Source organism: Rhinatrema bivittatum, chromosome 6 (genome assembly GCF_901001135.1).
Source record: "Rhinatrema bivittatum chromosome 6, aRhiBiv1.1, whole genome shotgun sequence".
NCBI lineage: Eukaryota > Metazoa > Chordata > Amphibia > Gymnophiona > Rhinatrematidae > Rhinatrema > Rhinatrema bivittatum.
This window is the reverse complement of record NC_042620.1, coordinates 41,080,131-41,141,078: the sequence shown is the minus strand read 5'-3', so window position 1 is coordinate 41,141,078 and position 60,948 is coordinate 41,080,131. Positions and strand designations below refer to the sequence as shown.

The following is a 60,948-nucleotide window of genomic DNA, read 5'->3' as shown; positions in this document are numbered from 1 at the left end:
CTCGCCCGGTCTGAGCTACTCTGCCGTTTCCTTGCTGCCGCTGGAAGCTCTCTCTGCCCTTCGGGGTATTCTCTAACTTGGGTACCCGCTCCTCGGGGGCCCTTTGCTTTCTTTCAGGTGCCTATCTGGGATCAGGTACTCGCTCCTCAAGGGCCTGCTCTCCCTGCCTCTGCCTGTTACCATCTACTTCTGCCTGGTGGAATCGTCACCTTACAGCTACCATCTAGTGAGTAATCTAATTCTCAGTCTGTCTCATCTACAGCTCTGCCGTGCTGGGAAACTTATACCTGGATATCCCTATACCACCTTGGTGAGACGGGTTCCCTCTGCCGAGGGTCCCTGGACTGCTACCTCTGGATCACCTCACTACTGCCACCTCTGGTGGTATACATCAGCTGTATAATAAAAGACAAAACTCTGTGTTTGTGCTCCTTCCCTGTGGGCGTGGTCATCTTCCACAGTACCCAAGAATCCACTGAAACACCTCGAAACCATCACACACACATCCAGTTCCACGCTTACCTCACTCTGTTCCTGTGGCTCCAGTTCTTACTAGCACTCAGTTCCAGCATTCCAGTGCCCCAGCCCAGCCTGCACCTTATTCCAGTGCTCCAGCCTCACCGGACCATCCACACTCCATTCCAGTCTTGCGCCACTCCAGGAGGTGGTGTCTACAACACCCCCTCTCCAGCTGCCCTTCATTCACAAATCACCTCACAGTCAGGCTGATGCAATACTGTGCACTCAGATTACCACACAGATTAAGCTGCGGTTGGACCCGTGTTTTGGAAGTTCATCCATAAACCCTTATACAATAAGGGGATTGGTGTGTCCAAACCATCGTGTTGCTCATAGCGCTCATCACATGTAAATGCCATGTTGAGGAGGCTATTAGCTAGTACCCTCAATATAAAAAATAAATGTGTGCCCGATGCACACATTTTTACCCTGAAAAGTCTTGAAAAGCCCCAAAGGCTTACAGAAAAGCATAAAATACTGCTTTTCTGTGGTTCTTTCAACTTAATATCGTATCTGTGCACCTCTTAGGAAACAGACTCTCCGGTTTGGACTCAAGTTTTTAGTGCACCGGTATTGCATCAGCCTGAGTTATAGCAGCACAAACACCTTCCAATGCCAGACATGTTGTGAACTAACACAAAACCCTACAAAAGAGATACTCAAAATCTATACAGCAAACCTATCATAATGTAACTATAGTAACACCAAGGACTCAAACAACAAGAACCTTACCTGTGAAAAAGCACAGGTAAATACTACACTGGTCCCAGAATACCAATACACTACCTACTGGGGAAACAAAACAAACCTGATTGCTATAGATCCCTACACAGACACTACACGCTAACAGAATCTCTCACCTTGATCACATACACAGAGTAGAGACAGACCCTCACCAAATACAGAATAAAGGATCACAAATTAGAACCAGCAATATGCAGACAAAAACTTATAAGGAAACCCCAAGAAGCCAGACTGCGTGTGTAACAATGGAAAAACTGAACCACCATTCCTCATAAAACAAATAAAATCAAGAAACATAAAGCATCAATTATAAAAGTAAAACAATACTAATAAAAGAATATTTTAAAACTACTAACAGAATAACTTCTATTAAGTAAATCACATACTTTTTTTTAAATTTCCCAAGCACCAATAAAATATTTCAAAACAGCACATATAACAAATAACACCCAATAATTACAACTAATAAGGATTTTTAAAAAGCCCCTGCTGTTCATACCTGGGAACTATTGATTTCCAGTCATCCTGAGATTGTCAAGGATTAGGGAGCTAAGTGGGGCACACAAACTTTATCCTCTCTCTCACACACACATACTCGCATATCCATTCTCTCTCACACACACATACATGTTCTTACACACACACACACACACACACACCCTCTCTCTCTTACAGACACAGACAAACTCTCATGCACAGACTCTAAGACCCTCTTCCCCCCCCCCCCCAACTCTTACTCCCCAGGATTCTCTCGTAAATACACATATGCTCTCACTCTCACTGGCTCCCTCACATACATATGCACACACCCAGGCAAGTTCCCATTTATTATCATACTCTCCCCCCCCAACCCTCAGGCATGCACACATTCATTCTCACACACAGACCCCAGGAAGGCACCCATGCATTTGTTCTTCTCCCCCCAGGTAGGTTCCCATTCACACACATGCACACACTGAAGACAGACCCCCTCTCTTTCTTTTGCCAGCAGCCTTGGAGCCTCTTTTATTCCTCTGAACCACTGCTGCATGGCTATTGGGGAGGTGCTGATCGCTGCTACTGGCACTGAAGCCTGTTCTGCTGCCTCCTCTGTGCAGGTTCCACAGTATTAAAAATTTGTGGGGTTACCAGTTCCTACATGCTGATCTCTTACATCGCAAGATCATCATAGAGAAAATGCTACTCTTGCACATTCCCAAAGATAACATATGCCAATCACTAAACATTTTTGGTTTTCTAATCAGTTGGTCACAGGTGTTTTTTTCCCCCACATTCCCTTTCTTGGTCTTTTGCCAATTTCTTTTACAGGATCTCTTTTTTTCTGTTTCTTCTCTCTCTATCTGTCTTCTTCCCTTCCTCTCTCAAACACAAATTCAGGCTCTCATTCTCACACGCTATCTCTCACACATACACACACTCACGCAGGTTCTCACTTTTACATGCTGTGTCTTTCTCTCATATATACACACTGGCTCTGTCTTTCACATGCTATCTCACTCTCTCAGACACACACACACACAGGCTCTCTCACTCTCACATGCCGTCTTTCACTCACACACAGTGCTCTGGCATGCTCTCTCCCTGAACATAAAGGCTCTCACTCCCTCTTGCCTCTGGACCTCCTCTTCATGGGTTGCTGCAGGATGGACTCTGCTACCAGGCCTCCTTGACTCGGGACCACCGTGAGGTAGGATCTGCAGTGGCCCTGCCACAAACACTGCTCCTCCTCTGCATGCAGGTAGATGCTCCTCCCACCTTCCTGTCTGTGCGGCCCCAGTTTTTCTTTCGGGGCCGTGCAGGCAGGAAAGAGAAAGAGTACCTGGAGGTTTGGAGGTGACGTGTTTTCATTGGGCTGTGGTGAGATGAGCTCGACTACGGCCCCACCAATCTTCCTGCTATGTGCGGCCGTGAGAAAATTTGTGTGCAGCCACGCACGTGTGCAGCTTAGAGGGAACAGTGGCTGGCACGCAGCCACCCAAAAGAAATCACAACTGGGGGCGATGGCAAAAGTATAACCAGAGACCTCCTATGGAGAATCAGCTGGCTGAGCTGACAGTCGTCATCCAGAAACTCATCGACCAAAAGCACAGTGTGCCTGCTCTGCCAGAAAAGGTTCCTCAGAAAAAAGAGAAAAAGTCTGAGGAATCAAAGAATGGCACCAGGCCAAGCACAACAAACGAGAGCCCAAGAACCTCTGGGTCCTCCCCTAGCACACAATGACTAACCGATCCTGTTTTTCCTCCCCAGGTCTCTACCATAAGTGCCCGGGTGCCTTCCCTGTTTGAATCCAAAGATGCCCATATCTCTACTGTACCAGGTGCCATCCAGCCGCAAGAGAGTTCTGCGCCCCTTCTGGATGTGGACTCTTGTCAGGAAGCATAGGGACTTCTTAGGAAAATTAAAGCCTCAGGGACTCCGCTACACAATCCCCAATCAGAATACAAAATGTATTCAATTGGGAGGGTCTTCTAGACACGGGTTCTGAGGTCACCCTAATCACACACAGCTTGTTTGACAAGCTCTCTGCTTCCGTAGGGAGTAGGTCCACTCCAGCAGTAGCCCCCATGCAAAGTGGACTTAGGGTTATATGGAGGAATGCCTGTGGAGGTCAAAGAGAAGGCATGGCTCACCCTTCAGATAGGGAAGATGAAAGTGAAGCACCCACTTCTGATCACCAAGACCCTTGGTAAGGAATTCCTAATTAGAAATGAACTCCTCATGAGATTGTCCCGCAGCCTTGATTATGTAAATAAGGTCATGTGGACTCAGGTCAGGTACCCTCTCCCATATGGAAGAGTGGCTCCAAGGGGAAAGGGGGCCCATAGTTCCTGCTCTGTAGAGAAGGAGACTACTCTCAGAATACATTTCCAAAAATCAGCAGATCCCTCCCTCCTAGTACTTCGGTACAGGCAGCTTGATGAAAGGGGAAATAATAATGACAATGTTATCTTCTTGAAAAAGGAGACCATACTCAGCATTGTCCTAGATACTGATCAAATGGAGATGTGCTTCAACCAAAACCCATCTTCCACTGACCAGAGCTGAGCTGACTTAGGAGCTCCGGAGGTAAGCACACCTGTAACCAAAGACACACACCTGTGTGTCTTTGGTTACAGGTGTGTGAAGCTGAACGACATATACTGGAGATGCTAGCAGACACACAAAATCTACAGATACCTCTGATGCTCAGTAGCGAGGACTCCTTCATGAGTGAGTCCCTCTTCCGCAAAGTGAAAGGTAAGATAGAACTGGATGCAGTAAAACACAATAATACTTTGGTAGAGATACCCAGACATGATACTAAATTGCAGATGAGCGCTGAAATTAGGTAGTAAGACCTTCAAACACAACTTCTCCATAATTAGAGGTTTAGATTTACTGATGTGTTTGGGCTCAGACTGTCTCATCAGACTGGGAGTTTATGTCGATCTAGTGAATGATGTTGTCTGGAGTAAACTGGAAGGTGATCTGGTAAATAGTGCTGACATTCTCAAATCACCCAGGTCTGGCCAGGTAGTCCCACAGGTATGTGAAGTAGTGAGCGCTGAGAAAGTATATATCTCTAGCAATGTGCAAAATTATCCCTTCAAAATCAGAATAGCCACAGGTCAACAAATGTTAGAGAAAGTGGTTTTCTTCTCGCCAAAAACCATATTTTTAGAATCTGGATTGTCTATGGGAGCCACACCTTGAATGGAGGTGTTAGACACAGTTCTGTACCTGTTAGTGATGAATATCAGCACAAGCTGAACTGCACTGGGAGACGAAGAACCCCTTGATTCCCTAATCAGTGAATCCTTCCCTGATCTAGAGCTAAACCTGCCAGTCATAGGTAAATTACCTGGAAACCCCGAGGTAGGCCCTGGAGAAGATCCCCCCTGTGTAGTGCAAAACGCTGCTTAAAGGCATTATCAACCTACAGTTTATTTGGCCATATGATGATCAAACTTTTAAGGTTCAACTGTAAAACATCTGCCCTACTGTCAAGGGAACCTGACAGAAGTGAGATAGGTGAAATCCAGGCTGAAGGACTCCAAACAGTTAGCTCAGTTCAGACTCGCTCCATCTTGGAGGAGATAGAAGAGTGAGTGGAAATAGCTTAGAAAGAACCCTTCCCTAGGTTCGAGGAGACAGTAAACAATCAGCTAATGGAAGCAGATGCTGTCATATGGTAGGAGCAATGGATGGCCCGTGCCATTTTTTAAGATGGTGCCAGCCGTCCATTGCTCCTACCATGTGACAGAGGCCGGCCAATGGCACCGATAGCCCTTGGCACATGGAAAGGGCAAAGGGCCACCAGCGCCATTTTGTTTACTGGCAGCCAATGACCTGAGAGCGGGAGTTCACTTCCGGGACCCCTGCTGGACCACCAGGGACTTTAGGCAAGTTTTTTGGGGTCGGGAGGGTGGGGGATTGTAATTAATTAAATCTGACGGGTTGGGGTGTTTTTCTTTTTTTTTGGTTCGGGGCAGCCAAAAAAAAATGGCCCAAACTGCGGGAAATTTTGGGCCGATAACGAAGGCCAAACCAAAAGGTTTGGCCGAATCACATCCCTACTTGCCATCAGTCCATACATATTTTAGCCAGTGACCGAATCAAAGCCGGTCAGGTCTCCAGCAGCAAAATTTCTTCTTGGACACTTACTCTTCAAGGTTGGCCATTTGAAGTACGATATGCCCAAGGACATAAAAGCGTTGTGGCTCAATATTTAGCCGAATTACATGATTGCACTGCTGAAGAAGAACCAGAGTTGATCTCGGAACCTGAGACCGAGACAAGAGAACCTCACAATCACTACACCTATGATGAAGAAACGTGCAACTGTTTTCCTAAAGCCTATGTTGACAGTTGTGCTTTCCACAGGGACAGTGACCCCGAATTAGTAGCCAGAGTAGGAATAGCATGGGAGGAGAATCACCCCTGTGATTCCATCAGCTATGCTCTGGGATCCAAATCAAATCAGTAAGCAGAGCTCATCGCAGCACTGATAGCTGTGCAATCAGCTGTACAGCATGGTTTATAGACCATTGTAATCTGCACAGATTCTGATTACGTCAGACATGACACATTTGCCTAACTAGAAAGCGAATCAAATGCTCAATTCTTAAAAGAAACCCATCAAACACCACGAATTGATTCTAGCCTTAGATCAGTTAGTAAAGAAAAAGAAATGATAGTCTACTGGAAAAAGTTAAAAGGTCATTCTAAAGTCACGGGTACCGATAAGCAGGCAACAAGTTTTCAGACCAACTTGCCAAGGAGAATGCCACATCAGATAGGCTCTGATAAATGAAGGAATCTCCCACAGTAGCAGTGAGAACAGTCACCAGGCATTAAGCTAATGGTGTAGTGAAATGCCTGGCTTTGACCTAGTGAATGCCCAGAAAAAAGATCCTACCCTGATGCAAATCCCCTCACCAAAGCAGATTGTCAGACAGATGAAGAGTTACGGCTCCTCTATTCTTCCAGAAACCCATTTCACAAGGAGGGGTATAGAGAGAGAGATAAGAGAGGAGAGGTAGTGAGGTGCTGAAGAGTGAAGGCATTTGTAGGTGAGAAAGAGAAGCTTGTACTGTATGTGAGAGCGGATAGAGAGCCCATGCACTGACTTCAGAAGAGGGGTTATGTGAGTGTATTGAATTTGGTGAATGATAATTCACACAGCTGAATTTAGGATAGATTGAAATGGAAAGAGATGGCTTGCCAGGAGACCTGTGGTAGGTTGCAATAGTCTAAGCAGGAGGAGATGAAAGTTCTGGTAGTGTGATCAGAAAGGAAGAGATGGATTTTGTTGATGTTATAGAGAAAGAAATGGCATGTTTTAGCAGAGTTTTGGATATGCGTAGAGAAGGAGAGAGGGAAGTCAAAGATGACTCTTAGATTACAGGCTGAGGGGACCGGGAGGATGACCATGTTATCCACAAAAATAGAGAAAGCAGAAAGAGGGGAGGAGGGTGGTTGTCTTGGGGGGAAAGATAAGGAACTCTGTCCTGGCCATGTTGAGTTTAAGGTGGTTATGGGACATTCAGGCAGCAATGTCATACAAGTAGGCCAAGATCTGGGACTGGATTTCTGTGAAATTTCTGGTGTAAAAAGATAAATCTGAGAGTCATTAGCATAAAAATGGTATTGAAAGCAATATGAGAAAATCAGAATTCCAAGGGAATTAGTATTTTGGGAGAAGAGAAGATGTCCCAGGACAGAACCCTGAGATACACCATTTGATACTGGAATAGCAGTGGAGGAGGAACCATCAGAGGAAACACAATGGGAGAGGTAAGAAGAGAACCAAGACAGAATTCCAAAATCCCAGGGCGGACAGAGTATCAAGGAATAGGTGGTGATCAACAGTGTCAAAAGCAGAAGGTAGGTCAAGGAGGATAAGGACAGATTAAAGACCTTTCGCTTTAGTCATAAATGGGCCATTGGAAACTTTGGCAAAGGCTGTTTCAATTGGATGTAGAGGGCGAAAAGCAGACTGGAGTGGATCAAGAATGGCTTGAGGAGTAAGAAAGCCAAGACAGCAGCAGTGAACAGCACATTCAAATAGTTTGGAGGCAAAAGGGATAAGGGAGATGGGACAATAGTTGACAGGACAGGTGGGATCCAGTGAGGGTCTGAAATCAGGGCTACAACCAACCCTAAATTGTACCATGCTCAACCCAGTTTATATATGGGGAGCACTCAAGGCAGGGAAAAATCTCTGGCCAAAAATTGCATAGAGATAGAAAAAGGGAAAAATATTTAGTAAGAGAACAAAGTAACCCTTATATTAGTATATTATTGTATCTCAAGAAATGCAGAATTGTTTAATTTATACCCATTTTATTGCATAAGAAAAGAATGGCAAAGATTTTCAAAAGCATTTGCATGCTTAAAACTGTTTTACATGTGTAATTGCACTTTACCTGTGTAAGTGGGCTTTTGAAAATTACTACACTATATGCCATTGAATTATCAATAGGTTTTAATGCAGGGAAATGGCTTTTGAAAAATTGCTAGGATAGTATGTTACATTTACATGCGTGACTCCTTTGAAAATGCACCTGAATGCTTTCAATTAAACAAGGGCATCATGGTAATTCTTATTATTATACTTGGGGTTCACAAACCTTTTTCCAGCACTGTAAATAATACAAAGGAACAAGCAGTGAAAAGTTAAGTCCTAGAGGAAGAGGTCAGAATGTGAGGCTGACAGGGGGGTAAGGTTGGTGGTAGCATAAAGAAAAATGTCTTTACAGAAGGGGTAGTAGATACATAGAATAACCTCCCAGTGGAAATGGTAGATGTCAAAAGAGTAACATAATTCAAGAAAGCAAGGCACAGAGAATGCTTATTTGCAAGGATAGGAGGGTATCACCGGAGACCTGGTAGGCTCTATGGTATTGCATCAGGAATGAACGAACTAGATGAGTCTTGCTGTCCTTAACTGTTGTCATATTTTATATTTCTATGGCATGAAATTGCTTCAAAAGTAGTTGCTTGGGGGAAAACTGGCAGAAGCTTTGTCATATATAACTCCAAGGAACATTTTACACAGCAATTGCTCTGTTTCACAAGTTGACAAACAGTCTACACAGATTGTCGATACAAAAATGCAAAAAAAAAAAAAAAAAAAGCTTGACATATACTTTGACAAACATAAAAATGGACAAAATAATCTGTCTGGCAAACTCTTTAAAATGCAGCTCGCTTCTGTGGTGGGAGTTCTGTCAAGACTAATCTCATGTGATTGAAATATTTTCAGCTGCTTCCAATTTAAGATTGGGTTTTTTTTTTTACTCAGAGCAATACTGCTTCTGCAAAAACTTTCAAGAAGATACAATCTCTTTGCATGTTTTGAACGCATCATTTGTGTCCTATTAAGTCAAGGTGTTTTTCTCATTTTCAAGGCAAATGCAAGATTGCTGGAGGAAACCAAATAAACCATCGTTATAAAGGTATTTAGATTGACATCCTCTTGCAGTTGCAGAGTACATTATTGGCTTCAGTACAATATGCATGAGCCTTATTACCCCTTTTTTCGATATGCATTGCTCTCTTGATGATAACATCTGGAACTGGATGGAGAGAACCCACTGATGATGCTCCAATGGTGATGTCAGCTCAGACGAAGCTCAAGAGGCAAAAAACATTTGCTAATATTCCAGTTACCATTTTGAATGGCTTCCAAGACTTATGTTCACTCTCTCCATAGCACTCAATGGAGAAAATGGAGAGAGAAAGAAAAAGTAAAAAGTATGTACAGATGTGGGAATGGCATTCTTCTGTCTAGCTTATTTTCCATCCAACCTAGAGGAGAGACTTTTTCTTGGAGTTACCAAGTTCTAATTGAATTCCCCTGCACTAACAGGCTTTAACACACAATTTCCTAGCGTGTAGCAGATGGACTCAGGACCAATGGGTATAGTGTACTCCTGCTAGCAGTTGGAGACAGATCAGATTTCAATCTGACGTCAGCCCCTAGTACATATACCCCTGCAGGAAGTGCAGCTCTTCAGTATTTTCCGTCTCCATAGCAGTTAGGGACTATCTGCATGCTCTCACAGCGTTAGAACCAAATTCAAAGAAGAAAACCAAATTTGAAAGGAGAAACCTACCTGAAGATGAGCCCTGCTCTCCTGCGGTGATACCCTCGGGTCCCTCCCCCAGTTGAGATTCTCGAGGTGATTTCTGTGGTCCCTCAGTCCGGCAGCCGAATCGCGGCGAGGACCTAGCCCCCGATCCTCGGCGCGGCTGAGAGGCAGCGGGTGCACCCTCGAGTGCGGCGGTGAAGGTATTTGCCCTCTCCCCCCGGTTATTTCCAAGGGTCTACCCACGTGGAGACCCTCCAAAGGGGTCGCCATATTGCCCACGTGCTCGCTGTCGCCATCTTGGCTCATTTCGCCACGCCGTTCGCCGTTTGGCCCTAGCGCACAAAACCGAGTTAGGTGCACAAAACACTTGTGCGCATAGACTTACACACACATAAAACCTTGTGTGCATAAGTTGCATGCACAGAGCTGTGCGCATATCTACGGCTGGACGCACAGCTACGCGCACAACTCGCACAGTTTATGCGCCGACAGCATGGCATCACCAGAAACAGGGATAAAAGCTCAAGGCCTCTGCCCAGCATGCCACATCAGAGCCGCACAAAGTGAGGAGGCCGATGCCCTGTGCACGCAGTGTGAGGAGGCCCTGGGAGATCCAGTTCAGAGCCAGTCCCACCCAGGGCCGATTACTAGCTCCTCAGGGAGTACCCCGGACCTAGCAGATCCCAGTGGAACCTCCCCACAGACAGGGGAGGTTCCACAGACAGGGGAGGATCCACAGACAGGGGAGGATCCAGCGTCGATCTCATGGGTGGAGTTCTTCAAGGGGATTCACGCCTTTGTTCAAATGCAAACTGAACCTCCGGCTGGTCAGCCACATGCTCCGCCAGAGGACCCTCAGGCCCCAGGCCCTTCAAGACCTAGGCACAGGCTTCCACTACCCAGAAGCCCCACCTATGGGGACACGGACATCTCTGAAGAGGAAGCCGAGCCCCTAGAAGAGGGGGAGCTCCCCCTGGGGACAGAACCTCACTGAACCATGAGACGCTTCTTCACAAAGGACGAGCGCCCGGACCTGGTCACCCAATGTCTGACGGAGCTCGCTATCCCGGGCCCAGGTACTTTGGGGGAACCTAAACCGAACCCCCTGCTGGAGGGTCTTCGTCAGACCTCTCACCATTTCCCTCCGTTACAAGCGGCACAACAGCTGATTGACCTGGAATGGAATGCCCCGGAGTCCACATTCAAAGGGGGCCGAGCTTTGGTAGCCATGTACCCCCTGGACCCGGCGACCAAAGATCTTCTTGCATGCCCAAGAGTTGATGCCATGGTCTGTGCGGTCTCTAAGTGCACCACTATCCCAGTAGAGGGAGGAGCAGCGCTCAAGGATGCACATGACTGGCGTCTGGAATCCATCCTCAAACAGTCATTTGACGTAGCCGCTATGTCTCTACAAATTGCGGCCTGCTGCACAGTGGTGACAAGTGCCTGCTTATCCCAAACCAGGAACAACACCCCGGGAGAAGACATGGAACCAGCAGTATCATTCCTCGTGGATGCTGCCTCCGACCTAGTGCGTACGGTGGCCAGAGGAGTGTCATCTGCGGTGGCGGCCAGAAGGCAACTCTGGCTCCAAAGCAGGTCGGCCGACGCATCTTCCAAAACGCGCCTCTCAAGGATGCCCTTCAAAGGATCCCTCCTGTTTGGCAACGAACTAGAAAAATTAGCCGACAAATGGGGCGAGTCCCCAGTGCTGCGCCTGCCGGAGGATAAAACGAAGAGAAACCAGCGACTCTTCCCCAGGTCCTCCAGGGGCAGGAGTTCACAGCGCTTCAATCCTTACAGGAGCAACTATCAAGTGCCCCGCCCTACGAGCAGGAACCAGTCCTTTTGGAACAAGCACAACAAGAGGGGTACCAGCTTGGGTACAGGCCCCAGCCACACCCCACAATGAGATTCAGCCGACCCGTCCAAGGGAAGAAACCATAGGGGGCAGACTAGCCCTATTTTACCGCAGATGGATTGAGATAACTTTGGACAAGTGGGTCCTAGCCAACATTTGGGAGGGGTCCTTCCTGGATTTTCTACGTACCCCTCCAGACAAGTTCGTGGAGTCCCCCTGCCATGACCTCTCCAAGAGGGCGGCAGTGGAAGCCATACTGTCCAGACTACTGGCCCTTGAGGCCATAACCCCGGTGCCTCCACAAGAAATAAATACTGGACATTATTCCATCTATTTTATCGTCCCCAAGAAAGAGGGAACATTCAGGCCCATCCTGGACCTCAAGTCCGTCAACTGCCACCTAAGGATTCCCCGTTTCCGCATGGAAACCCTGTGATCCATAATATGGGCGATACAACCGGGAGAGTTTCTCACATCCCTGGATCTTTCGAAGGCCTACCTACACATCCCAATTCATCAGGAACACCAGTGCTACCTATGCTTCAAAGTCCTGAACCGTCACTACCAGTTCCAGGCACTACCTTTTGGGTTAGCCACAGTTCCCCGGACATTCACCAAGGTAATAGTAGTGGTGGCGGCAACACTGAGGAAGGAAGGAATCCTCATCCACCCTTACCTAGACGATTGGCTGATTAGGACAAAGTCACCGGAGGAAAGCCACCAAGCAACCAGCAGAGTCATAAATCTACTGGAGAGCCTAGGATGGGTGGTCAACACAAACAAAAGTTTCCTACAACCCTCACAGTCACTGGAATACCTAGGAGTCCGATTCGACACCAAAGAAGACAAGGTCAGCCTGACCCCCACAAGGAGATTAAAACTGTGGAACCGGCTACATACCTTGCTGAACGAACCTCGTCCCACAGCATGGGATTACCTGCAAGTCCTTGGGCTGATGGCATCCACACTGGAAGTTGTGCCATGGGCGCGAGCCCACATGAGGCCCCTAAAGCGCTCACTTCTATCACGGTGGAGCCCACGGTCCCAGAACTACACCGTTCGTCTACCACTCCCGGGCAGAGTCCAGAACCAGCTACGGTGGTGGCTGCAGGCCAACCACATGAGCCGAGGATCAAGACTATCCTCTCCAACCTGGATCCTACTCACCACAGATGCCAGTCTACGAGGATGGGGAGCACACTGCGAGGAGTTAACCACCCAAGGGCAGTGGAACACAGAAGAGGCGGGATGGAACATCAATCGCCTAGAAGCAAGGGCAGTCAGACTAGCCTGTCTGCGGTTCGCTCACAGACTTCGAGACAAAGCAGTCAGAGTAATGTCAGACAATACCACAACAGTGGCCTACATCAACAGACAGGGGGGGAACCAGAAGACAACAAGTGTCCCTGGAAATAGACCCCCTGATGGCGTGGGTGGAAGCAAATCTCCAGGAGATCTCCGCCGTCCACATCGCCGGGAAAGACAACATCACGGCGGACTTCCTCAGCAGGGAAAGTCTAGACCCAGGAGAATGGAAGCTGTCGTCCGCAGCCTTCTAAATGATAGTGAATCGGTGGGGGACACTGGACATAGACCTTCTGGCAAACAGATCCAATGCCCAAGTGTCCAGATACTTCAGCCGCAGGCGGGAACCGCAGTCCCAAGGGATCGATGCTCTGGTACAGACCTGGCCACCGGGGACCTTGCTATACGCCTTCCCGCCGTGGCCCCTATTGGGTGCAATCATTCATAAGATACAACTACACAGGGGGCTAGTTCTTCTGGTGGCTCCAGATTGGCCAAGAAGACCCTGGTGCGCAGACATGAGAAGACTGCTGGCAGGGAACCCCCTACCCCTGCCTCCACACAGGGACCTACTACAACAAGGTCTGATCCTCCACGAGGACCCAGCTCAATTCTCTTTTACGGTCTGGCCATTGAGAGGGCCCACCTGAGAAAGAGTGGATACTTGGGTGCTGTAATTGACACCCTCCTCCGAGCACGCAAGTTCTCCACATCGTTAACGTACATAAGGATTTGGTGAGTATTTGAAGCCTGGTGCAAAGACCAAAATATCAAGCCATGCTCATTTAAAGTTCCCGTGATCCTGGAATTCTTCAGAATGCACTACAGAAGGGACTGTCCCTCAACTCCATCAAGGTACAGGTGGCCGCATTGTCATGCTATGGCTCCAAGAGCGAGGGCGACAGCATAACCTCTCACCTGGACGTGTCACGCTTCCTAAGAGTAGTCAAACACATTCGTCCACCACTAAAGTGGCCCGTACCTCTGTGGAATCTCAATCTTGTTTTGGATTTCCTAGCGGGAACCGCCTTCAGACCCCTCTGAGGACTGTCTCTCCACCTTTTAACCTTAAAGACGGTGTTCTTGCTGGCAGTTTGTTCAGCCCGCCGCATCTCGGAACTACAAGCACTGTCCTGCCGTGAACCATTCCTCAGGCTCACCCCGGGAGCCATCCAACTACGCACGGTTCCCTCCTTCCTCCCCAAAGTGGTCTCACACTTCCATCTTAACCAGACCATCTCGCTACCAGCGATGGATGGCTTGAAGAATTTGGAAGAAGCCCGTAGTCTACGCCACCTCAACATCGGCAGACTCCTATCCAGATACCTGGAAATGTCGGAACCCGTACAAAAAACGGACCACCTTTTCGTCCTTCATAGCGGAAAGAGGCAAGGGGAAGCGGCCTCCTGGGCAACCATTGCCCGCTGGATCAAGGAAGTCATTAAGGTGGCCTACGTAGAAGCTGGCAAGCCACCACCTCTACAGGTCAAGGCCCATTTTACCAGAGCCCAGGCAGTATCCTGGGCAGAAACTAGAATGCTGTCGCCTGCCGAGATCTTCAGGGTGGCTACATAGTCCTCCATCCATACCTTCTCCAGATTCTACCGTCTGGATGTTCAGGCTTGGGAGGACACGGCATTTGCAAGGACAATCCTAAGTGGGTCACGGGCAGCCTCCCACCCGGTTTGGGAGTAGCTTTTATACATCCCATTGGTCCTGAGTCCATCTGCTACACGCTAGGAAATGGAGAAATTACTTACCTGATAATTTCATTTTCCTTAGTGTAGACAGATGGACTCAGCATCCCACCCTTGGCTGCCGTTACGCATGGTCTTTCAAATGATTCAAGGATAAGCCACGTTTTCATTTACCTAGGGCATCCACCCTGCCGGGTGTCGACGCTTTCCGGTTGAGTACACTGGCGGTCTCCAGCTATAGTCAATCAACCAGTTCAAGTTAATCAAGTTTTAATGTTTAACCAAGTTATGAAGTTACTCAAATTATTAAGTTAATCAGTCAGTCACACATATATCCACAATGCTTTTCGAGGAGAATACTGAAGAGCTGCACTTCCTGCAGGGGTATATGTACTAGGGGCTGAAGTCAAATTGAAATCTGATCCGTCTCCAACTGCTAGCAGGAATACACTATACCCCATTGGTCCTGAGTCCATCTGTCTACACTAAGGAAAACGAAATTATCAGGTAAGTAATTTCTCCAATAAATGCATTAGTGCATGTGAAAATATGTTAGCACATGCTATGCTGACCACATGAGAAAAGAAAATGGAAGCAAAGAGCCTTACAAAATGTTTTAACAATTAGATTCAACTATTCAGTTAAATATCAAATAAGACCTCATTCCATTTCCTGGTTTGTCTGTTGATCCTAGGTCACAGCCAGATGGACGGACACAATATTTCTATCAGGCATGCTTTGTTATTCTTCGTTCAAGAATGCTTAAAAGTGGAGAGCTATAATATTTGATCGAGAAACATTTCTGCGTCTATGGTGACGTTTCAGAGTCTGGATTACAAAAGGTTCGGAACTTTGAAATAATTGTATTAGTGAAAAAAAAAATAATTCCCACTGCACACTTTCAATTGCCCTCACTGTAAATTCCTTCAAAAAGGCGCAACTTCTTTAACAAAGGTGGGGGGGGGGGGGGGGGGGGGGGTTGAGGTAGGGCTGGGGGGGCGGAAGGAAAGTTCCCTCCAAGGCCGCTCCGACGTGCGCAAGGGGGTGCACGCTGCGCGCACCCAGCCCTAGGGAAGCCCCTGGCGTCCATGAATTATTTGGTTTTATTTCCAAGTTTTTATTGTTTATTTTGGCATTGTTACAGCTGTTATTGCTATTTTCCCTCACAAACTGGTAACAGAATAACTTTGCAGACTGGATGGGCCGGGCAGTCTTTTTCTGCCATCATCTACCTCGCAACTATACAGCCGGTTGATATTAATAGCATAATAATCAACTGAATTTTACCAATTTATTGCCAGTGTTATCAATTTTAGTCCAAAGCACGTTAGGGGGGTCTTTTTTTTTTTTAATGCCAATAATTACTTCGAAACTGTTATCTAATGGATGTCTTTCCAGACAAAATCCTACTTGCCTGTATATATTCTTTTCTTTTTTTCTGAGGTAGGAGGGCAGGAAGGTGAAAAAGGTCTTTAAAAAGTTCTAACGTCGCTGTGGAGCTCTTGACCACAGAGCAGACTGTGCTGCTAAAATGCACAGTCTCCAGCCAGTTGATCTAGCATTGCAAATACATATGCTAGGATCCACAGTCTTTTGAGTCAGACTAGATAATGCAGCAACCGTGTATTAATTTTAATGTAGATTAATGTGAGCGACTTCCCTTTGCATGTATATACACAGGTACAAATAATTAAGATTAATTTCCACTAGACATAATAGCCTTCACTGTGCACAATGCCATAACATCCTTCTCTAATAGCTACTAATTGGATCCATTTGCTTTGATGGCGAAGTCCTGACTAGTTTTTGTTCTGTTGCCTTTCCAGCCCCCCTTCCCCATTATCCTAAGGTTCATCTACAGGCGGGATTTATGATAATAAAGTCAAAGACACGTAGTTTGTTAACAGGAAAAAAAAAAATCGATAACTTTATTGGTTCTTAAAATGCTCACTGAAGGTCGGACTGCGCCCACGGCAGAATAAGAAAGCTATAAGGCAGGTTTCATTGCTTTTACAGCTAATGGTTTCCTCACAGTTATTGTAAGCAGCAAATTATATGTTAATTTTCCTCCTTCATTGTTAGGTACTCTTTGTAACTTTGTTTATATCTCTTGAAGGCAGGATCACATTGGTACCCTGAGGGGACACTAAGGAAAGGGGGGGTGTTGATGTTGATGTTATTTACATGGCTGGTCCGTTTTTAACATACAGAGCTGTATGTCTCGTATATAACAAAGCAACATTCTGGATTAGACACCTCCGCCGCTCAGGCCCCCGCCCCAAAGAGCTAGAACTGTTTGGAGATTTGTAAAACAGGTTTTGCAAGGGGGGTAGAATTTAGCATGCACTCTGTCTCAGATTCTCTCAAAATGTTTATCCAATTTAACGACATTTTTTGTAATCACACCCTGCTTCACTCCTGCACTAACCAAGTAGAAAACATTTGGCTCAAAGGTTTTACTTCAATGATTCACTGAGCTCCCTGTCCCTCAGAATAAGCTAGCATTGGATTGACTTTAGATCCCCCCTCTGTTTATTTTTATCTTTTGATCTAACAAAAGGTAACAGTAATGAGATAGAATGGTAGTGGACCCTTGGACCGAGGTGCAAGTTGTTACAGCCTGTGGAGGGGAAGCCCCACAGGTCCGCGCCGTCGGGAGGCGAGGTACCGGCATGGCGAGGAGCTCTTAAGTAAGCAATGGAGAGGCCCCAGGGACCCGTAGCTAATCCCCGCGGGATGGTGAGTTGTAAGAGGTTCTCCGGAAGGTCGACCCCCAAGGGTTCACAGCTGCAGGATGTTGGATGTAGGAAAGGACGTAGACCACCCACGGGGGGGGTGTAGTCCGGTTAACTACAGCAGCTGAAGTAGGGAGGACCCTGGAGAGCGAAGGTGTTGCCAGAGATGAAATAGTAGCTGACCCGAGGAGCTGGACAGTACACAGGAGGAAGGTGGAGTCTAGCCCCCGAGGAGCGGGACAAGCCAGGTGGAACTCTTGAGAGGAGGCGCGGCCCGAGGAGCGGGCAGGCGCTGCCAGACCAGGCAGAGATGCAGGCACAGCCCCGAGGAGCGGGGAGGCCCGACGAGGAACTCACAGGTACTACGATGATCTGAAGACACTAGAGTAGTTGGGGCCAAGGCAGGGTTGGACCCAAGAGGTGCAAAGGTAGGCCAGGGGAGCAAGTCCCTGAGGAAGCGCACACTGACCCCCGAGGAGCGGGTGCCAGATAGAATCCGAGGCACAGCAGCAGGCAACGTCTCAGGAATCCGCAGGAGCTGAGTTCAGCGTGGGACTTGTTGCCAAGTCTGTTTGCTGGGAGTGACAGTGGAGCTTATCAATGAGAGGCTGATGACATCATCACGGTGGGATGCCCCCGAGCTTCCCACAGAAGCGTCTTCATAGGCGGGACCTGTGACGAGCGCACGCACCTAGGGAGGCCCAGCGTCGGAGCAGGGAGCGGCGGTGTCCATGCCGCTGAGGAGAGTCCCGCGGAACGTGGCGAAACAGACAGAACCGCACAGCGAGCAGCCCCGGGGAGGGCAGAAGAGCCTTGCAGGACGTGAGTACTCGCGGTCGCAGCTGTTTGAGACCGACAGGCATAACAGGTAGGAGACCACACAGGTGTCATGGCTTTGACTTGGCATGTTTAATAAGTTTCTATAGAAATATCTTGTGATATTACTATACTCCACTGATATATCTTAATTAAATCCAAAGGAGGCTGAAACAAGTAAACCATTTTTATTTATTTATTTATAGGCTTTTATATACCGATGTTCATGTAATAGTACATATCGCGTCGGTTTACAGAGAACTAAAGTTAGAAATTACATCGAACATGTGTGATACATATAACAAGGCATACGTAATAAGAATTATAGATAAACCAAAAACTTAGTATTACATCAAACATATTAAACATGTGTGATACATATAACAGGGCGTACGTAGTAAGAATTATAGATAAACCAAAACTTAGTATTACATCAAACGTATTAAACACAATTGTATGAAAAACGTGAGAACATATGCATTTACCCGAAGAACAGAGCGTTATTAGATTTATGGAGGTTGACAACTAAAATTGATAGGAAATTATCTAGTTCTATTACTAAGATCCACACTTTCTCTGTGGAAACCAGGGAAAAGTTTGTGGAGTTAGAAGATAGGACTAATAAATTATAAACTTTACTTGGGAATCTGAACCCCTCAGTAAGTAATTTTCAAGCCATAGCTGCATCTTTCATTAAGGATAACCTCATACTACATAATAGAATTGAATTATTAGAAAATGAGTTACGATCTTGCAATCTTCGATTGTTAAATTTTCCTAAGTATACCATTTTTAAATGACACATGTAGTAAATATAGATATAAAATGCTCTATAACAGTGACAAGGCACTTAATAAAATTTCAACATGTCTTTCTACCTTGAAAAAAAGGCTATTTGAAAATAAACTTTTTCTGAATGCAAGACAGAGATAATATCTGTCTAGGTTCCCTTCCTTACACATTCCAGCCTCTATCACAATCGAAAGTATGACGCTTACCGTATCTAAACAAGTACACAATCTTGGTGTTATCACGGAGACAACTTTTTCGTTATGATCCCAAGTATGGAATGTGACTAAGATCGTTTTTGACAAGCTTTATATGCTTTGCTGGTTAAGACCATTCTTGGGAAAAGTCAATTTTTGGACTATATGTGATTCCCTGGTGAATGCATCTCTTGATTATGCTTACCGTACACTATTGTACACACTTTAAAACAAGTGCAGAATGCGGCCACTCGTATAGTAGCAGGTACTCCCATCCGTGAGCATATTTACCCAATTTTAGCTAGGCTTCATTGGTTACCTATTCTCTGGCGGTTCAAATTAAAATCACACTTTTGGTTTTTAAAGGTGTTCACGGCCTTGCTCCAGCTTTGAAGGTTTATCAGCCAGCCTGTAGTTTGCAGTCTGCTTCAGGACACTTACTGGAGATTTCATATTTGAAACAAATAAGGCTGTTGGAATTGAAAGATCTGCTTTTTTTTTTTTTCATGGAAGACCCCATTTTATGGATCACCTTAACAGAGATTAAGTGTGAATCATCGCTTTTAAAATCATGAGAGGTCTAGAACGAGTAGATGTGAATCGGTTATTTACTCTTTCGGATAGTAGAAAGACTAGGGGGCACTCCATGAAGTTAGCATGGGGCACATTTAAAACTAATCGGAGAAAGTTCTTTTTTACTCAACGCACAATTAAACTCTGGAATTTGTTGCCAGAGGATGTGGTTAGTGCAGTTAGTATAGCTGTGTTTAAAAAAGGATTGGATAAGTTCTTGGAGGAGAAGTCCATTACCTGCTATTAAGTTCACTTAGAGAATAGCCACTGCCATTAGCAATGGTAACATGGAATAGACTTAGTTTTTGGGTACTTGCCAGGTTCTTATGGCCTGGATTGGCCACTGTTGGAAACAGGATGCTGGGCTTGATGGACCCTTGGTCTGACCCAGTACAGCATTTTCTTATGTTCTTATGTTCTTATTCCTAAAGCTGGTAAATGCATTTTTAGACACGGCCGGCCCTCCTTACCTCCGCTCCCTGTCAACCATTCACCCGTGCCCCTGGTGCTTTCCTTCATCCAGCCGCATAACCTTGTCTACTGACCTGCTCACAGTCCAGACTGGCATACTCCATATCAAGCATCTCTCCTTCCATGTTCTGGACCGCGCCATACACCCTATTGTCCTAGGGCTACCTTGGCTTCGGAAACACTCTCCCAATTTCGATTGGTCCAGGATGTAGCTCTCCAGCTGGGGTCCCACATGTCACTCCAGGTGTCTAGATTTAGTCACGCCCCTCTGCTGTGCCACCATGGCTACCTGCCTTCCTGGCCTACCGCCTCAGTATGCTGTCTTCACCGATGTCTTCTCCAAAGATGCTGCAGACACTCTGCCTCCTCACCGCACTTTCGATTGTGCCATCAATCTGCAACCAAATTCAGAGCCCCCTCGTGGGCGTATCTACCCGTTATCCCCAGCCGAGACTAAAGCCATATCAGAATATATCCGCGAAATCCTGGATAAGGGCTTCATACGCCGCTCTACATCTTTGGCGGGGGCAGGATTCTTTTTCATCAGGAAGAAGGATGGTAGCCTCCAACCATGTATTGACTACTGAGGTTTACATGCTATAACCCTCAAAGATCACTACCCTCTACCACTTATTTCTGAGCTTTTTGACCGGCTCCAGGGAGCCAAGATATTCTCCAAACTCGACCTCAGGGGCGTGTACAATCTGATTCACATCAAAGAGGGTGACAAATGGAAGACGGCGTTTAATACCCGGGACAGGCATTATGAATACTTCGTGATGCCCTTCAAACTCTGCAATGCCCCCGCCGTCTTCCAAAACATGATGAACGAGGTATTTCGGGACATGCTATAAGACTGTGTTGCAGTCTACTTAGACGACATATTGATCTTTTCCAAGGATCTGCAAATGTACCTCAAGGATGTTGTCTAGGTCTTGCAGCAGCTGCGGGAGAATCGACTCTATGCTAAGCTCGAGAAATGCTCGTGTGAAGAGAGAATAGTGTCCTTCCTGGGATATGTTGTATCCAGTCAGGGGTTCCACATGGATTCTAAGAAAGCTATCCGCGATTGGCCCCAACCCACAGGTCTCCGCCCACTACAAAGGTTTTTAGGTTTTGCTAACTATTACAGATCCTTTATCCGGAACTACTCCACCTTTGTGTCTCCTCTTAGCGCTCTTACCCTTAAAGGGCCAACCCCAAACAGTGGTCGCCTGAAGCTGTTACCGCCTTCCTCAACTTTAAAGCTGCATTCCTCCATGAATCTTACCTTCGTCATCCTGACCCCAGGCGGCCTTTCATTATTGAAGTTGATGCCTCCTCCGAAGGAGTAGGAGGCTTCTTAAGTCAGTACTCCACTATCAATACTCTACACCCATGTTCCTTCTTCTCGTGTCAATTCTCCCCGGCACAATGGAATTACACAATCGGCGACAAGGAGCTCCTAGCCATCAAAATGGCTTTTCAGGAATGGTGTCCATGGTTGGAGGGGGCCCTGCACCAAATTTCCGTCTACACAGACCATAAAAATTGAAATATTTACATCAGACCCAACGTCTTAATCCGCGACAAGCACATTGGGCCCTCTTTTTTACACGGTTCGATTTCGTGCTCTGCTGTCAGCCTGCCTGCAAAAACCTGCGAGCAGATGCCCTCTCTCGCTCTTTTGACATTGAAGATACACCGGAACCTCCTCAACATATCATCGAAGCCACCAGAATTCTCCTGGTCGCCACGATGCCTGTTCCTCTGGGGAAGACCTTGGTTCCTCTCAGACTTCGGAACAAAATCCTTCACTGGGCCCATGATTCTGGGATTGCTGGGCATCCCGGCCAAACATGGACCCTGGCACTCCTCCAGAGATACTATTGGTGGCCCACCTTGAAAAAGGATGCCCGAACCTATGTCGAATCCTGCCATACCTGTGCCCGACAGAAGAACTCTACTGGTCGACCTTGGGGACTGCTGCACCCGCTGCCGGTCCCAAGAGAGCCCTGGACCCACATTTCAATGGACTTTATCGTCGACCTCCCTCCGTCTAAGGGTAACATCACTATCTGGGTGATAGTGGATCGATTTTCTAAAATGGCACACTTTGTCGCCTTAACTGCTCTTCCTTCTGCTCCTCAGCTAGCTAGGCTGTTCATTCACAATGTCTTCTGGTTACATGGTCTTCCCAAGTATATTCTGTCCGATCAGGGATCTCAATTTACTGCTAGATACTGGAAGTCTCTATGCAGAAAGTTCGACATCACTCTTGAGTACACCACTGCCTATCACCCCCAAACCAACGGATTGGCGGAAAGAACAATTCGAACTCTCAAGCAGTTCCTGAGATCATATGTCAACATCAAGCAAGACAACTGGGTAGAATTGCTCCCTTGAGCGGAGTTCGCCCTCAACTCCCATCCAGCATCCGCAACTGGGTCTTCCCCATTCCAGCTAGTTTCGGCAAACAGCTGCTTCCACCTTTACCATTGCCCATCGCTGTGCCCTCTCCTGCGGCCCAGTTAACGGCAAGAGAACTTTCTCAACTTTGGACCCTCACTTGACAACCTCTGGATAAGGCAGGACAGACTGCCAAAACGTTTGTGGATGCCCATTACAGGCCTAGCCTGCAATTCAATCCAGGCGAAAAAGTGTGGCTTAGCACACGCTACATCTGACTGAAGCTCCCTTCCATGTGCCTAGCTCCCTGCTACATTGGACCCTTTGTAGTGCTGCGCCATCTTGATCCAGTCTCCTATCAGTTCCGACTGCCTTCGACTCTCAGAATTCATAACTCATTTCATGTGTCTCTTCTGAAACCCTTGGTGTTATCCTGGCCTTTTGGAAAACCACCGGAACCTCAACCCCTCTCGTCCGATGAGGCCCTTACATATCAGTTCTATGATGTCCTGGATGTCAGGAAACGGGGTCAATGCTGGGAGTACCTCCTCTCCTGAGAGGGTTTCAGCCCCAAGGAAAATAGCTGGGAGCCTATCACCAATATTTTGGACAAGGACCTTCTCGCTCAGTTTCACAAGGCCCATCCTGCCAAACCAAAACCCCCGGGGAGGCACACAAAAGAGGGGGGTACTGTTAGATGCCATGGGTGGCCGCGGCCGGCCCTCCTCATCTCCGCTCCAGGCTTTGGCACCCGCGCAGCGGCGGGGGGGGGGGGGGTCGCTCCTGCCGCAAACCTCGGGCCTCCTCCACTCCCGCGGGCTCTACTGCGGGATCTATATCACACTCTGCAGCGGCCGGGACGATTCCCAGGCTCCCTTCACTGCATCAGGCTGCAGACCTCATCTCCCAGCAGCTCCCTCCCTAGGTACACGGCCGCGCCTCCTAAGCCTTCTTAAAGGGCCAGCACCAATTGCTGCAGCTCAGCCTCATGGATGACGTTAGGAGCCGGGAACTATTATTGGAGCCTCCTCTTCCTGTTCCTTGACTTGGCATCGAGTCTGCTTCGCTTCGGTGAGGTCTTCTGTGCTTTGTTGGTGCCGTAGTTCCTGTTCCTGCCTTCCAAATCCTATTCCTGCCTTCCAAGTCCTGTTCCTGCTCCTCTTCCCATCCTCTGGTTTCTTTGGATGGGTCTCCTGGCTTCTGACCTCGGATTGGCTTTGGTGACTCTTCTGGCTTCTGACCTCGGACTGGCTAATGGTGATCCTCTGCCTTTTGACCTCGGACTGGCTATCGGTGATCCTTTGGCTTCTGACCTCAGACTGGCTATCGGCGATCCTCTGGCTTCTGACTTTGGACTATTCTTCCGGCTGCTGTTCCACCTAAGACCATCTGGCCTCCGCACCCAAGGGCTCAACCTGCGGGGAATAGGGTTGGTATTGGCGAAGCTCCAGCAGGCCCTTGCAACAGCCCGACCTCGCCTTCCGACAGTGGGGACCTGCAGGGGTTCGCCCTCTCAGGTAGTGCCAACTCCACCTTGGACAAGGGGTCCACAATCTCGTCAGTGATATAACAATTTTAGCAGGCTTATTAAATTAATTTTTAAGTAACCATCACTTTTTAAGTCAGAGACAGAATGAATTGGGGTTTTTTTTGTAAATTTTATGTTACGCCTTATTTAAAGTTTTATTACCTATAAGTTTGATTTTTTGTTCTGTTCTTATGTTAGAAAATGCTTGTTCAAATCAAATTTTCTTGGTTTTTGACTTGTAAGTATGTTTTGTTTAATTGTGATTTTTTTATTGTTTTATATTTTATGTTTTACTGTTCATATTCAATGTTTTTATGGATGTTTTGATGTATGTCACTTATAAAGGTTGATAATGCAGTAAATAAATATTAAAAATAAATAAAATAGATTCAATTTATATTTTTGTGAATAACTTATTTACAGAATAAGTGTTATCTGCTATGGTCTTGGCAAAGAAGAAACAATCTTTTTTAAAATATATTTCTTGAAACATCAAATTACATCATGTGAATATATAACAAAACCATAACAGAACAATTCATTAGGAAAGAAAACAAATAAGGAATATTAGTGGGTATTCCCAAATAGTGAAGTTTGTGACTAGTCCACCTCAGCAGAATAAGTGGAGCAGGGGGAGAGGAAGAATGGAAAAGAATATGAATGACAAAATATGTCTCACAAATCAACCGCATATTGTATCTTAAAGGACTCCTAACCCAAACACCATTCTCTTCATGAACGGTGAAGCCAGATACCAGTACATTTTATACAGCCACAATTTGCATCCACATAAAATCTTTTCATAAATCACTTTTGGAACATCCATAGGCCTTCAAAGCTAAGAATAATTTTATCAATTGTAATAATGGACTAATAAAAAAAAGACCAGCAATCAGGGCCAGATTTAACAGTCAGATACACAAAGGCATTTGGGGGGCAGTCCTCCATGTTGGAGGGGTCCCCAGAAATTATTAGAGAGTTTGGGCGGAGAGGAAAGTTCCCCCAGAAATCATTGGGGGTGGGGGGGGGGGGGCAGTGATTCCTCTGGATGTCCCTCCCAGATCTTCTCCTTACCCTCTCACCTCTGGAGATCAGCCAGGGGCCTGTTGCCTGGCCTCTTCTGCTGGGCCCCACAGCAGTAGTATGAACCTTTTTCAGGAAAACTTTGCGCGTAGCCTTTGATCTGGCACGTATGCCAGAGGCCCTGCGGTGACACCATGAGCCACACATGGGTTTCATGCTAACGGGAACAGTGTGCGGAGCAAGGGGCAGGGCTGCGACACGCACGCCGGCTCAATGGCCACATGAAAAAAAATTTCCTGGCCCGGCAGAAGAGATAAGGCGGCATGTCTGGATGGCGACCAGGCTGTGGCAGCGCTTCCCTGCCTACCAAAATCCGACGCCTGAGGCAATTGCTTATGCCTAAATCCGGGTCTGCCAGCCAGAACAAGGTAGAGTTGAAAAATAAAAGACATCTGCCTATCAATTCACTTTTTTTTTTTTTTTCAGATTACATGCATTTGGACAATAATGTGTTCATAGCAATCCAGAGAAAAGAAAGTATGGGGGAACTTCATCACCCTATTATATTCCCCTGACCCCACCAAGGAAGCAATCAGAGCAGATGCTGGAAAGTCTGAAGATGATAACTACATCCACTACAAGGAATGGAGCTGTAGTTTTGGTTTACAACCCTAAGTGATCGACAGTTAATGGTGTAAATAATAATGCACAAGAGGCAGTGGAAAGAGCATCCCAGAAAAAGGGGTCGTGACAGGAAACTGAAAGGGGGCAGATTCAGTAATATAATGAAATATTTCCTTACAATTACACCCTTATTTCATACTGTGTCATAGTGTACAATATTGGTTAATATGCAGGATACAAGTTTTCATGAGAACATAAGATGTTGCCATAGTGGGTCAGAACGAGGGTCCATAAAGCCCAGCATCCTGTTTCCAACAGTGGCCAATCCAAGTCACAAGTACCTGGCAGGATCCCAGAAGGTTGGTAGACTCTATGCTGCTTATCCCAGGGATAAGAAGTGGATTTCCCCAAGTCCAACTTAATAATTGTTTCTGGACCGTTTTTTCCCCAGGAATTTGTCCAAATCTATTTTAAAGCCAGCTACACTCACAGGGGTAGATTTTTAAAAAAGGAAGTGTGGGTGTACATGTGCGCGTGCTACCCGGCGCGCACACATGTTCGCCCGATTTTATAACATGTGAGCGCATGTTATAAAATTGGGAGTTGGTGCGCGCCGAGCCGCGCAGCCTTCCCCCGTTCTCTACCCCCCCACCCCACCTTCCCTTCCCTTCCCCTACCTCCCCCGCCCTTTTCCCTCTACCTTTTTCTTTTATTTTAAAACTTACTTCAGCCGCTGTGCCGGGAGCCTCTGACCCCGCCCCTCCACGCCCCTTTTTGCAAACTCCGGGACTTACACGCGTCCTGGGGCTTTACGCGTGTCACCGAGCCTTTTTAAAATAGGCCCGGCGCACGTAACCTTTTGAATATCTGCCCCACAGCTTTTACCACATCCTCTGCAAATTAATTCCAGAGTTTAATTAAATATTGAGTAAACATTTCTTCTATTTGTTTTAAATATATTATCAATAACATGTCCCCCTACTCTTTGTAAGAGTAAGCAACCAATTCTTGTTTACGCACCTCATTATTTTATAGACCTCTATAATATCTCCCCTCAGCTGCCTTTTCTCCAAGCTGAAGAGCCCTAACTTCTTTAGCCTTTCCTCACAGGGGAATTATTTCATCCTCTTTATCATTTTGATTGCCCTTCTCTGTAAGTTTTCTAATTCTGCTGTATATTTTTTGAGATGTGGTAACCAGAACTGCACCCAATATTCAAGGTGCGGTCTCACCATGGAGCGATACAGAGGCATTGTGACACCCTTTGTTTTATTCTCCATTCCTTTACTAATAATTCCTACCATTGTATTTGCTTTCTTGGCTCCTTCCACACACCGAGTAGAGGATTTCAATATATTATCCATGATGATGCCTAGATCCTTTTCCTGGGTATGGAACCTTACATTATATCTTGATAATTTGGGTTGCTCTTTCCTGCCTGCATCACTGTGCGCTTGTCTACATTAAATCTGCCATTTGGATGCCCAATCTCCCAGTCTCGCATGGTTCTCCTGCAGTTTCTCACAATCTTCTTGGGATTTAACAGCTTTTAATAATTTTGCATCATCAGCAAATTTGATCGGCTCCCTTGTTTGTTCCCATCTATAAATATGTTAAAAAGCAGTGGTCCCAGTACAAATCCCTGGGGCACTCCACTAATCACCTTTCTCCAATGAGAAATTTGAGCATTTAGACCTATTCTCTGTTTTCTATCTTTCAACAAGTTATTAATTCACAACAGAACATTGCCTCCTATCCCATGACTTTTTAGTCGCTCGTGAGGGACTTTGTCAAATGCTTTCTGAAAATCCAGATACACTATATCAGGAGAAGCTCAAGGCAATGTACTGCCTGAGGCGGGGACCACATGCCGCCACCCCCCATCCCCTGTGCCGCCCCCCCCCCCAAATGAAATATAATCCCCCACCCCAAGACTCACCAAAGACCCTGGTGGTCCAGCTGTGGGGCCCGGGAGCGATCTGCCATCAGCTGCCACTAACCAAAATGGCGCCGGTGGCCTTTAGCCCTTACCATGTGACAGGGGCTACCAGTGCCATTGACCGGCCCCTGTCACATGGTAGGGGCAATGGATGGCCCACATCACTTTTTAAAACCCTGCTGGACCACCAGGGGTTTTGGTGAGTCTTGGGGGGGGGGGGGGGGGGTCTTGAGGGTGGCGTGATGGGGAGGGGAGGCAGGGTGAGGTGGAGGCTGCAGAATTTTGAAGGGGCACTTTTTGCGGCTTCAAAATTCTGCCACCTGAAGTGGCTGCCTCACCCTGCCTCAGTATAGCACTGCCCCTGCACTATATCAACTGACTCATCTTTATCCACACATTTATTCATGCCTTCAAAAAAATGTATCAGATTGGTAAGGCAATCCATGTTGTCCTTGTTTCATTAAACTATGACTATCTATATGTTCTGTAATTTTGTTCTTTATAACTGGGGTTATGGTGGCTATCCTTCAATCTTTAGATACCATAGGTACTGAAACAAATCTCAGTAAATCTGAAAGATGTAAAGGACAAATTGACAAACAAAAGAGCAGCAAATCACCTGGAGCAGATGGCATACTTACTGAATATTTAGATAGTCATAGTTTGATGGGACAATGCAAACATGGATTTATCCAAAGGAAGTCTTGCCTCACCAATCGGCTACATTTTCATTGAAGGCTTGAATAAACCTGTGGATAAAGGGGAATCAACTGATATAGTGAATCTGAATTTTCAGAAAGCATTTGATAAAGAACCTCATGAAAGACTCTTGAGGAATTAAAACATCATGGGAGTGAAGGCAATTTTCTATTGTGGACTGAGAACTGATTAAGAGATAGAAAACAGAGAGAAGGGCTAAATGGTCAGTTTTCTCACTGGAGAAAAGTGAATAGTGGAGGGCCCCAGGGATCTGTATTATTATTTATGCATGATGTCACAGCCTACCAAAATAGGCCTTTAACATTTTGTCTTTGTAATCATCGTGCTTTTATTGAGATGAAATGATTTTATTGATAAACTGAAAGGCATAATTAATTTGGGCAATTGAAAACATTAAAAAAAAAAAAATGCAGCTACCACATGTAATTGATCATCGCGCCGCTATCAATGAAATGATACAAATTACTGCTTTCACTGACCACCTGTCTGCCTCCAGGCCGGCGCAAGAGTATTTGTTGCCCCAGGCGAACCTTCGGTCTTGCACCCCCCCTCCTCCCACAACTTGCCTATCGGTGGCAGCTCCTGCACAGTGCCCCCCTCCTACCAGTCGCAGCGATTCAAGCACTGTGCTCCTTTGGTGCTATTGGCCCTGACTCAGCGACCCCCCCCTTCTGGACCTCTTGTAGGCTGGATTTTACTGCTCCCAACATTTTGGTTCTCTCGGTGGCCTAATAGAAGCCCCGGCACTGGTCTGCTTCGTTGTCCGCCGTGTTTATGAGTTACTTAGCCCTTAGTAAGCCTAGCGACAGGAGGGTTAAAACAAACATTTGTACGCAGCGAGGTAAACATATTTACATTCGCCTCGTCACACTTTATGCTTATGTCAGGCAATGAATAGTTTCAGAGGTCTGTTTGTCCTATCTCTCCAGAATTTTCACAGTCTGCAGGACACAAAATCTCTATAAAGTGACTTATTGAAATAGAAGCAGATTGGGTAAAAACCGTTTTCTCTCTTATGAGCTGTGAAGAATGATCCTTTAAATGAAATCAGGAAGGAACTGGACAGAATCTTGTTTAATGGTGTGACAAAATGAATCACAACTAGTCCAAACATCCATCACTGCTAGAAGGGGACCACAAATGATCTGTGAACCACTATATATTGATTACTCATGTAGTACAAGTGTCGGATTTAATGTTCACACACCATGGAAAGGCGGCAGGGACAGATGGTGCCTTAACTCTTCTTTGATAGATTTTAATGGTGAAATATTGATTTCTATCTGGCCAAGGCCTTCTGTTAGGGGCCAAAGTCATTTGTTGGGCATTGCTGGACACCCAGTCTCTTTGTTGTAATCAATCATTTATGGCACAGCAGGTGAAAATGGGAGCGAGAAGCACCTTGGATCCCCAAACTGTTTCATGAAGATGAGACAAAAAAAAAAAAACCACCTCCCCGAAATCCAAGCTGCTGGGGCATTATTAATGATAAGACATGTTTACCGAGTAGAGTCACAGCGAATCACAGATGACATGAAATAGTCTAGGCACCGCGCAGAGAAAATGGGCATCTTGGTAAAAGGGGCTATATTTTATTTAAACATCCGTCTAGGGCTGGGAACTCAGGTAATCTGTTGTGTTACAAGCCAGTGACTGTTCTTTCCACCCAGAGAGATAACAGTGAGAAGCTAATAGGAACACATCAATCACAATCAGGCTGCAATTCCACCGGTGTCTCTTCTTCCCAGCTCCTGTTTAAGCTCCTTAATAACGGTGATAACATACTTCTATGCTACTGAGAGTGCTTCTTCTCTCTGAGGGTCATATTCATAAGCTCAACGGCTGCAACCTCAGCATCTTACTCTTAAGAAAAGGGATGCATCTCTCCTCTAAAAAAAAAAAAATTGAAAATGAGGTGGCATTCAGTCTCTAGGGTCCCCTATCCCCCTTGTCCTGGGTAGGAAGAGGTTCTCAAAGACCTGAAAATTTGTCAGGGTGCAGCGTACACAGATGTGGAGCCGATAATAGCTGTTTCGTTTAGATTATCTAGCTTACCTAATGATTTTTGCCTCACTGCTCAGCTCGATTGTGTTCACTAGGACGGCATGCTATTAAAATGTCAAGGCACATTGAATTGTTGGTTGGAGACCTTTCCAATCACCCTGTGTTCTCTGGGTTGCATAAACGCAAAGGACTGGAGGAAGACCTTAGAAATGAAATAGATTTAATGTGTCTTGTGTGCTCCGGTAATTAAAATGCCATCTTTTATAACGGGTATTAGACATTTCTCATTTGAATTTACAGTAGCAAGGTCTAGGGCAGAAACATCTACCTTCATGCATTGCAGCTTGTAAAAAAAAAAAAAAAATACAGTTAGGAAGCTGCCCTGCTACGATCACCGGCTCAGCATTTGACTAGGACTGCTGTGTTATAGGACAAAAAAAAAAAACAACAAATGACTTTCCCATACCGAATGCCTTATGTAAAAAAAAAAATAAAAAAATCTTTCTGTTTGATAAGAAAATATGGTCACTGTCCCCCAATGAGAAACATTTAGAGTCTTCCACGATTAAAATAATAAACCACCACAGACAGGACCTAACAAGTCCATTGTGTATCCAGATAAAGAGAGCCGGCATTCCTGTAATTGAGGAGCAGTTTATTACCCAGAGACATGTCAAATAATGCCATGAATTGATTTTTTCTCTCTCTCATAAAGCATGTATCATATTTATTGCCAAAATTTCCTTGGATTTCGCTCTCCTCATCTTTTAAATCATTTGGCAAATATTTTGCTTTTCCCTGTCATCTCCCTTTCATTTTTATTTAAAACAGATGGCTTCGTTTTCTTTCTGGTACATGGTTTTGTGGAATCACTGCATTTCTTCCTCCACCATGCATCAAGCAGCATTGATTGGCCGCGGCATCGTTGTCAACATTGGGTGTTTGTCTTCGCACTTTCCTTTGTCAGTTTCATCATTTAGTTTCACTCTTCTTTATCTCTCTCTCTGTCTCTCTCTCTTCCTCTTCCTCTCTAGCCAAGCACCTTCCTCCCTTCTTTCTGCTCTTTTGCTATCTTTTGGCATCCACCTTACTACAGAGTTTATTATTTTTTCCAATGTGATGACCCTGTTGGGCTGGTGTGGGGAACCTCCTGTCCTTGAAGGCTGCAAACTGGTCGAATTTTTAGGATACCCCTAATGAACACGCATGAGATAGATTTGCATGCATACTGTCTCAACTGTAGACAAATCCATCTCACACATATTCATTAGAGGTCTTAGGGAGCGGGGAAACAATGTGAAATATTTCAGGGAATGCCATGACTGGGAGGTGGCATGTTCTGGGTGGCATGATAAATCAGTTGACTGTGGCCTGCCATGTATGGCCTCTGGATTGTAGCTGTGCATACATCAGTCATGTTGCCAGCTCTAGAGTCATTCTTCTTGTTGGCCTTAGATAATATTTTTTTTCTTTGTTTCATCAGAAAGTAGGGTATCACCAGGAGAAACGTTTCTTGTATAATAGGACATTCAGCGAACACATTTGCTTCTCAGCCACCTCTTGTCTAATCTCAGAGGTTTCTATTCGTCTTTGTGGCTGATTCGTCTCAGTTTCTTGAATATCATTAGTAGATAAGGTTTTGATCAATTAATCACTGTTTTAAACCTAGACTTGAAATTGACTTTAATGCTTCAACTTGGTTGTCAGCTTCAGCCCTGGAGATATTCCCGTGAGTCCACAGACGCATAATCTCCCACAAAATGGGGAGGGGGTGGATCAGGGGATGGCAAGAAAGGTTTCCGTGTAACCGTCTGTCCTGCCACTGCATTGAAATGGATCTGTTATAGAGCTGGTTGTTGTAAGTTCAATTTCAGCGTGTTTCTTTCCAAGCTCTCCTCATGGGGGTTGCAGGCCTGCCTTAACAATGTTGCCTAACAGCTACCACCCTCTGTCCTCTTTGCTAAATTTTCTTTCCTATTCAGCATCCCACTTGCAGAGCTGCTAAGTGACTTGGTTTCTGGGAGGAAACTGTTGGCTTTTCCCGGTTTATGAAGATATTTCCCAAGGCTTGCTCCTTTCATTGGAAATCAGCACCACTGGTGCAAAAAAACCCCCAAAAAACCCTGGGGAGGAATATGCTAAAAAGACTGACGTGGACTGAAAACCCCCCTCCAGAAACTGGCTCACTTGCCCTTCCTAAGGCAAATTTGGAGTTAACAAGTTCTCAGTAACTGACTGCAAATCTCAGTCCTTGAGGGTCTATTTCCTGAAAGCATCAGAAGACTTGAAATGTCTCTCACCCTTAAAGAAGGGCTAGCACAGATTTTTTTTTTAATATTATGACTTGACATTTATTTGTCTGTGTTTATTGTTTCTTCTCTATTCCTCCTTTCTTCAGTGAACTCAAAGTAGAAAACATCCACAAACACTGTTAATGCTCACGAGAGGAGGCCATGCTTTGGCGTAAAAAGTATTCTTTTTTTGAAAACATTTATCATGTGATGCTGCAGCTGTGGGATCCTGACTTCTTATATTACAGCATGAAATTGGTTCCTGCAGTGGCGACATACCATATTTTATTTTTCATACTCTTACAGTTAAAAAACAACAAAAAATGAAAAGCACGCAACCCGGACTGAGCTAGTGGCTTGCATGGCAAGTGCTGCGCCCTGCCTTGAAGAAGAGCTGGGTTTGACTCGCAGGCCAAGCTGCCCCAAGGCTGGGGAGGCTGCAGAGGCAGCATTCACAACTCCTGGGGGTGGGGTGAGCCCCGGGTATCACACAACAGTAACCCCTTGTAGCCAGACTTACAATCCACATTTGCCTAGGTCCAGAATAAGCTGGGCTATGCTGAGAAGTGGGAAGGGCTATAAATATAGAGGAAAACACACCAGGTGGTTGCAGAGGAAGGCTGATGGTGCTGAAGTAGGCCCAGAGGTTGATACCAACTGAGCTGGGGTCTCGAAGGAGCAGAAGGAAACCATCGGACCAAAAACTTTAAAAAAAACCCCCAAAAAACAAGCGTACAACTTTCACTCTGCTACCACTTATTGTTCGTGAGGCTCCGCTTCCCTCAGATCATTTTAACCTTTCTTCCACAACCATCTTTTACAGACAGATGCCTGAGTGAGTTTCTGCTAAACATCGGTGCCAGGGTGTTTTGATTTACTGTTCACAACGTAGGAGTGGCAAAGCAGGAGGAGCTTATCGGTCATCATAAAAATGAATGCCTCCTTAGGAATGAAATGACATTCAGGTCTGAAATGTGAATCTTAAAGATTTGGGGCTCGATTTAGCCCAATTCATTTCGGTCTCGGGAGGGCAAATATCAGAAAAAACCCAAATAGCAACTGTCATAGAAGCAGATAGTTGGCAAAAAATAAAACCAAAGAAAATATTCATCATAAGCCATAAAAAGAATATTCAGAACATATAGTTGGAACCATCGTAGACAATTAACAAATTCTACTCTGCCCAGAAACATATCCACAAAGGCTTATTCATTTAAATACATATGCATCTTCTATTTGTCTCTAGCAGTAAATATATTTATTCCTAATTGAGGTTGGAATTACTCAGGCTAGAGCACTGCCACAGCAGTGTGGCTTCTGTTCTTTCCTATAGGAGTGATTTCGTCACTGGTAAAACTATCTGAAATTAAATCCTCTTCTTTTACTCTAGCGGATAAGCCCATCAAAATCCTTTTACATCCTTCCCCATTTTAGTACCTGCTTAAATTTTACATATTAAAAAGCACTTTTGTAGGGCCAGTTCAACATTTCGTAGCATGGACTACAGCACTTGCCTTTTAAAAACATCTTTGCCTTATCCTAACTCTTATGGAAGCCTAAAGAACAGTCACACCATCTCTCTGTGTTTTAAGTATGTGTGACTTTCATTTCAAGACCATCTGTAGTCTCGCTTTTTTCTTACACTCATTCAGTTATACATTGCACACTCATACTTGCACTATACTCATTTTGTAGATCTAGGTTAAACCCTTTGTCACATATAGTATGCACATCTTTAATATAAAGCACACTTTCATGGGTCTATGGATCCACAGGACTAACAAAAGACACATACAGTACTGGCAAACTGCACTAGTATGTTAGCAAGCAGGACCCACCCACACTGACTACTCATAGCATAAGGTAGCATTTCTATATACAATCAAACCTCAAACACAAGTTGTTGCACGCATATACCACACCATTACTGGTAATAGAACAGTCATAACATTTCCTTCATACCACAAAACACTAAACAAATGGGTTTTGTGGATCAGTGGGATACAAATTTATAAATAAATGAATATCAGCAAACTAATACTTTTATTTGCATATTATAAAAAGACTAAATATCATTTGTTGGCCTTTCTATACCAACTGAGTAAGGTGGGTGGGCCTGCATGCCTCTCTTTCTCTAGAATTGGAATACTCTTATAAAAGCCAAAAGTCCACAACAAGCAACAAACAAAGATTTGGCTAAAGAGAACTCTATATGTGTTCTCTAGCAACCATCATACATGTGTTCTCTAGCAACCATCATACATGGCCACAGTAAGCTAAGTGGCTTATATATGCAAGCTCGTATGGCTACTGGGCTTGAATAATCATCGGTTGCTGAGAATCTTAGAAAGGGCAGCAGCCCTTCAGGGTTATATGCATAAATCTTCTACATGTAGAATCAGATAAGTGCTCACACGGTAGTTGTTTGGCACCTAGTAGTAGCACTTTCTAAGATTCTCAGCAACCGATGATTATTCAAGCCCAGTAGCCATACGAGCTTGCATATATAAGCCACTTAGCTTACTGTGGCCATGTATGATGGTTGCTAGAGAACACATATAGAGTTCTCTTTAGCCAAATCTTTGTTTGTTGCTTGTTGTGGACTTTTGGCTTTTATAAGAGTATTCCAATTCTAGAGAAAGAGAGGCATGCAGGCCCACCCACCTTACTCAGTTGGTATAGAAAGGCCAACAAATGATATTTAGGCAACAAAGAGAGGCAACAAATCTTTGTTTGTTGCCTCTCTTTCTCGGCAGCCACTGCTGCAAGGTCTTTGCTCCTCTTTTGGTTGCTTCTTCAGCTGTAGGAGCAGTATTTTCTTCTGCTGACAAAAGGATGAAAATGGCAAAGGATAAAAAGTATTTAACCCCTGCCTTAAACCTTACCTAAGAAAATGTGATGGCATCTGAAACTTATGGGGAAGAACAAAAGCCAAACAGATGATGCAAGCAATGGTGGCTCGCCAAGAAATCTAAGTTAGGCGATGCTTAGGTTGTCATTCACTACTTAAAGTTCCTATTTTTTTTTCTGTAGCTAAGAAACATTGTTATGAATCCTTTAACAGCCTTATCCTCGGACAACCATTCTTCCTGAGCATCCAACAGATTAACTCATTTTATTTTTTAACTAATTTCCATCTGCCTGATGCTTCTGCTCCCTGTCATTGCACTATGGCAGTTATTAAAACAGTGAGGGAAGGCTTACCTGTCTCAAAAGTACACAGAGGCACAGTCTTCCTGCTCCTCTGCTGACTATTCACTAGGTACTCAAACCCTGCTGATACACTGTGGCTTCTTCACTGCAATACATCCATGAGCAAAGGTGAAGGCAGGCTGTCAGAACCCACCTGACCTTTGCCCCTTACAATCTAAGGCTGTGAGGAGTGGATAGTAATGAGAATCCTATGCTACTTAAAGAAAGCTACAGATGTCTTATTATTTTCTACTGGTTCCCCCCTATAAAAACTGACTTTGCCTACCCACCCAGTTCATGGCCCAGGTAGGAAACAGTAACAAAGCATAGTGGAGGGAAATCTTGTGAGTGGTACCACATAAGAGCAGCATAAGTGACCAAAAGGGTGCTCCTGCACAAGAAGTTAAAAGGTTTTTCCTCCTGATAATAGAGAGGATTTGGTAAAGAATTTTAATAAAGGGCTGTCAACGCAGGAAGGGTAGAATATGTGATCTGAGTTCCTTCCCACTTGACCCATCATAAATTGATTTGTGATTTATATAGATGTGTAGGGTTGATCTAATGGCTCTCCTGTTTTATGACCAGTTTTGTAGACATTTAGCCTTCATCAGAAGATTGCCTGGTGGCATGTCACACCTGTTAGAGCAATTTGTTTTAAAATTGTGGCTTCTAGCCAAGGATACTACGAGACATAACTGCCATTAGTATGTTCTCTGTTTGCAGGTGTGTTCATTTATATGTGGATGTCATGGATATCTACAATCACCTAGTATCTTGTATGCCTGTATGGTACATGAAAAAGAAGAGGTGACAATGTGGTCTATAATATAAGCCATTACTATAACTACATATGAGCTTAATGATGCTTTTGATGTCCTGTCCAGATGGCAATAATTAACCCATTCCCTTAACCTTAACTATAATCCTCCTCTGAATATTTTAGAAACATAGAAACATAGAAACATGACAACAGAAGACCATATAGTTTATCTAGTCTGCTTATCACACCAACTATTTAACTTAACAATCCCTACAATTACCTCAGAGATCTTCTATGTTTATCCCATGCTTTTTTAAAATTCAGATATTGTCTTTGTCTCCACCACTTCCTAAAGGAGGCTGTTCCATGCATCCACTACCCTCTCTGTAAAGAAATATTTCCGTAGCTTACTTCTGAATCTGCCCCCATTTTGCTATGCATTGTGCAGCATATACATTTATTTATTTATTCAAAATTTGTATACCACTTATCAAAATTCCTAGGTGGTTTCCATATCAACATTCATAAAGTCAATAAAACATAAATACATAAAACCATAAAAATCATAAAAATACTTGACAAATAGAACAGTAATAAAATCAGTAAGACAGAAACATAAATATACCTCTTCCTTTATCATTTAAAGTGCCATTCTGTCAGAAAGTTAATAGAATACCTATACCAAGCAGAAATCTGGCAGAAACATTTGCAACTTATTTACTGCAAAATAACTACTGTACATAAGACTTTCTCAAGCAATCATAACCTACTTATTGACAGCCTTTGCTTAGAAGAATGACATGGGACAATTTTGATGAGATATCACAACCGAAGGTCATTCAAGTCATTAATAGACTAAATATCACCACTAGTTCACTGAATCCTTGTTCCACTGCTTTATTAAAACTCATAAATGAGGAATCCATAGAATTCAATACCAAATTTGTAAAGTCTTCCTTCCCTTCCGGTACTTTTCCAAAAACATTAAAGAGAGCTTCAGTTTGCCCCATTCTTAAAACATCCACTGCTGATCTCTCAAACTATCGTCCCATCTTATCCCTTTCATATTTAACAAAGATTACAAAGAATATTGTATTGCAGTAATAGTTCTTCTTCCTTGATTCTCATACCATCCTCAATCAATACCAATTTGGATTTCATAAATTTCATAACACTGAAACGCTACTTCTATTGGGGCGGATTTTCAGAGCCCTGCTCGCCTAAATCCGCCCGGATTTACGCGAGCAGGGCCTTGCGCGCCGGCGCGCCTATTTTCCATAGGCCGCCGGCGCGCGCAGAACCCCGGGATGTGCGTAGGTCCCGGGGTTTTTGGAAGGGGGCGTGTCAGGGGCGGGGCCGATCGACGCGGCGTTTTGGGGGCGGTGCGAGGCGTTTCGGGGGCGGGACCGGGGGCATGGCGCCGGCCCGGGGCGTTCTGGGGGCGTGTCCGCGCCCTCCGGAACTGCCCCTGGGTCGGGTCTCGGCGCGCCAGCAGCCCGCTGGCGCGCGTGGATTTACATCTCCTTCCAGGAGGCGTAAATCCATGGATAAAGGTAAGGGGGGGGGTTAGATAGGGCCGGGGGGGTGGGTTAGGTAGGGGAAGGGAGGGGAAGGTGAGGGGAGGGCGAAAGAAAGTTTCCTCCGAGGCCGCTCCGATTTCAGAGCGGCCTCGGAGGGAACGGAGACAGGCTGCGCGGCTCGGCGCGCGCCGGCTGCCCAAAATCGGCAGCCTTGCGCGCACCGTTCCAGGATTTTAGAAGATACGCGCGGCTACGCGCGTATCTTATAAAATCCAGCGTACTTTTGTTTGCGCCTGCTGCGCAAACAAAAGTACGCAATCGCGCACTTGGCCTAGAGCGTAGAAATGTGCAAATCTACCCCATTGGGGTAGATTTTTAAAAACTGCGCGATCGCGTACTTTTGTTTGCACAGCAGGCGCAAACAAAAGTACGCTGGATTTTATAAGATACGCGCGTAGCCGCGCGTATCTTCTAAAATCCTGGATCGGCGTGCACAAGGCTGCCGATTTTGGGCAGCTGGCATGCGCCGAGCTGTGCAGCCTGTCTCCGTTCCCTCCGAGGCCGCTCCGAAATCGGAGCGGCCTCGGAGGGAATGGAGACGGGGGTGTGGCGCCGGGGGCGTGGCCCCGGCCCGGGGCCGGCGCCACGCCCCCGGTCCCGCCCCCGATATTTCCTCGGTTTTTGATACTGTTGATCACTATTTTCTAGTCTCTCACTTGACTTCCTTGGGTCTTTCTGGGAATGGTCTCTCATGGTTCTTTTTTTATCTGACTGATCACATGCAACAATTGACAGTTGGGTCAGTTTCTTCCTCTTGACACATACTTTTGTCTGGAATACCCCAGCTCTTCTATTTTAACATTTATTTGACCCTTTATGCCAGCTGCTTGAAAGCCTTGGGGTACACCACAAATTGTATGTGGCTGGCATACAATTCTTTTTTCCTCTACAATCTTCATGGGCACTCATGGAACAATTTATCTCTCTTTGCCTCTCTTCAATACACAAATGCCTTCATCAAAATAAACCTTCCCTCAAGATTGGCGAAACTGAACTTATGATGCTATCCCGTTATCCTTCTTCAATCTTCTGGAAAAACTCTCCTTTAATGGTCATTTCATACCCATCACAAACAAGGTGCATAATCTTGGAATTCTTGTTGATCCCTCTCTATCTATGCACATTCTCATTAGGCTGTTACTCAATCTGCTTTTCATAAACTTCATCTACACCATCACTTGAAATCTATTTTGGATCTCCCAGATTTTGCACAGTGCTTCTTGCATTACTTTTTTTCAGGTATGGACTACTGTAACTCACTTTATGTTGGGCTCCCCTCAAACATCATACGCCCTTTACAGATATTGCAGAATTCTGCCGCTTGTCTCCTCACTGATATCCCTATTTGGGACCACATCACTCTTGTATCATTTTCTCTGCACTGGCTTCCTATCACATATCAGATACAGTACAAACTTGCAATGATCATACATAGCACGCTCAACAATATATCTTTGCCTTCACTCACTGCTACATTGAAGATTTACACACCAACTCGGACATTACGATTATCAAATCAGGGTCTCCTTGATGTTCCATCCTTCAAATACATGCACTTGGATGAGACTTATTAAGTTACCTTTTCAGTTGCTGGCCCCACCGCATTAAATTCTCTACCACCTGATTTGAGATTAAAAGCTCTTTAAAAAGACCCTTAAGATCCACTTTTTCCAGCTCACCTACAAATTCTGATGTAAAGCTGCATGTCCTTTGATGCTTACATGTTATTTTAAGTTTATTTTTACTTTTTTTAGAGTTTTTTTTTGTACCTTGCCCTGAACTATGGAAGGGGAGATACATTTTTAAATAAATAACATCTGATGTCTATCCAGGGAGCACAATGCCTTGGGTTCTTCCATCTAAGAGGTGTGTGCAGGGCCGGATTTGCACATTTCTACGCTCTAGGCCAAAGCACAATTCTGCGCCCCTCCCCCTTCTGATTTTTAGGCTGATTTGAATAGTCAACGTGATGTTATTAATGGCAATCTATAGTCGTCGTCTACATACAGAAACCGTCTTTTCATATATCACAAAAGCAATTTTTCTTCAGAGTCAGAACATGATGCAGGCTGCAAATATGAAATATCCTGTAACTATTCCCTGCCAGTTATTCGAAATGTATTTAAACTTGCGATGAGTGAACCCAGAAACAAAATAAAACAGACCAAAACCAGTAAAACATTTTTCAGCCCGCAGGACCCGCATCGCCCCATGGAAGTTCTTCTGTCCGACCCAACCCGCACTGAAATATTTTGAACCCGACCCGGCCCATGGGTTCGGGTCGGGCCAGCCCGCAAAATGCAGACGTCTGCCTATATAACCCATACGAGGTACGACAAGGGATTGTTTCTCATTGTTCATGACTACTGCTAAAGCAATGAGGGCAAGACATAGCATGCAATGTATTCCTGACAAAATGCAGTCAGTTGGTGGTACACATGCACCATTATTGGCAGAAAGGAATTCTGAGGTGGAGCTTCAATAGGGACCATCATGGCTGCATAACCACAACAGAATACTCAGCATGACTGCATGTGGTGGAGGTAGAACCATGGCAGCTGCAAAGAAATCACTGAGACTGTATAAGGATAGCCAAGCAAATCTTCACAGGCTGGAGCAGGAACCACGCTGACTCCAGCCTTTCTTCATGCAAATTAAATTTTATTATCAAATTCAAACACAAACATCAGTATACTGCCTACCTTCTTAGCAGTGTAATATACAATACTTTTTTCCAGTGAAGGTCAGGAGCTCCTAATCCTGGAGATGCGGGGCCTCCTGATCCCAGCCGGGCTCACACACTTATCCTGCCCTAGCAGGGTCCCGCCCATAGAGCTCTCTTTCCCTGTAGGATTTAAGGTGGACCAGGCTAGATGCCTGATCCAGCACAGGTTAAGGAGGGGAAGTAGGGCCACTCCTTCACAGACTGCCAGAACAAGATGACTGTTATATAACTGAATGCCCCCAAAGAAATCTTCCCACCCACCAGTGGCCCAACAAAGCATTGCCCCACTGAGTATGTGCCAACTAGCATGGTAGCAGCACCATTGGGAGGGGTTCTGACCACCTGATTCACTGAGAAGGTGACAGGAACTGCTGGAGTTGATCCTCGACTGAGGAGGAATGGAAGAAGAGCTGCTGCATTACAAACCCTCTACCAAGAGGAAGAGAGCAGGCCAATGCTGGCTCAGGCATCCCCAAGGAACTCACCTACCGGCTTGAGAGACTGGTGGGGATAAGAGGGCAGGATGAGAGAGACTGAGGTGCATGAGAGAGAGAGAGCAACTGGTGGACAAGGTAGAGAAGTTGAGAAAGACAGACTGGTGGAAATGAGGGGAGGCTGAGAGAAAGAAACTGGTAGGGATGAGGCAGGAAGGTTTTGAGAGAGAGAGAGAGAGAGAGAGAGAGAAAGAATGGTGGGGATAAAGTGGGGGGAGAGAACTTGAGAGAAGAATAGTGGTGGGCATGAAGGGGGAGAGGTTGAAGGAGATCATAGCTGTCATCTTGGAATAGCTGATAACTTCCTGAGCTGCTGCCACTAACCACGTCCCCATCCATCTCTTCACAGGGGAATCCCTCCCCCACCCAAATGGTTTCACTTATTTTTTTTTTTATGGAAAGCCTGAATGTCAGCTGTAGGCAGGGGGAAGGGCACTGAAGATCCTTCACTCAGAGGTGCATGAAATGCAAATGTAGCCCTGCTTCTAACTAATCTCTATTTCATTTTGTTGTATTTGTTACATGAGCTTCACTTTTCCTCCTTCTCCTCATTGCTGGGTATTTCATTGTTAAGGATGTGCCAAACTTATACATTCAAGTTTATGAAAAATTCCAGGGGAAATTCACAAGCTGCTCAAAAGTCACCAAATGTTGCCCAAAACTTTAACCTGGCCCTAAATAACGGCAAATACACTGATCACGTTACTTCACTTCGCCATAACCCTCAGCACTTTTCTGGGAACCTTCAGCCATTCGGGTGTGTCCCCGCTTCATCCATCTCAACCCCCTTACAATCTTATAGGCTGATATTTGGCGCCATTCGTCCGGCTAAGCTCAGGCAGCCGAATAACTTGCTGTTCTGCTAAAAGTTATCCATCTAGCCTGGGGAGTGGGTCAGGGCATTCTGGGGAAATCCCGATTATCCAGTTGTAACTGTGGCTGCATCATGAAGATTACGCCAGCCCTCTAGAAAGCTTACTGTCGATGACTGCACATTGGCTTGTATTTTTCCTCCTTTTGCCCCTCTAAAGCTTCAAATGATAGAGCAATGCTCAAAGACCCTTCCCTCATTTCTCCTACTTGTTGCCCACCCGCTCAACCCCCTTCCCTTACTACTCTGCTCCATGTCTGTCCCAACCATCTTATGTTTCTTATTTTGGCCCATGGGTTCCTCCTTTCTTTTTCTACTTCCAGATCATTGGGAACCAGTGCTGGGGATCATGAATCTCCCTTCATTCATAACCACCCAGAGGTCTTTCCCCTCTTTGTAATGGTCTTGTTCCTTATCTGGTCTTTGCAGTAAGGGTCTAGAGACTGGGAGTTGCACACGATGCTGCTTTCCAGATCCCTGTATTATAGGCCTTTAAATCCGGCCACCAGGAGTAACTCCTAACAAATGGCACGACCCCCTCCCTCTCCTAGGGACTGTGAGCGCTGCCTCCACAGCCCCAACCAATCTGGGGTGCAGAAGACCGGATCCAGGAATCAAACTGGGGACCTTCTGCACGGGAAAAAGCACAAAATGTAAGAACATAAGAAGATCAGATATGCCGTATTGGGTCAGACCAAGGGTCCATCAATCCCAGTATCCTCTTTCCAACAGTGGCCAATCCAGGCTACAAGTACCTGGCAGGATCTCAAAAGGTTGATGAATCCCATTCTGTTTATCCCAGGTATAAGTTGTGGATGTCCTCAAGTCCAATTTAATAATGGCTTATGGACTTTTCTTCCAGGAACTTGTCCAAACCTTTTTTAAACCCAGCTATACTAACAGTTTTCACCACATTCTCTGGCAACACATTCCGGAGCCTAATTATGCTTTTAGATCTAATGCTCTTGATGTAACCACCTCAGGGCGGAGTCCCTTGCCCTTGGGTGTCCTAGGCTGATAGCCTACCTTCAGCCTCATTAACTAAGTCATTTTAAGCATTGTCTTACTATATGTAACTCTCCAAGTCTTTTGATTGGATTGTAAGCTCTCTGGAGTAGGGACTCTCTCTTGTGTGTTGTTTGTTCAGCATTGCGTATATCATGTACTAAGTAGTAGTGGTAGTAGTGGTGGGGATGAGATGGTAGGGTTGGAACTCAGGATGTTCCCTTCAGGGGGGTAACCTCTGAAAAGTCTTCTTTGTGTGACCCACCCAGTCTGTCTCCCGGGGTTATGAAGGGACGGCAGGGATGAAAAGAAGGTTAGGAAAACATCCTGGAAGGAGAATGTCGGGCCCAAACACAAACCTTTGTAATAAATCATTCTTGCTGTAAAAAAATGTTTTAACAGTTTCATTTTAGTAGGATAAACAGAAAAAACTATTTAACAGTCCAGCAATGAACAACATAAGAGATATTTGAACTTAATTTCAACAAATATTTTCCAGAAAAGACCTGGCGTTTTCTCTTACATATACTTAAACCACAGTTATAGATTTCAAACAATTCTAACTCGTTTTGTCTACAGAAAATATCTTGAAAAACATAATTATATTCTTTTTCTCATGGAAATCTTATCCCATGTCCAGCTAAGCATCAGATAAGATTTATAATCGCGTATCTCTTTATTTTACTCTAACCAGTGTTATATTCTCAAAACTGCATCGTCTTTTTTTCCTTTACAGGCTCTCCACATACAGCGTCCCTGGAGGTAAGTATCTTTGGGGGGTGGTGGGGTGGGGGTGGGCAATTTTTGTGCTGCTTTCCTACTGGAGCTCAGAAAATGGTGCTAGACTGGCCGGATGTCGTGTCTATGTCCTGGTTGTCGCTATGCACACTTTTTTCTCTGGTGGTCCATTCAGGTAGCAGCTTGGGTGTGGTGGTCTCTATGTGGCAGGCTCCTCTGAGCGATAAAGTCCGATGGCAGCGGAGGTCGGTTTCTCCTTCAAGATTTCCTACTCCCTGACTATACAAATCAATGAGGGAGACTAGCTCCCCGGCAACCGAAAATCTTCTGCAAGCTAATTAAACTGATGTGCTAGCTAAGCATAATAAAGGAATAAGCAAAAATGTATCCATCTTGAATATTATTTAAATGGGCACAGTACACATCCACCTTCACAGATCTCCCCCTTGCCCTTTAAGACAGATAAAATAGCACCACGATCCTAGCAGAGACTTTATCATTAAATCTCCTATCCCCTTACCTTGGCACAAGGAACCAGGATTGGATTAATGTCCAGTCAAAAAAAAAAACCTTGTGTGTCTCTCAATATTCCTAAGGCCCGTACTACAGCTGCTAATAGACTGATCTCTTTGGCTGTTCCCCTTTAAATTGGTGGTTGAATACGCCAGGTTCTTTGGTTTCTCTTGGAATATGGCAGGGCCAGTACAGCGCTTCTGCCCTAGTGCAGCCACACTTGTCTTCTCCCTCTCATCCTTTTTATCCTTTGTCCCCCAGAAAGCAGATCCCTGCTCCGGTCGCATTGCAAAAGCAGCACCACTTCTAAAAGGTTTTCACAGACCCCCGTTCCGTGGCACGGGTGCCAGCCGCTTCTGATTAATATTTAGCCATTTTTTAAAAGTGGCTGTGTGGTATCTCAGACATCTCCAGGCGTTTGTCACTTCACATCCCTGGTATTTCTACGCTGGGTAGTTCACTTCCATGAGCCCACGAAGCTACCCTATGAAGCTACCCTATCCGGCTACCGCCTGCAATTGATAGAAGTAACTCCTCCTCTGTTAAGTGCGCTGGGTGGGTGGGGGCAGTTAAAACAGGGGTCAGATTCCTGAGTACTCTGAAGGCCCTCCTCCAGGGGCATTCCCTGCTCACAAGGATATGCCCAAACTTCCTTTGCAGATGTGATGGGGGCATGTGCTGGGCGCCCCATCACCACTCCTGCCCCAAATAATTGTTTTGAAATGATTTTCCCGGGGGCCGTTTTCCGGGTTTTCCTTTCAGTTAAGCAAGTCAGGGCAGGGCTCTCCCATGGCCCATGTTAAACCCTGGCTGTGGCTACAGGAGAAAAAAAAAACCAAAATAACTTTTTTTTTGTTTTTAAAAGAAGTCAGACTCTCTTAGCTCTGCTGCTGACTGAGCTGCACTGGAGCTTGGACGGCTTCTTCTCAAGCCATTCCTAAACCAGGCCAGCAAACATGTGCCGAACAGCCTGTGCCCATGACAAAGGGCAGTTCCAGGGGGGCTTTGTCAGTGCTGCCCCCCCCCCCAACCAGCAGGTACAAAAAACATTTATATATATTTTTTTTCTCTCGTCCACACTAGGAATGAATGGCATGTCAGGGCCGAACTGATATGGATAGCATGGAACAATGGAAAAATAAGTGTTACAGCATTGGAGGGAAAGCTAATAGCAGTTTATGTACTTCTTCACTAGGAATTTGTCCAAACCTTTTTTTAAACCCAGCTAAGCTAACTGTCTTAACCATATCCTCTGGCCTTGAATTCCAGAGCTTAATTGTGCGTTGAATGAAAAAGAATTTCCTCTGATTTGTTTTAAATGTGATATTTGCTAACTTCATGGAGTGCCCCCTAGTCCTTCTATTATTTGAAAGAGTAAACAATCAATTCACATTTACTCGTTCTAGTCCTCTCATGATTTTGTAGAACTCTATCATATTCCCCCTCTGCCGTCTTCTTCCCCAAGCTGAACAGCCATAGCTTCTTTAGCCTTTCCTCATATGGGGAGCTGTTCCATCCCCTTTATCATTTTGGTTGCCCTTCTCTGTACCTTCTCCATTGCAATTATATCGTTTTTGAGATGAGATGACCAGAATTGTACACAGTACTCAAGGTGTGGTCTCACCATGGAGCAATACAGAGGCATTATGACATTCTCTGTTTTATTCACCATTCCCTTCCTAATAATTCCTAACATTCTGTTTGCTTTTTTGATTTCCGCAGCACACTGAGCCGATGATTTTTTTCTTGGGTGGTAACTTCCAATAATGTACCTAACATCCTATAATTACAACATAGGTTATTTTTCCCTATATGCATCATCTTGCACTTGTCCACATTAAATTTCATCTGCCATTTGGACATCCAGTTTTCCAGTCTTGCAAGTTCCTCCTATAATTTATCATTATCCACATGTACTTTAACTACTCAGAATTATTTTGTGTTATCCGCAAATCTGATCACCTAACTCCTTGTGCCCCTTTCCAGATCATTTATAAATATATTAAAAAGCACCAGTCCAAGTAGAGATCCCTAAGGCACTTCACTGTTTACCTCTCCACTCAGAAAATTGACCATTTAATCCTATTCTCTGTTTCCTGTCTTATAACCAATTTGCAATCCACAAAAGGACATCGCCTCCTATCCCATGACTTTTTAATTTTCTTAGAAGCCTCTCAAGAGGGACTTTGTCAAAAGCCTTCTGAAAATCCAAATACACCACATCTACCACTTCATCTTTATCCACATGCTTATTCATCCCCTTCAAAAAATGCAGCAGATTTGTGAGGCAAGACTTCCCTTGGGTAGATCCATGCTGGCTGTGTCCCATTAAACCAAGTCTATCTAAATGTTCTGTGATTTTGTTCTCTAGAATAATTTCCATGATTTTTCCCAGCACTGAAGACAGGTTCACCAGTCTATAGTTTTCCGGATCACACCTGGAGCATCCCATTGCATTTGCTGAGGCAGGGGCGAGCCACAGCTGTTAATAAACATGTGCTGGAGATCAAGGGCTAGAATACCACAGTGAAGAGTATGCTAGGGAGAAAGCTTTACACACAGGGAGTAATGCTAAATAAAGTACATAGTGCTCCATTTCCAAAGGCCTCTTGAGAGGGTAAAACAACTGGTTAATTTAGTTCTGTGATTTATAGCCACATTTTCAGGCAAACCTCACTAACTAGATTTTTGGCTGAAAATGTTTTATATAAATCTAGATGGGCAAAATTTGATTGGCTACTATTTGTGTGGCTGGGGGGTTGCCTGGCTAAACGTAGCCAGTTAGTGCTGAAAATCAGCTCTGGCACCTCCTCGGGAGTGCCCCTGAAGCCACCCCCTTTTTTTCACCGGACTAGTTTTGTCCATCTTGAGAATTTAGACAGGTAAATTTAGCTGGTCAGTGAGAGAAAATGAATGGAAGGGTGGGGGGAGGGATTAGGGTTAGCAGGGGTTTCCCTCACTATGGGGCCGATGCAATAAATGTGCGTAGGAAGCGGGCGCTGAACAGTCAGCGCCCGCTTTCTTAATGCGCCCCAGTCGCCCCCAAAGGGGGGTGCCATGCAATATTTAAATTAGGAGGCGCTAAGAAAGCTTGCGTGCCCCTAGCGCCTCCTTGCTTACGAGAACCTGATCGGTTTTCTTAACTCGGCCATCCGCCGGTTAGGAAAACCGACGCCGGGGGTTCAGGAAACGGACGCTTGTTAGTTGAGCGTCCGTTTCCTGCATCCGACTGTCAAGTGTTTTTTTTTTTTAACTTGTTTCTTTAAGGTTTTCCTCCTACTTAATATCACAATGATATTAAGTAGGAGGCAGTACAGAAAAGCAGTTTTTTCTGCTTTTCTGTACTTGTTTTAAATGCGCTCAGCTGTTAATGCCTGCTCCAGGCAGGCGTTAATAGCTGAGTGCTAAATGTGCATTCGAGATGCACCTTTTTTTTTTTCGCATCGGGAGTGAATGCCTAATAGCCTCATGCACATGCATTTGCATGTGATGGGCGCTATTAGATTCACTCTGCTTTGGACGCGCGTTAAATAGGCGCTAATCCCCTGATTGCATCAGGGGATTGATCAGCGCCTTTTCAAACCGTGTCCGACTGCAGGTTATATACAGTGCGCTCGTCTGAGCACCCGTTATTGCATCGGCCCCCTATGTGATATTGTACTTATTTACGTTTCTGTATGATTGCTCCTGCTGTTATATGTGAATAAATCCTAATAAATATATTTGGAAAAAAAAAAGAAATAGAGTTTAATTGATTAACTCCCAGGGACGGTAAATTTCAGATGGGGGCGTGGGCAAACACATATATGCAGGTATGTCAGCAGATGCCCAGATACACGGCTGTTTTGTAGCATGCTCGCACACAGGCGCATGTTATAAAATAGCCCCAGCAAGCAGGTGAAGGTGAGCCTAATTTTAAACTTGTGCACACCAAGCAGCGTACGTCTGCATACAGACACACAAGTGACTGTATTTTATAACTGACACGCGTACAGCAGTTTCACCAGTTTATCCACCAGTTTGCCCAGTGTACATCTAGGTCCTCCAAAGCCCCTGGTTCTTTATTCTGCATTCCCCCCCCCCCTCCCAGTTACCCCAGGCCCCTCCAACACTTCACAGATGCCTGGAAATATTTTTATTTTTACTTACACCTCATCCATAGCGGAAGTAAATTTAAGTGGCTCTGGACCTGAAAGCTCGTCCAGGCGTGCAGCTATTTGCGCGCACATCTCTTGGTGGGATGCTCCATAAGTAGCTATGGAATGCCCACGCCCCACCCGCAACATGCCCGCACCGCACCCCTATCTTGTCTGATACGAGACGTGCACGCATCAGCACTTGTGCACACATCTGCCCACCTTATCAAATCAGGTGGACACATGCAAGTGCCAAATGTGCACGCATCTCCCAATTTTGGCATGTCCCCGACTTTTAAAATTCACCTTTAAGCTGGCCAGTTAAACCTTTTAAAAAATTGGTAATTGTCTCAAGGTCACACTGTAAGTGGCAGAGAGGGGCATCAAATGCTGACCCTTCTGGTGTCCATAGTTCTGTGCTCTGGGATATCTGGGTTGAGCCTCAGCCTTAGAACTGTAGGAAGCAAGCAAAGGCCAATCATCCATGAACAACGTCGTAAGCATTTGCCAAGAAATCCAGCGGAATAAAAGGTGGGCGGATGCTACGCTGCCTACTCATTTTTTGCCTCCCAAAATAACAGTGAAGAATGGAAAGGCGCAAAAGGCCATGTCTGTACACTCGTCACTGGAGCCTCACTAAAGCCCTGAGCACAATGCATCATTGTGATTAATTGCGGATAATGAGTATTTTATGAACTCATGGAACAAAGCCGTTTGCTTCAGTGGTACAGGACACTTGTCTCTTCTCGTGCTTCGGAAATATGAGGTGCTAGATTAGATGATTTATAATGCTCTATCTGTGCTTTTCCATCCGTCATAGGACAGCTGCACTGAACACAGGCCGGGGCAGACCTGCCTTGCTGCACTGCTCTATGGCCCCTTTTGCCTCTCATTGTTTGTAAACTTTGTTTGGCATCCTGTGAACTCCAATAACAGCCAAATCTAAGTTGCCATTGACAACAACTGTGCTTTATTAATAGGAAAAGATAGGGGGTACTGAGGAATATAACAAAGTACCATAATCTGTGACGGTGCACAGTCATGGGGGAATCTTCAGCCTGATCTGCTGCTGTTGTGCTTGCTAGTTGATGTTTTTGTCATTCTTCCATGTACCAGAAGGTGGCGCAAAATCACTGCTGTTTTTGCATATTTAGACCATTCTGGTAGGATCGACTTTAAACTTTTGAGTCACTGGCCCACTACCTAACCCTGATCATTTTTTTTTTAAATTTTTGGACATTCTGTCTGCCTATCTCTTTAGACCTCCGTCTATCAGCTGATGACGTAGCGGGGTGTTTGCAGACTAGCTGCAGATCTCAAACGCATTCCATTATCCACATTTTGTGACCTCAGATAAATCACTTGACTTCCCACCGTTCAAACTTAAGATGGCAAGCTCTTTGGAACAGGGTCATTTAATCATAAGAATTGTGACTTGGTGCTAAATAAATAGTAAGCATGCTCAGAAAGGAATAAAAATACATGACGGGAAACATTGTGCAGACACTTGTAGAGGTACTGTAACATGAGATCTCTATCCACTGCATAGAGTGCAGATGTTAAGAAAATAAACCCACATCCAATACATGGAGATAATTTCAGGAGTCAATAACCACTCTGTCCAAGAAGTCTAAAACTCTGATGCAGATCCATCTATAATTCTATATCTCTTTGTGTTGAAAAAATGAATGAACAAAGTTATTGTTAATCATGAGTATGTTTATAGGAGTGGAGGAGTAGCATAGTGGTTAGAGCAGTGGGTTATGAACCAGGAGACCAGCGTTCAAGTCCTGCTGTTGCTCCTTTTTAACTTGGGCAAGTCACTTTCTTCTCCATTGCCTCAGGTACAAACTTAGATTATAAACCCTCTGGGGATAGGGAAATACCTACAGTACCTGAATGTAATCCACTTTGAAGCACTGAAAAAAGTGCAAAAAGCAGAATATAAATCTAAATAACAAATATTATTCTTCATTTTTTTTTGCATAGTTTTTGTAAAATCCTCCATTCATGTTAAAGTTTTATAAGTAAATCCTACGAGCTCGATTCTTGAATGCCAGAAATAAAATGAACAATACCTTTATTCCCAAGGCTTTTCATGTGAAGCAGTGGGGGTGGGGTGCAGGGAATGTCAGTGTTTCTCCTGCTTTTATTTTGAGCTTCAAGGTCAATAGGAACCAGGATTGGGATTCGGGATCACAGGCCTTCATTCACAACTCCTCGGGGGGATTTCCCGCCCCACCCCACTTCCCTCCCAACTCACCTAGCCCAGTCACTGCAGTGGCGTTCTTGGGCCGGGAGCCATGGTGCAGGGCTCCTTTAGGAAGCCTGCAGCCTTGGGCCCTAAATCCAGCCACTAGGTGTCGCCACTGTGCAGTTACTATGACTTCTTCCCCAGCCCGGGCCAACCCTGAAGACTTGATCTGGGAAGCAAAGCCAGGAGAATGCGGGCTACTAGTCGATGTGATATTAGAAACAATACGACAGATAATATATTCATGAGATACCTCAAATATAAAACGAATCAGGCAGAAAAATGTCCACTTTTTACTTTCTCAGAAAAGCACAAAGTATTAAAAGGTATTCCTGAAAGCTTTCTGGTTTCCTAAAACAGCCCATTTAAACATTAAAATTAGTTTGCAATACTGTGACAAATGGATCATTTTCTTGGTAAAGTTTAGCAATGTAGTGGCATATAATGACTGTTTCAATTACCTTTTCCTGCAAGCCACCATATTTGGCACAATATAAGGTATTTTATATGTCGTGTTCCTTTTAATATCGATCAGCCTTTTGGCATAGGTTTTTTGATATGTCCATTGTGTTGTCCATGGGTACCTCATGCAGGCATTCCCTTTCAAAACGATATGATCAAATGACGTGCTTCCCCTGCCCCCTACCAAATGTACTTCCAACTGCACCCCTCCTCAGATGGTGCAAAATCTTATTTTATTTTTGAAATTTGGTAGGGAGAACTACATTCTAGAACCTCAGATGGCCAAATGGAAATATCCCCCCCCCCCCCCCCCCCCCCCGTCTCTGGTGCCCTCAGGGTTTCGTCTGAAATACTCGAGACCTCAGTGCTAAAAAAAACCCCTCCTCATCAGATTTTCCCATGCTCGCACCACCATTATTTCAGGGCTAAGCTGTGTTTGAAATACTTAATATTCTCTGTGTGATCCTGACTGTAAGAAAAAGATTGACTTATGAGTTACCAATGCCGAAAGCAGAAAACAATAATAATCACAGTCACTGATCATGCTTTCATGAAACTAGAAGGGGCAGCATTAGATGAGTTTCATAGCTATCTGAATTTAACTTTCTCCTTTTATAAAAACAAAACAAGAAACCTCACTTGGGACTAATGACGCCTGGGTAAGAAAATAAGTGACCAGTAACCAAACGTTACTCTTCAGAATAAACACAGCTGGTCCCTTTGCTACCTAACTCTATTAATAGGACTCTCCTGGTGCAATCAACATGTCTTGATGTGCAGTTTTATCCAATCTTTCTCCAGGCACGAGAACTTCCTCTGATGGGGACGATGCTCCCATTGTAGTGAAAAACCTGGATGGAGGTAGCGCATAAGGTATTTTCTTGGCAATTATCACTCCAAGGTCCTAAATGACCAACATTTTGTTCCAGTTTTGCCCCCAGGCCCCGACGCTGGCTAGGCCTGTCTTCACCTCAAGTTGTTTCTTTGGCTTCTCTGTCAGATTACCTTACTACAGAGAGCACAATTTACACGCACGTCCTAAGACAGCAGCAATATAAAGGTACGGAAAGGGTGCAGCTTTCTTTTTAACACAATCTGCTACAGAACCCTTCGATTTAATAAACAGCAGTCTTGTCCCCCAGCAGTCTTGTCCCCAATTTGTCTTGTGTTTTTTATTGCCAGATTTTGGAACCTCCGGCCCAGTTGCTGTACAGGAGGAGTATTTTATGAAGGATGCGTTTCTTGCATTTCCAACATAGATTAGTGGAGCCAGGCACAGCTGCTTTTCCTTGATATACTGAATTATATTTTTCATTAACAAGTGCTTTCTGCAAGATGGTGCCACTAAATTTTAATTATAAGGAGAGGGTTTCATTTCACAGGCCCTGTTAACGACTGGATAAGGAGGATTTTTTCCCCCCCCTTAGGATGTACACTATTCAAACAAAGCCCCACCTTTTTAGTGACAATGCTATAACCTAACTCTCAATCTTTATTTCTCAATAGTAGTAGCAGAAAAATAAAACTATTCTTCCACACAGAGAAATAAACCGTCGCATTGCAAAGTCTTTCAAAATAAAGGATTCAGAACTCATTCGATGCTAAATATGGCACAGTTGCAGGGAGGAAAGGACCTCTGTGATCTCGAAAGCTCAGGCCTTAGCAGTGTCTTTGGATAATTCTTATATTGACCCAATTAAAGGCATCTCAGACTGCAAAGAGTCCAAACTCAATATAAAATAATAAATTACTGGAAGGGCATTTAGATTGAGCTCGACATCTCACTGCGACCTAACTTGGATCTTGTTTCTAATCTGAAAATTCCCAATATTGTAACAGAGTATGAAAGAGCTACAACAGGAATGGGACTTACCGTGCTCATCTCTAAATCTGGAAAGGGCTTGGCCATTGGTCTCATCTCAGGACACAGCATCCTGTCACCACATTTAGCATTTGCTTGCTCAGACACTGAACTACGTTCAAGCTGTCCATGCGGACGGGAGGTGTGTACGACCCATTTTGGGAATTTTAGTTTTGACTGCAACATTTCCTCTTGTTTTTTATTTTTGTTTGTTTGTTTGTTTTCCAGAGTCTGAGCTTTGGCAAATCTAATGGCAATTTTCTTGTTAAGAAAAAAATGTTATAAGCCTCCGCTGGCTGGATATTTTTTTAATTTCCCTCTGAGTTTTTTTTTTTGTTTTGTTTTGCACAACAGGGAGGAAAAAGACGAAACAGAAACGCTCGTTCTGCCTGAAGCCCATATCCGATGCAAGAACTGAAGACGCATAAAAGGAATGGGAGGGCAGTTGCTTATTTGTCCTCAGCGGGGCAGATTTAGTCCCTGGTCCCCAGTGGTCAAAGGTATCAGGCCTGCTTTGTTTCCGGCAGGGTGAGCCCCGACTCTGAACACCTCTGCACCTTTCCTTTTGGCCACCCATCGTCAGCTCCTGCTCCAGCTTCCGCTTTGTGGTGCATTCTGAATTAAAAGCAGAAAGTGCATCTTAAAGAAATGATTACAAGTGTTTTTTTGAGAGAAACCACAGGGGCTATTTCAGTCTAAAAACAATAGAAAACAAATTGCATAAAACAAATATTCTGCCTACTTGGGACAAATGATGTTAGATGGCAAACATTGTACTAGCACAGTTCAGCACAGGGTGTATGGGGCCTGACATCAGAGCACTGTAGACCTTAAAAGTGGTGGCGGAAAACTGCGCTGAGTCAATGCTTATTTATTCACTTCCTGCCAATTAAAAGGATGACAGAAGATTAAATGTTGCCAGTAGACACTGGGGCCTTTGCCTTTAGCACTCAACTGGTGCTCTTAATCTTTTGAGGCTTAAAAGCTTGCATCCTGACATTTACCAGGTGTACGGTGCAGCAAGGTTAAGAAGCATCAGACCTCTAATAAGAGACTCACTTCCTCTTCATTTTGTCCCCCTTTGTGTTACATGGTGGGGCAAGTCGGGTCTGCCAGTCACCATCAGTCCCACTGCACGCTCTCTAAAGAGCCGGTCGCCACAGCAACGGGGCCGTGACAGGCTGGCATCCGTCCAGGGCTCCAGGGGGGTCCTAATAGGATTGAAGCAAAAGAGCAAGGGAAAGGGCTTCCTTTTAGGGCAGCCATAGTCCAGAGCAGCTGTCCAGAATGGCGGCTCATGCAGTGCTGGAGAAAGCCGCTATCTAGCGGGGAAAAAGATGCGTCCCGTCCATTGTGGGAAACCTGCTCCCCCTGCCCCCTCCCCCCCCCCAAAAAAATGTCATTAATTAAAAAGATAAGTAAGCGGTATCGTTTCCTTTGGCTCCTTCACTTGGCCGGATCAAAGTAAATACTCTGTTTACAGAGAACAAAGGGGCCTTTTTGGTATTCTGGGGAGGTAGCTGCTGGAGCCGAAAGTTTACCCATCTTTTTTTTTTTTTTGAAAGCTGGCACTGGAGGGGATGTTGCCTGGAGTCGAGCAAGTGAGCTATTGAATGCCACTGGCTCCGCAATTCAAATATGTTCAGTCCCAACCAGAATGCGGAAACTGGGGATGAAAAGGAATACGTTAATCCAGAGGTGTGGAAAGTAACGGGACTGAATGAAGAACTGGGGAGATCCATTGCAAAGTACTTGGCCGACCCTCTGTGGCTGGAAAATACACTTAAAAAAAAAACCCCACCCCCAGACAAATTAGTCTGATTTCTCCCCTTTCCAAACTGCTGTGTGGGATCTTAAACAAGTCCTTTGACAGCCCTTCTGTGAGCTCAAAATTAGACTGTAAGCTCTTTGTGGCAGGGACCGTATAACTGCGTCAGTTATCCTCTTGAACTCTGTACCAACTTATAATAAATAATTAGACTAAAAAAAAGCAGAGAGCCATTAGTGAAATCACAAGAGCATCAGTGGTTGTGGGGGGCTGCCCATTGCACTTCACAATGAGCTTGCACCTGAAGCACTAAGGAACTTGGTTGCTGAAACTTGGCTAAGCTGGGATGAAAGGTTGTTGAGTTAAGTACCCCCTTTTTTATTTTCACTGATGGTGGAGCAGGACCATTTTAATTGCATTGAACTTTTTTTTTTTTAAGTTTTTTAATTCTTTGGAGCGTTGATTCTACTAATGGCCATTATGACTGTCTTGTTATATTACAATTTGATTGCACTTTTTGGAAAAGTTATTTAGCCTTCCACTGTGTCTTAATATCTAATATTTTGAGCTTGTGGAATCAATGTTTTTTTTTTAATTGCTATTATCATTTATTTATTTACATTTAATTAGGATTCGCCATCTCAAACAGATGCCCATAGCAACATACAACAATAACATCTTACCACACATGGCCAGTAAATAATATACAATAATCATAACTTGTCAAATAAAACATAACAAACAATAAAAATTAAAACTCATATTATAAGGAAGTCCTGTTAGCATAATGAAACCATATCTTCACATTTCTACTTCCAAAGCATCCAGACTCTCATCTAGTCAATGACATATGTCGAAGGACCCCTTCATTTTCAGTTTTGTTTTTCCTTGAAATTTATCAGCGTTTATTGTAACAAATAAAACAGGAGAAAATCAGTTGAAAAATATTACTTTTTTTTCCCACTGATATTCTTCCATTTTTGTTCATTACAAAAAACTCTGATGAATTCCTGGGAAAAATCAAATAAAAACTTCAAGAAAGGTCCCTCCCCCTACATATGTAGAAAAACATCAGCTAAGTCACAGTTGGTTCTATTAGATGGTATCTACAGCTTGTTAAGGCATTGTTATATTACTGTTTTTTAAATGGAAATATGCTTTCACAAATGTATGAGAGGACAAACAAACCCAATCCAAACAAGCAACAAACACCACATATGGAACAGATGAGGCAAACGTGGTATGAAAAGCTCTTTTGAAAGCCCTGTGCGACTATTGGTTAAGAGACTCCCATATGTTCTGGAGATCTCACACTGACTGCTGAAAACCCAACCCTTGTCATCATGATCCCAATATTTTTAAAAACACAACAAAGTGTAACATGCAAATGTACAAAGAAAGTTAAAAAAATCTTCATGTAAAAAAGCCAACTTGGGTGCCCTTTAGGAATTGTATTTTTATGTGAATTTTTTTTTGAACTTTGTATATACTATTACTTTCTGCACGATATCACTGTAAATTGCACTTTATTGTTTGAAATAGTTGCACTTTATTTTCAAACAATGGGACCATGATTACAGGGGTTGGGCCTCAGGATAATCTAGCCTACATTTTTATTTAGACATGAGAACTTAAGGCACCTGAGAAAAAAGTTTGAATGTTGGCCCTTAGGATTCATTTTTCTCCATTCATTCATTTTTTTTTTTTTTTAAATCAGGCCATGATGGAAGCTGTGAACAAGAGCTCTGTAAGACTATGGACTACATTTCCAAAACCTAATGAAATAAATTCCCAAGTAGTTTACTGACATAGGCATTTACCTTCACCACATACTAATTTATGGTTTGCCAAGTACCAATTTTATTAGTGCGTACACTTGTTTGAATTGAAAAATGACCACATCACAGAAATTGTGCAAATGAGAGGGATAAATGAGCAACTGGAGCCAATTGCTCAGGCATTTATTTCTTGCCCCGTTTGGAAGGAGAAGCTGAAAATGTTGTCTAGCCAGCTTCAGTCATGCAACTGTCGAAAACCATAAGGGGCTAATGAATTGTACAAGCTATTTTGCTTGTCGGTCTCCAAGTTGAAAACTCAATGGATCACCTTTTATTGTCTCAGCCAAACTTAGATTTCTGGAAAACAGCAATGAAAACATATTTGATGGGAAAAGGAGAATTAAATTGTGTCCGACATCTGCATGAAGTGTTTCTTTTCTCCTCCCAGCAGGATAGCAGATAGTTGTTCTCTGCTTTAACTCGCAGCTGACAGTAAAACAGGTACTGCCTTTATCTCTGGAAACATAGAAACACAGAAATGACAGCAGAAGAGGACCAATGGTCCATCCAGTCTGCCCAGCAAGCCTCCCATCTGCCGCCCCGTGTAGGTTATCCCAGTGCATCAGTCAGTTTTGCTTGACGTGCTTTGCTTATGGACTTGACCGTAGATGCAGTCCTGTATTTTTTCCTTAATGTCTGTGCATCAACACCCCAGATTGTAAAAAAAAAGTCATAGCTCGTGTTGTTTGTCTCTGAATCCAAATTTCTCATTCTTTCCACCCCCACCCTCTCCTTCGAAGCAGAGCGCGATGTTGCAGTTGCATCAAAAGCATCAAGGCTTATTGGTTAAGGGACATACACATTACATCTGCTTCTGGATTACGGCAATCGACTGTGCAAATCTTTTGCATTTGCTCTTTTAAATCCCCCCCCCAGTAAGGATCCAACATGTGCACTGTTCAAGGAAAGCTGCTTTTTTTTGGAAACAAACTATCCTTAAGCAGGTTGGTTTTTTTTTTTTTTTAAATATGGATCAATTATGCCTTCTCCAAAGTTCTGCTCTGAGCTGACAGTGCCGTGATGTATTGCACAGATTGCGTGACGGATGCCGGCAGGCACACCTCATTATGAAAATGACACACCAGCCAGGAACTTTGCAAAAGTGCACTCCCACTCTTCCATTACCTCCTTCAAAAGAATTAAAATATAATAATAATGATAATTGCTAAACTTTTAACAATGGTCTGGGAAGGCGCATCGCAAAGATTGGGGCCCAGGCAGCAGCATTTTTAAGTTTTGAGGGCGAGTGGACTCTGGTAGTCTTATTTTACGGTGAGATGAGAAGTCAACTTCACATTCCATTCTTCTGCTGTCAACCAAAAGGTGCTAACACCATTGATTTGATATGGCTTTAGTTGAATTATGGCTTCTTGGCTTGACGTGAGTTGTCTTAAGAAGGGCTTGAGTGACAGCTCAGTAAATGGTTGAAAATTCTGTTGTCAACTTATTAATTCTTTAGGATGTCCCAGATATCTGTATTCTGGGCAATGGTGTTCATTAACTAAGAGGAATATCGTTATCCATATGGCACCATTAGTGTATGCGCTACTGTGTAAATTGTTTCCGATGGCTGCAGTGTCATGGGTCTGGGAAGCACACAAGTCAAAGAAACTGGATTTTACGTGATTAGCTTCAAAGGGGCAGAGGTAGGAAACCAACCCGAGGTCCTCCAGAAGTGCAGCTCTATGCTTCCACTGCTGCCAGTCATTTGCCAGCTTTCAGAAACCTCAAAATCATGCTGAGAGGCGCAGTTTTTCTTTCCCCAGATCTGTACTGAAATCTTTTCAATAGGACACATTTTAAGTAGTGTTGAAAGCTGTAAGAACGAGAGCTAAAAAAAAAAAAGGTTATTTAATTTTGCCATCTTTAATACAAGTAGAAGATGATATTTAATTTTCTTCCACTTCTGCAAAGGTAAAAAAAAAAAAAAAAATCCACAGCAAACCCTCCCCCCAGCACACAAGACAAAACAGTCCATGCAAAATCTTCTGCAGACGGCACTTGAGATTTAGATTTGATTCTTAAAATTTAACAATTTGGGGGGCAACAGTACCACATCACTTTCTGCATAAATCTTTTCCTGTAGGTATATTTGTTGTTTCTTGGTGTTACAGGAAATTAAATCCTCGGGCAAAAGATGTGCTTTTTGAAAAATGTGCTAGAAAATGGACTTGTAGACGTTTTGCACTTTTTTGCCTGAAGCTTATTTCTGGCCACAAATGGGTTGTGACAACTTGGAAAGGAACACATTAAAAGGTAAATTGTTTTGTTAAAATATATATATATTTGTAAAGCTTAACTTAAAAAAAAACCCCTTGGAATGAATTCATTTTATTAATGTCTTTATTTATTGTGCGTGGAATGTCTGGAATAGTTTTTTTAAATTAATATCTGAAAATTTGTACCCAGGATAAATCTACACTGAAATAATCTACATTATTATGGTTCTGTCTGATTCTTAACGTGACTCAGAAGCCCAGCACATCTCATGAAAACCAAATAAACTGCCTTCATGCAAGTTTTTATCCTGGCCACCTGCTTAGAATCTCATAACAAATCACATGCCTCTTTACTACACACATTATCACCTTCATGAAAGGCAGGGCTGCTCTCATGACATCATTAACATCTGGAAATGGATTAAGGAAGCTATCTGAGCATGCTCCCCCTGTGATGTCACCTCATTCTAAAGAAAGGTGCAGCTCAAAGAGAAACCATTGCTTCACAGCCAGCAAATGCCTTCTTTGTGCTATCTTAAGGCCACATTCTGAGTTTTGCCTTTCCTAGGCCAGCATGCACTCCCATCCGTACACTGAGCAATGCGCAGCTGTGCAAAGAAGGGGGAGAATCTGAGTTAGGGGAGGTAGGGAAAGAGTGGTCACCTAAATAAGACATCTAATGCATCATTAGGTTTATATATAGATAAAGCTGTGGCCTATGTCATAGACGTGCCCTGCATCTCTTCCCCACAATCCCGCATGGCTATGCAGGGTGATTATAGATAACCGTGGCATCCACATAGGAGTAGAAATATCAGCACGCAAATGGCAGTTGTGTCTCGGGGCCCCTTTGGATAGGAACCACTAGGAAAGTAGTAGAAACAGAAAAGATGATGGCAGAGAAGGACCATAAGACCCATCTGGAGTGGCCAACATACTTCCTGTTGCCGTACCATAAACCCCATCTGAACTTTGATATTCCATTTTCTTTTTCCCAGCTACGCATATCCCATGCTTTCTCGAATTCTGTTATTATTTCCGCTTCCACCGGAGTTTTCTGGGAGGATATTCTCTGCATTCCACCAAACAATCTCCTAATTTAGATTAGATATTTGCAAACATGGCCAGAAAAGAGAAGGGATCATTATCTCCAGCAATACGCATGTACATAAGCCATAAGTCCAACTTCGTTAGCCCAAGTAAGTGGGAAGACAGCTCTCTTTTACGATCAGTGGACCCTTGGGCCGGCCTTGCGGATGAAGAAGGAATGTTGAAGAGGATTCCGCAGAGATGGAATGGCCGGGAGGTGGAACGGAGCCAAGAGACCAGTCTGGAGCTTCACCACTGCCCGAGGTCCCCCGGGGAGGAGCCCATGAGGACCCGAGCCACTTGGACTTAGGTGCGGTCTCCTGGAGGCGATAGCAAGCAGGAAGAGTGGACAATCCGAAGGTCAGGGCTGGCAGCAATCAGGAATTCCAAAGGACGTACCGGAGTCAGGAACCAGAAATCAGGCCGAAGGAATAAGGCAAGGCTGGAACAGGAACACAAGCTGGAACAGGAACAAAAAGCTGGAACAGGAACACAAGCTGGAACAGGAATGCAACTAGACAACTCACTGGAGTCAACCTCGTTGCAAGGCAAAGTCTCAAGGCAGGAGCTGGGTTTAAATACCCTGCTGATGTCTGACGTCATCCCGGGGGCCTGCTGAGGTTTCCCACCACTGTCCCTTTAA

At 44.5% G+C, this 60,948-nt stretch overlaps 1 long non-coding RNA gene across 2 annotated transcripts; it reads left to right on the top strand.

The window, feature by feature from the left end:
* The first annotated feature begins 15,149 nt into the window (after positions 1–15,149).
* LOC115093192 lies at positions 15,150–55,347 on the top strand. 2 transcript variants are annotated; one of them, XR_003857209.1, is made up of 6 exons: positions 15,150–15,209; positions 15,397–15,544; positions 44,164–44,189; positions 52,332–52,403; positions 53,746–53,891; positions 54,957–55,347. It is a non-coding gene; the product is annotated as an uncharacterized LOC115093192 (long non-coding RNA). The 2 variants fall into 2 exon arrangements; XR_003857208.1 differs by lacking the exon at positions 54,957–55,347 and having other exon boundaries at positions 53,746–54,949.
* Positions 55,348–60,948: the final 5,601 nt, after the last annotated feature.